The sequence below is a fragment of the Varanus komodoensis genome, unplaced genomic scaffold (assembly GCF_004798865.1).
Source record: "Varanus komodoensis strain SLA01 unplaced genomic scaffold, ASM479886v1 scaffold1, whole genome shotgun sequence".
In the NCBI taxonomy this organism is placed as follows: Eukaryota; Metazoa; Chordata; class Lepidosauria; order Squamata; family Varanidae; genus Varanus; species Varanus komodoensis.
In genome coordinates, this window is record NW_025335268.1 from 13,562,311 (window position 1) to 13,634,399 (window position 72,089).

Here is a 72,089-nt window from a genome sequence, read left to right on the forward strand (position 1 = left end):
AGTTTATTGGCCCTCATCCAGCCCATTACCTCGGCCAGGCACCGGTTCAGTACAGCCACTGCCTCACCTGGATTGGTTGAGAAAGAGAGGTATTGCTGGGTATCATCAGCGTATTGATGATTCTGCAGCCCCCACCTCCAGATGACCTCTCCCAGCGGTTTCATGTACAATAGCAAGGGGGACAAAATAGACCCCTGCGGTACGCCATGGCATGCATGCACATATATATATATATATATATATATATATATATATATATAGAGAGAGAGAGAGAGAGAGAGAGAGAGAGAGAGAGAGAGAAAGAGAGAGAGAGAGAGAGAGAGAGAAAGAGAGAGAGAGACCCTGTTTGGGACTATTGGGTGTGGCTTTAGAGATCAAATCAATGAATCAATGAATGAATGCAAGAAATATATACTTGCATATACAATCCAGGTCATAGGAATCCAATGTTAGAAATAGGCACCAGTTTGAATAGATTTTGATGTACCCACCCAAATGTGTAATATTTTTCCTGCTTCAATTTAGCTACTTTGTCCAATTTCACATTGGAATTTAGCAGAGAAAAGGAACTGCAATATTTTGCTTGCATAAAGTCTGTACTGGCAATACATCAAACATTCAAGCGTGCATTTAAATCTTATAACAAGCAGGCGACTTCAGCTGCCATATCTTTATCAAGTGTAGAAGTAAACACCTGCTGAGACTGACAATCTTTGGCATGACTTGCTTTGTATTTCTCCAAGAAACATTCCGCATGAACTACTGCACATTGAGTATCAGGCTCTTATGCCACATCACAAAGTATTAAATCTTAGTACAGTGTTAGATTGCATCATTTGTCTGGGATGGATGTGTATCTTTCCAGAGCTGCCTTCTTCATATTCTGGATCAAGGATCTGCAACATGATGCCCACAGAGACCTCCTTTGGCAGCTTTCTTGTTCCCTGACTCTTCTGACTTATTTTTAAATTAGATTTTATTTTTTTTTAAACCAGAAGGCTGCAATATGAAGTGCTGGCCTCCAGTGCCATATAGCCCTCCAAATACAGAGGCTTATTAGCATCCTGTGCATGGTGGGAAGAATGTGGAGGTGAATAGGGAATCATAAGCACATGATAAAAATGTTTTAATAATAAATAAATAAATAAATAAAAGCCTTCTGTAGAACAGCCCAGAAACATAGAAACATAGACATTCTGAAGGGGCCGCCCGGGCCATCTAGTCTGACCCCCGGCTTCAGCTGCCTTCACTCACTCAAATAAAATAAACAGGAATACCTTCATTGAATGCAGAGAACTGGAAAATTAGCCCTGTCCCTTTTATAGTAGAGAAAAATCCACATGCAGTACCCTTTATTTATCACCCATATACCGTATTGTTTGCTCTATAAGACGCACCTGAACATAAGACGCACCTAGTTTTTGGAGGAGGGATCCATGGAAAGCTTCCTGATAATCACAGGCACATTCCCCATCACTTCCCCATGGGCTTCATTAAAAGACGGGTTGCCATTTGAAAACACACACCGACCTGTGATTAACAGCTCTCACCTGCGCTGGAGGAGGGGGATGGAGCAGGGTGCGCCGAGCGCGTGCCGGCCAGGTGTGGTGCAGCCGGGCCAGCAGCGTGCCGGCGGTGGTCTTCCAGGTGGCACGGTAGCGGCAGCAGGTCTTCCTGGGCGGTGGGGGTGAGCAATCCGTCTCTCCATGCGGCCAGCGGGTTAAAGCCCACAGCTCCTCCTCCTCCACTCTGCTCCCCCTGAGTGGCACAGCTCTCACCTGCGCTGGGGGGGGGGTGGAGCAGCGCGCGCCGAGTGCGTGCCGGCCAGGTGGTGCCACGTGGTGCAGGTGGGCCGGCAGCAAGACACACAGACATTTCCCCTTACTTTTGAGGGGGAAAAAAGTGCGTCTTATACAGCGAAAACTACGGTACCCTAAAGAGTCCTTGTCTTCCCTGAGATTGGACCACATAATTTCAGTTCTATCTTTGGTTGTATGGCTAGACTATTTCCCCAGGTATATACAATCCAAACCAACCATCCACAACTTGGTGTCCACCAGATATGTTGGACTACAATTCCCACAATCCCCAACCAATATGGTCATGGATGTAGAACATGTCTGGAGAATATCAGCTGGAAGTCTAGTCTAAGCAGATGGAACTTGTTAGTTTCACCTACAATCATCTCAGCAAATATGAGGATGGGGTTAACAGGGGATTCCTTTGGCTACTTCTTGGTTAAGTAAGGCATGGGGTACAACAATGTTGAATATAACAATATTCTGCAAAGCTGGTACAAGTGCTCACCTTTCTTAATTACTAAAACTATGTAAATTCTCAGGGGTATGTTGGGCACCGTATTTGATCATTGATGGTGTTATGACACAATAATATTACTTCTGTAACTAATATTACTTCTATTTTTGTAGTTATTCTTATTTTCAAATCTTTGGCCCTGGAAGGTCCGGCTAACTTGCAACCCTGCAGAGTTAGTGTGGACCCCCTCCAGATACTGTTGCCTGCAACTCCAAGCAGCCTGTGTTAGCACAACCAGTGGTGATGGAAAATGTGCACTGCAGTCCTTCATCATCTTGAGGCCCATTCCTGCTATAGAGCCAGAACACCCAAGTGCCGTTATGTTAGGAGTCCTGAACGGGTATGTCTAATATAGTTAAAGAAGGGTTATGGGCCTAGCTAGCTGAACTTCACAGGGTAAATGGGGGAGAAAATTGCATATGCTGAGCACTGGAGAGGAAAGGTAGAATATAAGTATAATAAAAAGATAAATAATAAAACAATGCCTTTTTTGTAGGGCTTGGAATATGAAACGGCAGCAAATGAACAAAAACATAAGCTATGCTTGTCTATGAATTTAAAGAATTCAAAATCCTGGGGGAAGGGAAAAATTGAAAACCCACAGTTAGGCATTATCTTTTTCAAGACCAATTAAAATGCCACAAAAGATCATGCAAACTTTCAAGTCTGCAAGAAGTCTTCATCATAAGAGATAAGGGACCAGGGGGAGGGGAGGGGAGAAAAGATCAAAATGGTCTTTTTCCAAAGCAACTATATAATAAATAAGTTTAGAATAAGTAAATAAATAAAGGCACACTGGCCCATGATTTTTAATCCACATCCAAGAAATACTAAGCATTACACAATACCAGTAATGAATAATTAGCAGTGAATAATTCAGTCTGTAATCGCCATTTTGAAATTGTGCTGATACTGCACTGCATTAGGCCACAAGTTCACAGATGGGGAAAAGAGGTGTTAAGATGGGAAAACATAACAGGGCTACAAATTGAGGATAATATCTGAACCTTCTACTCCCCCACAGAACTGCTGAATGAGGCAATTGCACAATAAAACCCTTGTCTGGAACCCACTATAGAATATGGTGCTATGGTCATGTATTGAAAGATCTGGGATTAAATTCCATCTCCACCAAGAATACTTACTGGAAAGTCTGAAACTGTCAGCATCAATAGCCTTTGACAGGCTAAATGAGCTAGAGCTACAAAGGATGTTCAAAACCAAAATATAACCAGCTATTTAAATATATCACCATTACTTATGTCTCAAGCAGTTGCTTCTGCATGGCAGACTTCATTTGCTATCCTTTTCCATTTGCTTGATCTAGAACAATTTTTCTGACATTTATTTATTTGCTCATGCACTTGATCTAGGAAACATCTGTACAGCAAATGTGTCTTAGACATATAACTTGGCTGAAAGACATTTCCTTTCTGGACAGGACAGCCTGAAACAACTGATGACCTATGCAAATAGTACGAATGATTGGTAATTGAAGAATTGCTCAAAACAGTACTATCTCTTTCTTCCACTGTATTTTTTAAATTAGATTTATTTTTAGTCTTTTAAATGAACCATTTCAGCCATTTTCATTAACTCAACTAACAGGAAAAACGGTGGGGCCCCATGTGACAGGTGCGGAGAGTGAACAATAAAGGCGCTGTTTAAACAGAGGGGGTGAGAAAGAGGCAGGGAGTGGAAAGGGAGGATTAAAAAAGGGAGAAGGAATAATTTATGAGGTCAAGAGTGGCATTTTAAATCAGCGGACATAATGAGAGGTGCCAGCTATGGAAAACCACTTAAAGGAAAGTACAGCCCTCCGAGTGTGGAACAAAAGTATCCATGCTCTAGACAAACTCCTTCTTGTCACACATACTCAGACTGCAGCAGCTGACATTAAAAAGCCTCCTTGTAATTCATTCTGCAGGAGGCAAGAAGGATTGGTGGCATTTCCAAACAAAACAGGATTGTTGACACAATCATCAGATCATTCTTGCTCCTCACTGAAAAGCCCTAGTTTCTCACTGAAACTCCAAAATATGTTTTTCATATACTGTAGCCGTTCTGGGTTGGCTCCTAAAGGGGGAAAATCGGAAACAGTCCTGCAAGGTGCAGGATGGGTTGCATGGTTTTAGGACGGAAAAGGGATCCTAGTCTAAGACTTTTGTAGTGCAGATTTTTAAATGTCAGCTAATTCAGGTAGATAACCTTGCAAGAAACACAAAGGTGAGTACATTTATCTATGGAGAAGCCATCTCTTTGAACTTTGTATCATACATGCACATACATGTATGATAGAAAGAGACGAAAGACAATGCATATTTCACCCAAACTGCAGAACTTGAGTAAGGGTAGAGACAATATATTCCTTGAATAAGTAGTGTAGGTTTATAAGCTGTGATGAAATGACTCTGTATGTAACATTCATAATGGAAAGTTCTCATCCATATGGCAAAACTAAGCATCACAGGTATGTAAGACATGTCGAACTCAACTTGATGGAAGACACAGCACAATATCCTGCCAATAGCGTATTTTTCAGTGATGTCAGTTGCAAAGAGATTAGTTAGAGAATAACTCAAACAGAATTATTTTCATTACTTTAGTCTGCTAGTTTGAGAATTTCCATCCGAGTGTCTTGGAAAGCCTTTGCCAACAAGGTGCCCTCCAACTCCCATCAGCCTTAGCCACCATGACTAATGGTCAGGAATGCTGAGAGTTGTAGTCCAAAACTTCTGGAAGGCAGTGGAGACTAGTCAATATTTTGAGCTTCAAGAAAAGGTTTGGATGAAGTCATGTGTCAGCTGAATAATCGACATGCTATGTATATTAACTTTGTACAAGCATTAAATATGTTTCCTGGTGGATGGCTCATAGTGTTAATCAAAAGGCTTTGTGCAGCTATTCTGCATTTTCTCCCCCTTTTTGTGCAGGATGGCTAGAAATGGAAGGCAGTGCAATTGTACAACAAAAGCCTCATTTGGGAGAGCCTCATGTTTGATGGCACTTCCTGACATAAGCCAGGAATTGCAAGGGATTCCCATGAAAAACAAGGCAGTTAATATATCAGTGAAATTATTTATTTATATATTACATTTCTGTACACATCCGGAGTAAATTCACCACTGCTTCTTATGAAAAGCTTGTCAACAAAAATTAATACAAGGAAATAGGCTGTTATCACCAGTGGTGAATACAGTTATTTTAGGTGATAGGCATGCTAATGAGGTGCAACATACACAGAAGAATTACACAGTGCAGAGTTTATATATACAAACCAGTTGCTTGAATAAATATGTCCAAGGCATTTGTCTTCACTTTATATTCTTTTTATTTTTAGTTCTTGTACTATTAAACAGTCTTCTGTTCCCTCTCTTTACCTATACCATTTCTCCTTTTCACTGTCTCCTCCTTGTTAAACAGCAAGGTGAATAAAAATGGGTAAGTTTTTGAAAACTGGTTTATATGTTTTTATTTTAAATGTTTTTTTAAAACAATTTCTTTACAAAATAACCTACTCTTTAAAAGGCATCTAAATTTATTACAAGTATATTACAGTCTATACATGTAAGCTCTAGAAACTGAATTGTGGCCATCTATCAAACAGATCAAGTTACAAGACAACCTTATACTTGTCTACTCAGAAGTAAGTCCCACAGAGTTCAATGAGGCTTACTCCCAGGAAAGCTTTTCTATGATTTAAAAATGGTGAAAGTATTCTGCTTTGGATTAACTGCATAATAAATCATGGACTGTATATATTATTGTTGGGCTTCCATCCTACTGGACCCAGGAACTTGCTGGTAATTGCATGTGCTAGGATCTTTGATATGCCACCGTGTATTACAAGGTTCATCCAGAAAGCACATACAACAGTATACTCCTACTTCACTCCTTCCTGCTATAGAAGTTCAATGTATTGTTGGGAGTGTTTCCAGGCAATCCAGGCTGGCTAACTAATAATCATAAAATATAAAAACACAGTCATAAAAGTGTAAACAAAACCAATTATTTTTCATTACGTTTAAGCAAACAACATGGGTATTTACCCTCTATATCACTGAGAAACAGTTTGCCTTGTAACTACCAGCACTTGCTTAAGAAGAGTTGCAGACACTTAATCTTGCTTGAGCATCTTTGCATGCATGCAGGGTGAGTCAAATGAACTATCTGTATGTAGACTCAGTGACCAAAGGGCTTAGGCTGTACCATTACAGCTGTTTCATTGGAAGTCACCAAGCACAATTACAGCAACCAGGTAGGACACATGATTTTCAGGGGGAAAAAAATCCAAAACAGGAAGTGATTTAGACTACTTTGACTTAATATCTAATAAAAACCACCTTAGCCCACACTTCCTCTTATTCTCATCTCCTTTCAATAGATACTGTTGGGAAAGTCCAAATGAATCCTCAGATAAAAAGATATGCTTTTTGCGTGTCTTTTAATAAAAAATCTGGCAGCCGTGCCCTTATTCCCCCTCCCAGTCTGTAGGGCTTTTTTCCTTTCTCCTTCCTTTGTGGAGGAGGAAAAGCAGCCCCAAGCTATGTTAATAATCCACCCCCTCTAGGGTAATACAAGTTCCTAGCTGAAACAGTATTACAACAATGTTGCAAGCCAATCTGGCAGCTGCACTTCTTTTGCAATGTAAAAATACCTAGCCAGCTCATGCTTTGTCTTAGGGTAGCTCAAGCTTGGTCTTAAACCTGGTAGATCTAACATTTTAAACCTGTTACATTTCTGGAACTCCTGATTGTTTTATTTGTTATCTGTTACTCAAGCTTTTGATGGGTCATGATGTGTTTCATGATGTCAATAATGATTTCTCAATGTATCTCTGTTATTTCTCATTGTCCTCACATTGTCACCCATTCAGAATCTCACCACTGCCTTGAAATGCGTGCATGACCCACAACTTAAAAAAAAAAATCTTTCTGTGCTCTGGAAGCTCATAGCCAGTTCAGTATGCTGGCTACCCAACAGTGTTGTTGTTGTTTTCTCTGTCAGAGAGGACTACCTGGGCGTTCTGCCTATAAACAACTGAGACTGAGCTGTGTATCTGAGCATACATTCTCCTGGTTCTGCAGTTCCAAGATTTCCTGACACAATAATTTGTTAATTTTATGGGTACAGGTGTTTATTATCCATGCAAGGAAAAAATGGAATCCAGGTCTTTTCAAATGTTTCACATCACCAAGCAGGTTGATACAGATGGTCACATTCAACCAGTTTAGTTCTAGCTCTTTGAAAGCTATCCTCTGAGTTGGTGGGGATGAGAATCATGCTATTTAAAAACTTTCAAGATTTTAGCTGAAGCTAATAAATTCTACAATACCTCTAATATTTGTGATGCAGAAAAGAGCCCAGCAATAAATTACCGTATTTTTCCGTCTATAATTTATTTAGGAAACTAGACACCCCCATGTATAGGACGCCCCCCCACTTTTCCTACCCATCTCCAGTGAACAAGTGGCTTCTGCGCGCATGCGCGTGGCTTCACTGCCCCCCCGCCTGCATACCCAACCTTGGTGCTGCCCCCCCCCGTGCTTCCCCCCGCGCGCCGCCGCACCACCCCCCACGTACTGCCCCAGGCCCGTGTGCCACTTTGCCACCCCCCTGCGCACCGCCGTGCCGACCCCCCATGCATCGCCCCCTCGCACGCACCAGTCTCCCCCCGCCAGCACACTCGCAGCCCCCCCCGTGCATAAGATGCACTTTCATTTTTAAGTAAATGTTTTTAAGAAAAAGTAGCATCTTATACACAGAAAAATACGGTAAATGAAAGAAGTGGTTGAACCAATTATGCAGGCTGGTGACTCCTATGTCAGTGGGGCTCTATCTCTGTTGCAGCTTTCATTCTGAACTTTATATGATGCATCAACAGTGCTGAATTGATCCCCCAAACAGCTTTGCCATCATGGCACACTAGGGATACCTCCTAGAAAGTTGCAAGGATAAGGAGTCTCACTGACCTAGGAGTCTCCAGCCTCCCCTGTTTGGAGGTCACTTCCAGCTTTAAGAATATTACTAAACTATCACTTAATTCCAAAGTGTCTTATTTGCATCACAATCCCAGGCTGTTACTAAAATGAGCTTTAAGCTGGGAGTGTTTCTTCCACTTATCATTTATATCCATACTGATTTTTACTAGGAAATAGCCTACTTCACTGGCTGCTGCTTGCAGCATGAGATAAAGTAATTGTTGTGGATTTTTGCTGTTTGCAGCAGCATTGAGTTGCATTCTGTAATGTGCAGTTAACAAGCTTGGTCTCCCAAGTAACTTTTAAAGCGGGGGTGGTCAACCTCTGGCCTTCAGCAGTTGCTGGGATGGCAACTTCTACCTTCACCATTCTCTACTTTGGGTAATGCCAAAGACAGTTGTAGGCGGAATCACCCGGAAGGTCACAAATTGCCTAACACTGCTTTAAAGAGCCAGCATGGTTTAACGGTAAAAGGAAGCATGAAAGCCTCATGTGCAACCCTTATAGTAAAACTAGCAGCATTATGATGGCTTGATGCATGACTCCCATTTCATAGCTGCAGAGGATATACATCTGATTACCTAAAGGTAATACAAAAGAAATGAGCAAAACTGTTCAATCACAAGGCTTACAGAACAGATCTTTACTGTTTTCTATACTTGGCACTGAATTGCAAAAATACACCTTTGTTTTTATTATTATATTACATTACATTTACGTCTTGTTTTATTCTTGCAAGAACCCAGTACAACTTACATTAAAAACCTGGGCATGCAGGTTTTTAAAAGATGCAGAAAAACTAGAAAGGGTTCAGAGGAAGGCAAAAAAGATAATCCAGGGTCTGGAAAGTAAGCCCTACAATTAGAGGCTGAGAGAGCCGAGCATGTTTAGCATCAAGAACAGAAGACTATGAGGGGATATGATAGCACTGTACAAGTACCTCAAATGCTGTGACAAAGAGGAAGGAAAAGACCCCTTCTCACTCATCCCTTAGTGCAGGACATGGAGCAATGAACTTAAACTGCTGCACACCAGATTCAGGCCTGAGGTCAGGAGAAGTTTCCCAACTGTCAGAGCAATATGACAGAGGAACCAGTTGCCAAAAGAGGTCATGGGCTCTCCCACACTAGAGACATTCAAGGCAAAACTGGACAATCATCTGAGTGGACTGGTGAGACTGGGCTTGCACCAGGAGGGGACCATACCTGATGGCTTTCTTGACCCCTTCTGACTCTACTATTCTATGAATCTATGTGTAACTGAACTATATGCATGCTTCTCCCAGTTTCCCTTGGGCAGAGCTTTGTATGTATCATATTTTCAGCTCCTTGAGGACTTGCCTCTTTGTTTTTACTTTATAAAGCACCATGTACAGTGATGCACTAAAATAAATAATTTTCAAAATAATGAAAGAGGCAAGCTTCTCTACAGGTACATTTCTCTGGCTGCATCACACTATTCAGTTTATGGGCACTAGATCAGCTATTAAATTTCACTAATTTTTCCTTTCCTTTTTAAATGGTTAACAGCTAACATGAGCCCAACAAGAATGATTTGGTAATGACTGTTGCATTGGTTTACAGTTAAATACACTGAATTCACCAGCAGACTTATTTCCTGGTCATGTCATTTTTAAAGATCCTTCTGTAAGCATTTACCAGCTGTACTTTAGCTTTTATACAAACTAAGGATAAGGGCTGGTTTTTAAATGTGTTACAGAAAACTACTGGCAAGAGTTTCTCACACTTGCACACTCTCAAGTGTACATAATGTTCTAAGTGCAATGCCAATATTTATGTGACAGTCCCTTACAATGAGTGCAGACAACATACAGACAAAAGAGTAGGGAGTAGAATAAATATTTTCCCATGCCAATTGTTATCTTCCAACTAAGGCTGCGTTCCTATGGATGCTTGTATGGGAATACACCTCATGAGAAAGAAAATGGGGAGCGGCCCCGTACCAAGTCAGACCACTGCCCAACTAGCTCAGCGTTGTCTGCACTGAGAGTGGCTCCCCAGGGTTTAAAGAAGTCCTTACCAGTCCTGCACTATGTCAAGTATGAAAAAGCTCCACCACGGAGCTACTGATTACTTCTTATTAAACATGCATGGGGTTGCGCTGCCGCATAGAAGCCGTCCACAGAGTTTACATAGAAAGCAAAGTATCCTCATTGAAACCCATACAATAAATCACTTCCACATTTTTATTACACAGTGTTCCATAATGAAAACAAAAACACTAGACAGACCTTTCATAGTCTTCGTATTGCCTTGTAATCTATGAACTGCAGAGTTAGATCAGAGGCACAAACTTGTAAGCAGGGATGTAGCATAGGTCTGTCCAGGTAAACCCAATGGGGGAAACTGATTGAGGATCCGTATGAATTACAATGATCAGTCCTGACTTCTTTATCACTTTCTTCTAGCAAATTACACTCACATATCTAAGGCCTCATAACTGGGGATGTGGAGGAATTTCTTTTTCTTTTACTCTGGCTGCATGGATCACCTACAAATACACTGTAAAGTGGTGAGGAATCAGGGACTGAGTGGAAAATGTGAGATACAAAACGTAATTGTAATTACCAAGGCTTTTAAAAAAAGGTTTGCATGCTCAGTAGCACTGTTAAGCAAATTTCACTGATGAAGTATTACTCCAGACAAATGATTATTACCCACGGGGACTGCATACAGTTTGTGAGAGAGATGTTATATCAAGAAGCAAACTGTTTAGGATGCTAGAGTGGGATATGTGAACAGTCTTTTCCCCCTCCTCACATGAGACTGATCAGGAAACACATTGACAATTAAGGTTTCTGAGTTCCTAAAGGAAAATGGGTTATTACTGGTCTATGACAGGAAAATGGCCAATGTGTATCCAGACTTTCCGTGTGGCTGCTCTAATGTTTTGGTAGCATTAAGCCAGAAAATGAAGAAAAGGTACTGTAGGAAAAAGGTATCAAGTTGTGTGTGGGGAATGGGAGGTGAGGGTTGACTCTTTTGCAATAGTCACTTTTTGTTGCTTTGTTTTTGAACCTAATCTGCAGGGCTAACACAGGGATCATCTTGACATATGGGCAATAGTGTACCTGATACCAAAAAAACCTGACAGTCCATGAAGCTCTCCTGCCTCAAATGACTGCACTGTAACATCTAAAACTTGATCAGTGGTTTGTGTCTTATACTCTTGCAGGGATAATTGAGACATAAAATTCACAGCTTCCACCTGCAAAACCTCTGGTGTTCCTAAAAAGATGGGCAACGCAAGCTGCCTTGTGCAGTTAAGCCAATGCTGAGGCAGCATATGGATGCAACCCTGTGCACACTTTCCTGGAGCAACCCATTATCAGTGAGAGTTTTGTGTCCTGCCTGTCTGGATTTGCTCATTTAATCCAGCTGTTTATCCAAGGTGTTCAATGCACTTTATGGACAGGGAGGGCTCTGAGCCCAGGTCTTCATTTTGTAAGACCAACATTTTCATGTAAATATAAATCAGAACAGGTGTGAGTGAACTTTCAGTACCTGTTGTTTCACTGCAGTAAGGTTTTCTTCTGAGTTTAAATGCCTTAACCTTAATTCCAAATATAAAAAGAGCCAAGTCTGTTACACACCATGATAAGGGGTCAAAACCATCTAGCATCTGCTGAAGCCCACCACATGATTTTGTCTCCTAACTCTGTACCATGCACTGAAACAGCAACACCCCCTTCTGTTGAAGCTCAGAAGTGGATGAATGGAAGTTGCAATGTACGGCCTAGACTTGTTCTCCTGCCCTTTCCCTCTGAAACATGCAGCAGTGAAGGTTGTGCCTGCAGTACCAACCAAAAGGAGAGGGCTGGTGAAAGAGTGAGCAAGGAAGGTGGAAGAGCTTCCCCCATCTCTGCCTGCTTGCTGTCTCTTTCAGAAAGTGGTGGGCTCATTCTTTGCAAGCAGAGAATGTCCACTACCTCTGGTCAGCATGGGGGACAGGCTAAATCCTCCCCTCCAGGCTGCTTAGAGCAGCTTTATTTATTTATTTATTTATTTATTTATTTAAAACATTTCTATGCCGCCCCCATCGCAACAAAGCCTCGGGGCGGCTCACAAAGGACACATAAATACATACATAATGATAACCATTAAAAAAATCATTTAAAACCCCCCTGGTGCATTCTCGGCTAAAAATTACAGCTTGGCACTTCAGTTCCCATCAGCCCCAGCCAGCAGGGCCAATGGTCGGGACTGCTGGGAGCTGTAATCTAAACCATCCAGAGAACACAGGTTGGGGAGAGCAGGCTTAGAGGCAGTGAGCACACCTTACAGGGACGGGCAATAAGGCCTGGGCCCAAATGGGGGGGGGAGCCTGGGACCCCAACAAAGTCGCATTGCCAAGCGCCACCCATCAACTAGAACCAGGCCTGAGGACTCTCCTCTTTCTCAGCGTGGCTCGTGATCAATCTCACAGCTCCTGAGCTTTTGCTCCAGAGTCATTTTATTTTACCTGAAGAAACCAAAATGGCTACTCAGTGTAAGTTTTTAAACTGTACCCGCGCTAAGCCTCCTCTGCAGCGTAGATGGGCGGGCGGGCGTCTGTGTGGCCATGCGTGTCTCATACAGGACGCATTACGCACGTTCCCACCCGGGTCAAGGTAAGAGCAAGCGCCTCGCTTAACTTGGCTGCTCACAGCTCACCCCGCCCCGCCAGTGGCAGCAGCAAGTCCTGACCGTCCCACGGCTGGCACGGCGAGGCGGGCGTTCCGCTCTTTAACAGCCCTGCGCGGGCTGGGGCCACCGCACAGTAGGAAGCAGCCAGGCGAGCGCGGGCTCCGGGCGTCCGGGAGAGCGCGGACTCTTGACTGCGGTGGCTGCCGCGCGCGCGGGGACAGGAGCGGGGCGCGGAGCGGCAGGTTGCGCGCCACATGGGACAGCCGAAGCGCAGCGGGCTGCCCCGTCTCTTCTGCCTCTGAGGCGGGAGAAGAGAGCCGCCGCCGCCGCCGGCCAACCGGAACACGCGCCGCATGCGCCGCGCAGCGAGGAAAACGGAGAAGCAGAAGGGCACCAAATTCAAACCGTGGAAGGCGACAGGGAAAAGGGGAGAGGCGAGAGCTCGAGGAAATAGAGGGAAGCCCAGCGGGGAGAAGGAGGCGGCGGCGGTGGGAGGAGAGCGAAAGTGAGAGGAGCATAAGAAGAGGGGTTAGGGGAGGAGGAAGGGGTGGGAAGCAGAGGCCGGGTAGGGAAGAAAGTGAGCGGGTGAGTGTCCCTGCCATTCTCTCCAGAGGGAGCTCAGGTCTTCTGCTCGCTTCCTCCGCTGAGCGCGCTCTCGCTGAGGCAGAGCCAGCCGCTGCCTCCCTTTCGCTGTAGCTGAGCGTCCCCCACTGGGCACCGCCATGGTAGACAGGGGCCCCCTGCTGACGTCCGCAATCATCTTCTACCTGTCCATCGGAGCGGCGATCTTCGAAGTCCTGGAGGAACCGTACTGGCGAGAAGCGTCGGAAGATTACAAGGAGAAGAAAACGAAGCTCCTGAAAGAGTTTCCCTGCCTGGGCCAGAAGGGGCTGGACAGAATCCTGGAGGTGAGTTTGAACGCCGCGCCCGCCCCTCAAGAAATCCCACGGAGGAGCTGCGGTGTGGGGGAAAGCTGGTGGATCGGCCACCGGGCACGATGCGTTGCGCTTGATTCTTCGAGGCGGCGGATTTCAAAGGGCATTAGTTACAGTATAAGCCTAAGCAAATGCCACCTGAGGTTATTAGAAAACACGCACACATACCTATCTCATCTTGGAATATGAAGTAGGGAGGGAAATGACCCGTCCAGTCCCACTTTCCACCCAAATGGGACACGATTGTTTCTCGTGGGGGTGGGAGCCAACTCTTTTGAATGAAAACATGGTCATTGTTCAGGTCCGACGGCGCGTTTCAAGCCTTGTACCTCCCCCCGCCCCACTAAATTGCACGAAACTAACAATGCATGAACAAAATTCAAAGCCGGATGAATACCAGCAGAGTTCTTAAGCTGGGAGCATGTGTTTGCAGAACAAATTGTTCTGGAAAGGAGAAAAAATACTCTTAATATTTAGCACCACGTTGAATTATAACAACAGCCTCAATCCCTCCCTCCCCCCCCCTCCGTTTTACCTTCTCTCTGAATTTGAAATTGTTTAATGTTTTCAGAACTGGACCCCATGATTGTTCAGGCTCAGTTGAATTGTCACTCTTTCCACTCTGTAAATTCCAAGTCGAAATGCTTTTCTAGTGGCTTTTCTAGGGGGCAGGCCAGCGTTGGACTGTTTTGTATCAGCAGCAGGTGTATCGTTTCCTATTTTGTCTTTCCAAATGCGGTGCAGATGTACTAGTGCAACTTTAAAAATGTGAGCAGGTGAAGCAAGTAGTTTACCTTATAATGTGAAAACAAGTGCAATTAGTTTACGTTTCTTTTCAACATCTGGACGGCAACAAAGACTGCATCATAAGGGAAAGATACTAATAAGCAAGGAGCCTGTTTTACAATGGAAAGTCCTTTGCTCTCTCTGAAATTGTTGATCTCCAAAGCTCACAGGAGAAGGTTGGATTTAACTAAGTCACTGGGAAATGGTTGCTCAGGAGTAATGCAGTTTCTGGTTTCCTTAGCTAGACTACTTTTGCATTTCTCTTCTTACACTTTCAGTATGGAAACCCTGGTGCATCTAATTGTGAATAGAGAAATTCCAGTCCTCAAAGGACTCAGCTCCCAAGAGCCCCATTGATTGGGTTGCATGAGAATCCGGAAACAAAGGATGATGCTGAATAGCTCCTGCCCTTGATCCTTTTCTTTGTTTGCCTGTCTCTTCTTATGTGGTGCTAAGCTCCATTATGTGGAAACTTCATGGCACGTTTGTTAAGCTCTGGTTTGTACAGAGTGATAGGTCAGGAGGTAAAGAATTGCAGAATTCTTGTTATGACTGAATGTGATACATTTAGGGTACATTCATGGGTACTTTTAGTGTGCTGTATTTAGCACTACAAATCTTAACTAGTTCTGAAGTTCAGTGCTGTGGCACCTTTTAAACACTACAGTTATTATGACATAGGCTTTTGTGGAGTAAAGCGCTTTTTGTCAGGTAAATGAACTATTCTCAGTTTGTAGACTACTCTGAGGCAAGGACCTATCCTGTTGTACTCTGTAAAGCATCATGCACATTGATGGTGCTATATAAATAAATGAATACAAATGTGTATCTGTGCAGGGGGGGGTATAAACCCTGAGTGATTCACATAATCAGAGCAGCCCATCCTGAGGCATTTAAGCCACAGAGGGCTGCAGCACATGCCAAGCAGGAGTTGCAAAGGTCATGGAATAGAAGAGGTATAGAAGTGATGTGACATTTTAATGAAAATCTCATTCTGGAGTGCCTAACCCATGCCTCTGCACATCTATAAAGGGTTGCAGTATATCTTACTCCATCTGAGGTTCATGTTGAAGCCAATATGCCTGCAGCAGTTTCTGCAGTAAGGACCCAATCAGCTTATCTATGCAGGGTTTGCATGGTTTGGGTGTTCTGGTTTTCTGATTTCTCTGCTGTCACTGGTTTGTAGATAGATTTCCACATTGAACAAGGTCTTTTGGTGGAAAGAGGGGCAAGGATAGGAATGTACAAAACTGTATTCCAGTTTGCAACCCTGAATGCAAGCAGGAATATAATTCTCAGATTTTGTTTGCAGTTTCCCAAATTTGCATTTGTATATTCACAGATGCACATTTTCCTCTCTGATAAAAAATGCAAATTTTCCTGATTGCAAAAATCAGATACTCATTTTCAGAAACAGAAGGCAAACTGAGCTTTGATATAGCACTTGGGGAACCTCAACCAGCTTGATCATCACGTTTGCCCATTACTATGCAAAGCCTACAAGTAGTTTTGTCATAGCATAATTGTCTTGTTACAGTATTGTTTTGCATGATGTCCTCTAGCTTGTGAAGTGCTTTCAGGTACAATCCCATGAACTGTGCCCCCACCTCTCAAAAGGCCCCAAACTTAGAGGCTTACAGCTCAAGCTGGCAGGATGGGAAGAATGGTAGAGGTGAACTTTGCCTCCCCATCCAGTTTCCTGTATTGCCACTGAACAGACTTCTGATCCAGTCTAGTGAGGACTCCTTGGAAGAGGACAGAAGGAGGCTGAAGGAGACTCAGGATAAATCATGTCTTGGCCTCTTCAGCTTTCCCTCTTCCATATCCACTGCTTTCTTATAAACCTTAAATTGTTTTCCTGGAAGGAGTCATATAATGTTGATCATAAGCACCTCCTCTTTACAATGAGGAAACTGAGGCCGAGGGGGGAAATAGCCAAGGCCACCCAATGAGCCTTTGATAGTGATGGGATTTGAATCCAAATGTCTCAGGTCAAATTGAAATACTCTGAGCACTAGCATAGCATTCCTGACCTTTCTGAACTGAGATACTCATATCTGACTTGGACTGTGGAAAATCCCCCTTTAGTGCATGGCATGAATAGGATGATCATGTTGCACTCAGTTCTTTGGTTCTGCCTCTTTTGAGGTTTCTGGAGCTGTGTAAATTTATCCCACTCTGCCATCTCCTTGGCATGTTCCTGAATGATAAGTGTGGTCATTTTCAACAGTGGTTTGTAAACTTTGGCTTATTAAAGAGCACTGCTCTGTTTGTCTGTTCTTCCTGGACTTGTATCATCTTGTTCCTACACCCACCACATGGGAGGATGCATGACAAGCTTTCAGATTAAAATTTGACTACAGCAGACTCCAGTAAAGTTGTTTGTACACACAAAGGTGGTGGATTCTTAGAATATACTGAAAAAGCTGAGTTGATTAAGAGAGAAATTGATTGTGTTTCACGATTCACCTGAAATTGAAGCTAAATGGGATGAAAAATCCAAAGAAACTTATTCTGGTTAGTACTTTTTTTCTATTTCCATATTAACTTCAGAGAAGAGCATCATGTTCCGTGGAATAGCGTTTCAGAGCCATTGACTTTATGTTTGGTTACTCTGTTGCTGTTGGTTCCTTGCACATTACAAAAAGTATTTGAGTTAAACAATCTCTTGGTCTTTTGCATAAAGAATAACCTGGTCATCAAGTCTTGGAGCATGGTGTTGAAAGTATGCATCATGCATTCATACAGAGCATGCTTCTTCCTAGTGTGCTTAACTTACCTACAAGACTTCCAAAATTCACTCAGTGAAAATTTTGAGGGCACCCTTTTCTCCTGGCTAAAACTTTTTCCTTATTTTTTTCAAAATTCTTTTTCAGAATTCAGAGATGTTGCTGGTATAACTATTTTTCCCTCTGCTCAAATTTTGCCACATTCATACTCTTAATATTTTCATTAATTTCCATATGTAGCCTGAACACAGCTTGCATTCCACACACTCCCCCCACAACTGCCTCTGTCCTCCATGTGCTCTTATCTGCTTCTCTTCACTCCCTTTGCTTCAGTGAAGCCTTGTCAGGCCTCTGGTGTTTATCCTGTCCTCTCCTTAAAAAAACGACAACAAAAACTAGCTTCTTATTCTCCTATATATGCTTTTAAATTGTTAAATGTACTTAGCTTGAAATCTTATGTACATATGCTTGCGAGTAAGCCCCATTATATATAGTAAACATGCATAGAGTCTGGCTATGGGCAACAATAATTTTTAAAATTCAGTGGGTCTCCTCTGCAGCCTAAAAAGACTGATCCTGTTCTCTGCTTTGCTGTAGATTAGAAGCCATGCAAGAGGATTAGTTTAAAAGACTTGTCAAAGGAGACTTGCCAGTTTGCTTCGGTCTTGAGACTTTGATCTACCTCTTCTGCAGGTGTGTTGCCCTGCCATGCAAGGAGCTTTAGGGAATAGGATGGGAATTGGAAAACATGGCTTACTGATACCTCCTTGCTTAGCATTGGGAATCCTTGCTCCGTACCCCCTGGTTTTAGCATCGGTTTTGCTGTAGCTCCATGGGAAAACCTTTCTGGTGATCAAGCTGCAAACCTTTGTAATGGAGGATATGAATCCTCTGTTTTGTTGCTTTTGTGGGTGTCACTATGTGGATTTCTCGGCAGTGGCCCCAGCATTAGGCAGAAGGAGGCAGCCATCTCAGGTGACGGTCAGGTTTGTGCATGCCATGAGCTCTGTTATGCACTCTGGTGTACTTGAGTACAGTGAAGAATATAGTCCCCATCACCGCTGTCAAATTGCAACACCAGTTGGCTTCTTTATGTGGACTCTGGGAAGGGTACTAGCTTGTCCTTTGCTTCAGGCAACAAAATGTTTTGGGCCAGTCCTGGAATTATGAAAGTATCAGATTCAGAGCATGTATTGGCCCAATGTGGTCATAAAGCGACACCGTGAATAATAAACAATTATGAACTTGGGCGCATGTATTTGACCTTCCTCTTCTGCACCCACAAGGAGATTTTAAACTAACCACAAGTCCTTGTGATATCCAGATATGGTTAACAGTGGTTTCTTTAAACTCAGAACTTTAGTAGAACAAACCAGGATTTGAAACCTGTTTGATTTGTTCTTGCAAGCCAAGCAAACCACAGTTCTCTGAATTCAGTTATTATGAAGAAGATTGGCTTCCTTAAAATCTGGGGAAAAACCAAGCTTTTTTTCTTGCAGATACAAACAGAAAAACAGGGGTGGGGGGAGAATATGCAAACTGAGTATAGCATGGCCTATTCACTGAGGGAAACAATTAACATTTTCAAGGCTGCCGGCTCTGACATTAGTGATGAATGTGGGAAAGTCCTTTACCTGAATGGATTGTTGTTCTGCACCTGAAATGAGAGAGAGATGATTATAAAGAATGAAATTTGCTTATTTATATTCTTAATTCTTGTTCACTTCCCTGGGAAGGTATTCTAGCTTTAAGAAACATCAATCTAACTATGTTATAGGGTAGCATTGCAAGTTCATGATTTACTTTGTTCAGTGAAGTTAAACCTACTCTGAAGTAAGTTGACATGGAATTGTAGCTTGTGCCTAAGAATGCTTAAAATGACATGAAGCAACAGTGGAGGAAAACTAGCTTTCTACTTGCTTTAGGTATATTTTTTTCCAAACAATTACATTATTATATAGCAAAGTATAAATACTTTTCAGCAAAATGGTTCATTTCAAATGGAGTAGTCTGGATAACTGCTTGATAACTGACATATTCATGCTAATGGTATGTTGATTTCGTTTTATTTTCTCCTTTAACACTTGGAAAATGCTTTCATAGACAAAATAAAATGGGTGGTGGGAAGGCAGTAGTTACTGGAAGGCGCTAGATTGAGAATACTGGAAGGCGCTTCCCCTAATGTGGAGTTTCTGTACGGACCCACTTCAATATGTCTTACATCACATCTCATGAATATCTACATGACATTTCAATGAGGCAAAATACAGTGGCCCCAAATACTGTATTGCCATGGGCTTCTACCTCAGACCAAACTCCAGAAATTCCTTTGCATGCTTCATTTACTGTTGAACTTTACACATTCTATGGAGTGTTTTCTCAAAGTTCAGTGTTAATGCTAAATCTTATTTTCACTTGCTCAGCAACAAGTAAAAGGATCATGAATTTAAGATATGGTTTGTTACACTTCACTTTAGTACAGCAATCAAAATAAGACATGTTTGCTAGCAACAAAATGTTTGCTGCATATGTATGAGTCAAGTCATAAAATGTTACAGTTGGTTGTCAGTCATATTTCCTGTAACATGTCTTAATTTCTCTTTCTTAGTTTACTATCTTAGAAATACAGGTGCACTTGTTAGACATGGTTGGGCATTATAGTGGCAAATCCTAGGTTGCTTGTCATTTCTGCTTTTACTTAACAACCCAGGAATGCACTATTTCATGACATATAAACCTGTGAATACTGTTTAGAGATTGTTTACAGGTTAAACAATTCAAAGTTACCCCAAGAATTGTGCTTGCATTGTTAATTAAAAGTGAATATTACAAGTGTGCCACTTGTGCACCATGCTTATCCCTGTAGTGGTTACCATGATGTGGAACTACATCTTAATCTTTTTAACAGGGCACGTTGCTTTCACTGCATTGGAGTAACACAGATACCCTCTTAGTGCTTGCTAAGACATACATACCTTTTACATGGATTTAGAAAGCACAATCCTATTTGTTCCACACTTGTTCCAAAGCAACTCCTACTGGCTTAGGACTATGATCTTATTATGACACAAACTTTTGAGGACTAGGTCTTTGGCATCTTTTCCCCTGCAGGAACCAGATAAAGTTAACAAAGTCAGGTATTCTCTGCAGCAGTCACTGTGATACTGTTATCTTTCTAGCAAGGCTGTGCTAATTTTAGTATCTTTGGTGTTTTAGATAATGTTATCATGGTGATTGCTATGCTATTGTGCTTAATCTTGTATACCCTTGGGCTCTGCATACAATGTGAAGTCTGCTCTTGCACCTTGCATTTCATGGCCTTCCCTTGCACTTTTTCCTCTCTCTGTACCCATTCATTTTTCAAACAAGGAAGTGGATTTTAGTCCACAAAAGCTGGAGCCACAATAACTTTGTTAGTATTCAGGGTACAATAACTTAATCTGATTTGAAGAAAGACCCATGCATTGTGGCAATATTAGAAGCTGAAGCTGCTCTGAAGCTTTGTAGGACTTTCAGCACTGAAGACCCTCAACCTCTTCATAGATTGTGAGACAAGGCTGTGACTTGTGAAAGACAGTCCTAAGAAGTGTGGCTATAAAAACTTTCAGAAATGCAAACTAGGCTAACCATGTATTAAATTGTGAATTATATGTAAATGTTACATAGGATTTATACTTTTCAAACACCAAACAAAATATTGAACAACTTTACTGAATGATTAACATGATACATTTTTGAAAGTTTTACTTCTTCATGACAGTGAGTTACTGAGAGAAGTGGAATTGGCTGAGAACAGGGCTTTCTCCCTGCTCTGCCAAAGTGGTATTAATTATTAAATGAGATTAGATCTTATGTTGTTTAAAATGTGAGCAAGATTCCAAGATAGGCATGTATTTTACCCTGCTCTGAAAGTTACAGTAGTGACCTAAATACTTCCATTTATTGCCTTTCCTTACTGTCAAAAACTGTGGGTTCAAGATTTCCGGGCACAGAGTTGCTACATGACATGAAAGTACTTTAGCCTATTTATATTAGGAGCAAGTGTTGTTTTCGAGCAGCATCAGCTTGTTGCACCATTTCCTTTTAACTGCCTTGTGCGTTACCGCCTTTTTGTATCTTTTCCTCCTCCTTTATATCTAAAGAACAAGATATGTTTGTCATGTAACAATGGATTTTTCAGCTAGATGTTGATCACTTTTTATCCTTCCTTGTCTATCCCAACAAGGAATCATGAGTGCTGTTGGCTTAACTCTGCATTGGACATCAAAATAACAACCCAGGAATGGGGTGTTTGTGTTTTGTTGATTGTAACTGGAAGTGAGAAAAGTATGGGAAGCAGCCACTTGTCACTTACTGCCACTAAGCCCTGACAAGTCCTGGGATAAACAGTCCAGGAATGTCTTGTTGCAGAAAACAGGTCAATATTGCCATTTCTCAGAACTTGATAATTGCATCCCAACAAGTTCCTTAAAAGTATTTTTAGCCTTCCTTCCACATTTAGAAGGTACATTAGAAAATATGGTATTTGAAATGAGAGGCAGTGTGGTATAGTGGTTAAGAGCATGGGACTGGGACTAAAGCAACCTGGGTTATAGTCCCTATTCAGCCATAGAGCCAGCTGGGTGACTCAGGGGCAGTCACAGAATCTCAGCCCAACTTAGCTGACAGGGTTTATTTATTTATTTATTTATTTATTAAAACATTTTTATGCCGCCCCATTCGCCGAAGCCTCGGGGCGGCTTACAACATCGATAAAACAATAAGTTAAAATCCATATAAAATAATCTTAATTAAAACACACATTGTTTGTTGTTATGAGGATAAGATTGAGAGCAAGAGGAGAATGATATAAGCTACTTTGAGGTTTTTTAAAAGAAAAAAGATTTACTTGATATAAATCAAATAAATAAAAGCACATGTTTCCTTTTTATCATTATGCCGCTTTAATACTGTATAACTTTTTTTTCATCCTTATTCCAAAGTTTTTGTCATAGTCCCTTTCCTACTGTTTTGGGGAAAATGCTGGTTTAGAATCCACAGAATGAGGATCTGACATGATTTGTCTTCACACGTTTGTCAAAGGGGATACATAAAAGTGTCAAGATTGATGTGTCTGATGTTGCTCTTGCATTATTAAAATTATGGGCTTGCAGTGTAACGGACAAAGGACTTCAATCTTAAGCCTTGCCAGGCTGTGCTGACTGAAATGCATGAACACATCTAGCATGTGTTCGGTGCTGCATATGGAAACTGAGACAGCATCAGACCCAGTGGATCCATGGCCTCTTCCCTCCACACCCATTAGTATGGCTCATCTCCTCTCTGCTTTCTCCTTCTGGAAGTTGGAGTTCTGTTCTCAGGAGATGAAATCACCTTATAGCTTTGTGCAGCAGCTGTACTAGGCTCAGGCAGGTGAAGGAAACCATGGCATGATGTCTTCTTCTGCAGCTGTAGCTTTATGTATAGCCTCACTGAGTAAGATCTGCAGCATCTCATGCCCCCTCAGATGTTGGGGGTTGGCTATAGAATCGCTCACTTTGATAACCTGATGTGATATAAATGCATTGGACAATATTAGTAGAATCTAAACTTCATTAAAATATTCCTGTTTGCAGATATATAGGAGTTGTAGCCTACAGCAATAAGAACTAAAATCTTGATAGGATAATAGGCCACTGAATTCACACACCTCTTTCCACACTGTTTGAAGTAATAAAACATACTGCTCTTCTGTGTTGGCATGTGCTGGACTAATACTACTAGACCCAGTTAGAACCCATATGTCTCCATATGATCAGCTTATATTACAACCCATACACATTTTTCCTTACTGGAGGTCCCCCGTTAAGGAGGTGCTGCTGTCCTAACCAATGTGAGAGCATTTCTCCAGCACTCAAGTAGTATTATATTGCTGTGGAAGAAATCAGATACACTTCTCAACTAGTGGGGCCATTGTGATTTGGAGTACTGTCAAATGTTGTTGAATAAGTGCCAGTTACCATCCCAACATCCCTCTCCTCAGTGTACATGTTATTCATGACCTGAACATCCAGATTTTGTTTCTAAGCAGAGGCACAAAGTTTGAAACAACATGAGGGGAAACTGAGAAATGGCTTATACTAGTTCCTATGAAATCACTTGGGTTCAGACATTATGTAACTAACAGTTATCTTTGAATTAAAAGTTCCAGGACCATCCTATGAAAGTTGAGATGGGTAGTGGCATGACTTGATGGTCTAGGTAAACCCTGAAAGCTTTTTTCCATGAAGGATGCAATGCCTACAGAAAGTGACTTGAGGGCCACAACCTCAGGGTCACGTAGCTTCTAGCTTGTTCCCAGTGTCTCTGTGTTAAGACATCTTTCAGGGAAAAGCCTGTTTTCAATTCCTAATGAACTTAGCCAAAACAAAGCCTGCTCATCTATGAATTCTCAGTTAAAAGTTGTGGGTGTTACAAATAAGTTTATGATTTTTAAAAAAATTAGAATTACAGTTAAAAGTATTTTTAAAAGCTTATGTGCTTAGGCTTTCTACATGTTCTAGAACCCTAAATCTTTGGTGTTCTTAGATTACATGAATGCCGATGTGCATCAAGATCTACATGCACAGGCTTTTCCCTACAGCTATCCATGTCTGGAGCACAGCTAAGAGGCCATAGTCTCCTTCTATGAGGTATGGACCTTCACACAGTTCAGATGTGAAGAGGGCTATACTTAACCCTGGGGCTTTCCTTTAGACAACTCTGCAACCAGGTTTGCATTTTTCAACCAAATCTAGGTTGTTTCCTACTCAGCATCTGACCTACCCAAAGATCTGGTTTCACTGATGAACCACCCAGGAAATCCTGGATTGTTTTACAAAAGTAGACATGAAGCATAGGAGGCAGCATTCTCACTTGGTTCTAATAACCCATAGTTTAAACAAGCCATTGAAGGCTTGCTATATGTACCTTGGAAATTTCTATTGATGAAGTCTTGAATCACTTTGTGGAAAACAAACAGTACAGGGATTTGTCAGGGTGTATTACCCAGCCTCATAAATGGGAGAAAGTGCACACTTTATAGTCTTTCTCACTAGTTGGTTTCATTAGCATCTTGGATAACAACCATGTCAAGATGTTATTCATATTGTGATTGTATTGTAGCTCCTTGGCTCCAGCAGCCAGTTGATCATGCAGTATGGACCATTGGTCCAGAGATGAGTGTGTTCTGTTTCAGATAGTGAGTTAAGGATAATGGGTATCATGACCTTTCCAGACATACCATTCATTGTCCCAGTTGGATATGGGGTGGGGTGGGGTGGGGTGGGGTGGGGGAAAACAGCTGCACAGATCTGAAGTTACATCTAAATAGGAACAGGATGAGATCTTATGCCAGAACAGTCTCTTTCCCCACCCTTAATTTGCTTCTGGACACTTAAGAAAAGGTAGGAGACCAAGTCTGTTTCCGAGTAAACACATGATAAGTGTGGTGTAAATATTCTCTTGTTGCAACTGAAGTAATATAATTTTGCCAAATTTGAGAAATAATAATGCAGACTTCGTTTAGGAAGACTTGTAGTTCTCTTCAGGCTGAGGACAACATCCTGAGTGAAGTGAGTGATCTGTTATTTCTGCCATCACAGCTACATTGTGCACTTAGAATGACTTGGTTGCATGACATCAGTTTAAATTTTGAGGGGTGGTATTGCATCATGAGTCTGGCTGAGTCAAGACTTTCAGAGAAACTTTTAAGCATAATTCCAACTGTAATTGTATTAGACAGGGAAACAGTGCTGAGCAGCTATAGGTTGTTTTTCTGAAATATAAAGCTAAAGCCAGAAGCATGTAATAGTAGTAACATATGAAATGTTTCGGGAGTATCCAAGGTTTCATTTTAGAGACATCTTAAGAATGCATGCCGAGACCTCATCCAGAATGGACAGCTGTTACCTTGGACAGACGTCCCAACAGCTGCTTTCCCTTTTCTGACCAGTGAGCATTGAGATGATCAAATTTCATACTTTATGATGCAACAACACTTGCAGCTGCACTTGTTTCAAGAGGAGGGTGTTCCATTTTCAGTGGTTTCTTAAAACGCTGAAAAGAGGAACTTTACAGTAACAATTTTTGTGATCTTAGAAATTGAGTCATTACCTTCTCTCTTTCCTCCACTTTTTTCTGCTAAGTAGATACAAACAACTTCTACAAAATGGTGTCATCTTTATCATATTACTTCAAGGGCAGATATGCTTCTATGCCATCATGTATATTTTTATTTGTGTGCCTCTAAATATGAATGCTCTGTTTTGTCAGCAAATCTGCTTACAAGAGCCAATTGTACGGGTTGCTCACATGGTTTATCAGCACAACATGCAACTATGTTAGTTCTATAAAGCCCAACCACAAAATAGCAACAGTTTGTCTGAAGCCTGAAGTCCTGGGTGCAGAAGGCTTATCATGTGCAGTCACAACCCAGTGTTCAAAGCAGAGTTGTGCATAATTCGTACCATACTGTGGGCTAGTAGTATACTATGATTGCATTAAGATCCAATATCACTATGTTGCTTTCTGGGCTAAATACATGTAGGAAGCCAGCTATACTCACTGTGGAAACTGACTTTAACAGTCGGATGAAACCTGCTTTAGCACATCCTGTAGCTTCACATGCAAATTCATGGAGGATATGGCTTTAGTCACGATGGTCGTATACTATTTTGGGGAGCAGAAGTACCATGCCTCTGAGTATCAGTTGCTGGGAAACAGCAGCAGAGGAGTTGTACCCAAATCCTGCTTTTGGCCTTCCCACTGTCATTTGATCAGCCACTGTGGGAACTGGGATGCAGGACATGGAAGGCCTTTGGTCTGACCCATCAAAAAGGTCTCACATTTACCTTTTTGAGACTAACTTGGCCCTTGTATCCCCATAGCATACTATTACATAGAAGAAAGTGTTGCGAACACTGAAATATAAAAGTGCATTTACTATATTCTTAATACCTCTCATCTACACATACCTTTATTCTGTGTAAGGCTTGCAGAGCAGTGAGAAAACCAAAATATGACTAGCTTATGCACTTAACTGTTCAAGTCATCTTAAATAACTCAGGTATTCTACTGTGTTTGGGAGCTGTTCCTTAATAAGTGTCCATCCAGCTGGTCTACACAATCAAACAAGCCACCATGTCATATATAATAGCTCCTGTATTATTTGAGGGTTATTTCCCCATCAAAAAAGCCATGCCATCCAGGTTCATATGACATGAGAGATTTGATTTAAGCCATATACTTACTAACAATTAGTTCTAAAGGACTTATTGTTACTCTCAAAGCTAAGCAATTGCATCATTTCCACATGGATTAATTTTATGATGTGAGGAAATTTGCTGATTGACATAGTAACTAGTGGAATTGCATAGGTTTCAAATAGGGCAGTTACATGTGCTACCCTCCCTTCTATTTGTGAATTGATTCCCTTTATTATAGTTTTGTACCACCCAACAGCTGAAGCTTACCCTGGCCAAGGGGACCTATTCATAACAGTTTGTGCTCAAAGGTGATCTTGGATGGTGGCTGGTAACTGAACAAATCATTAGAGCCATGAGCTTTAGTCAGGAGTGATGGGAGCTTCTTAAATGAGGCTCACTGTGCGCTCTAGGAAGCACAGGCATCCCAGGAGGCTGCAGAACAATGGAGGTGCTTGCCATAGAAATAAATCACATGTGCACAGCACCTTGGGCCACCTTGCAGTGTTCAGGAAAGCTCAAAAACACCACAGAAATGAAATATAAAATGCCCTAAGAATGAGCAGAACAAAGAACTCCTCTTTCAGGGAGGAAGAAGACCTTCTGGAGACCGGAGGGCAGATTTTGGCACCACACTTGCTATGTAACTTCCCTGGAGTTGGACATCACACTCTTTCTCATGCTTGCACTGTACAAAATGGGGGCCAGTCCTGTTGTAGCACAAAAGACTGAACCTTCACCCCCACTTAGGAAAACAGAAGGAAACTACAGTACAGTCCAATGGTGAGTCCTGCTAGTGGAATACTTTAAAATTTCTCATCCCCTTGGAGAAATTATGGGTTTTCCAAAAAGCCGTTTGCATACAGCACTCTAATATTTCAGTAAAATCTGTCATAAACCAAATACTAAAACTTTGCTCAAGCAGCAAAAAACTCTCTTCAATCATTGCTGTTGAACAACATGTATTTATTATAAGATACTGCCACAGGACATCCCAGTTAAACGTAACCATTTGTTTACAATAGGTCCATGTTCAAGGACTAAATGTGATACAACACTGACAAGATGATCAAAATACATTTTTCTCTGCATATATAATTTCAGTGCCTATTTTTATTGTAGAAAACTGGGGGTATCTTGACGTAAACCTGTTTCAGAAAGAAACAAACCTCTCCCATTTACTTTTCTTTTTGCAATAGAGGTGAAATAACTATTTTTTCTGCACTCCTAACAGTGGTTGCATTTTTTTAAAAAAAACCTAATAGATTGGGAAGCTAGAGTTTCTGTGTTATGATAATAAATTGAGGGTGCACATGGATACCTGGAAAGTAAAGAAAACAAATGTAACTTCTTGCTGCTCTTCCTGTTAAACTGCATGCATTGTCTCCAGGGGCTTAGCATTCTGCCACTGGTTTTGAAAGATATGTCTTGATTTTTCATAATCAGTTAAAGAAGCTGCCAATCATTAATGAGGTGTGTTTCTCAAGCTCTATTTACTTATTGCAAAAACTTTCCCATATTATATTGTTACAGATAATAGCTACCACATCACAGGAATATTTGACTATCTTGTGTCCACATGTCTCTTGACAGTATTAGTGAAACTCTATGGCTTACATACTAAGTTGCTCCTCTGTTTCAAACAGGGGTTTGATTTCTGTCAACTTTCCCTTAATCTTCAGGTTCCCAACCTGATGGAGTTGATTTTTGGAAACACTGGTTAACTGGTTTCTGCTTGCAGAAAGATAAGTAAGAACAAAGCCAATGGAATTAGATCAGTTTTTTCCTGTTCAAACTAGCACACTGATGCCCTGATCCAAATTCTTTACTGGAAGGTTTTCTGCACATAAAGCCCCAAATACAAGCACATGCACGCATACACACACACACACACACACACACACATGCAGAGAGAGAGAGAGAGAGAGAGAGAGAGAGAGAGAGAGAGAGAGAGAGAGAGAGTGAGCGCGCTTCAATGCACACCTACTCCAAGGTATGTGCCATTTGTCTTGGGAGAGGTGTATGAGTAATATTTCTGAAATGATGCTACTTTTTCATTTTGCTAAAACTGTGAAGATTAGCAGGTAGCATGTTAAACTTTCTGAAAACCGCAGAGGGAAGTTCCTCTTCCATTTTCTCTCAGTGGTTCTTGGTTCTTAGAACTGAAGAAAACAGGAAATATTCTTGTGCTTACTTTAGACAAACACATACATTAAAAACTGTAAAATGCCCCAAAAATTTAAACTAAAGTAAAATAGGAAAAGAGAGCTAGAATTCAGCCTTCATAATTGACAATTTGTTATTTTTCTAGCTAAAAGATTTTACTCTTTCTATTTTCATTCAGGAAAAAAACCCAGATCTGAAATAGTCAAGCTGGGCTAGTAGGACACTGGGAGCAAGGGATAAAGTTAATCTATATGCAGCAAGAGAAGTTAAACTACAGTTTTCAGGGTTTCCCTCAAGATTGCTCCGAATTGTTCAAGCAGTTGTTGCTGGCTTCTTTCCGGTCTGCCCCACTCCTCTTCCCTGATTCCTTTCTGGGTGCACAGCAAAGAAACAGCAGCCCGCAGCCACCATCTTCCTTAGCTACAACTGCCTCTGAACCCCATGTTTGGCCCAGAGGCATTGAGGGAAGATGCAAATAGCACTGGCTGCATATCCCCACTCTGCTTTGCAGCAATTCCAGCTTCTGGTAAGAAAATGGGTTTAAAATAAATCAATGGGAGGAGGAGGACTTTTTGGTGGACACCAGGAAAAGTAACTGTGAATGATCTGGTGTGCATGAGCATCATATTGCCTACCCCTGGCTTAGTTTTATGAAGTGGAGTCCATCTTTTTGATGTTTTCTAACTGTTTTCTACTAAGCCCATAGATTTTTTTCATGGTGAATTGTTTGTATGATGCACATAATTTGCAAATTGTAAGTTGTTACTTGAGGCTATTCAGCCTAATAATTTAGAGTTAACCCTGCCTAAAAAAGCTTTGAAATATGTGCTGTATTTGGAGCCATCGCTGTTAGATTCAGGTGCCCTCTCTTGTGCCTTTTACCAGTCCAGCTAAATAGGTGGGAAATGCTATTGCAGTATTCATATTGCATGCTAAGCACTGAACATTGAACTCTATGCAGTAAAAACTAGGCCAATTGTTATTTATTGGAAAAGATATCACATGTCTAAGAAAGAAAGCCAAATGGCAGCAAGACATCTGGCATCCCAACTGCATGTACAAACAGATAATGTGCATATCTTGTGGATAAATTGTTTTTGCAAGTATTTAAATTGTGACTGATGCAGAGCAATTTGTATTTAAATACTTGCAAATACTAATTTACCCACAGGATATGCACATACAGTTTGAAAGGTCTTGCTGACATTGACACTCCAGCACTTTCCTTCCTATGTATTTATTAGAATAAACTTTTATAACTTTGGCTTAAGTCTGAGTTTATTACAGTGTTTTGAAGTTTAAATGGAAAAGGGCAGAAACAAGGAGAAAGATTTGTCCTTTGAGATAACATCATCCCACGAGAGAGAAGGTTGCGTTGTCACATCAGTGGTTCTTATTTCCCAGAATATTTTTTTCCATTTCCTCTCAAATGTTGAGTCCTTGTTCTTTATGCCAAGGGAAAAGAACACAGAAACAAGAAAATTGTACACATGTCTAGGGAAGAATCCTATCCTGGGGCAGATTTGCTATGTTTGGTCAATTACTTCTCTTTATTTTTCCATGCATTTGTTATAAACACCATGGGATATGCAAAAGTTTGCTAGAAAGACTAAAATTGAAATTATTATCTTTCAGACTGACGATTGAGCTAGAAGAAATTTGTAATACTTTGTTCAGTTTTGTTATTTTGTACACGGGTATAATTGCATGCTTTATTTCAAGAAATAATATGAAAACGTATCAATATCGTTCTCCAGTCTAGGAGATTTTGTTGAGCCTGCATGATTTTAAAAATATGAACTGAACACTTCTATAGCCTACTGAATACAAAACCTCTTATCTTGAAGCCATCTCCTTCTTCCCCCCTTGTATATGAGATTTTGGGGGCATGACCTTAAATTCTGTATCTACGTACACAGTGCCGAGAGTTCTAGTAGACTACGATGCTAGATAACCACACTTGCCATCTTAATCATTAAATATAATGATTTTAATTCAAGCTTTCTGAAATGTTATGTTGTAACATGTTGACTGGAATCTTCTGCATAAATTGGTTCATGCCAAATTTTTTGGCTTTCTGACAGTTGGCTTTTTCTACCTGCTGTCTGACTTTTAACCATTATTGACACTGACTTCTGTTTTGCTGGAATCTTTTCCCAATTACTTCATGTCTTCATGTCAGGGAGATTATTTTTGGCCATTGCAAGTACATAAACATCAAAATGTGGGAGGCCATTACCACCCCCACCAGTTGCATCAGAAGCAAAACCATGTACAGTGGATATGTCTGTTTCATAACTTGGGTGTGTTGGGATGCTGTTCATTGTGAGCTGCAGCTGAGGTGGTACCACTAAGCTGTTGCTGTAGCGTCTCCTATATTATAAGATACTGCAGTATTGCCGGATCTACAATCAAAGCTTCCCTGACACAGACTTTCCATCCTCTGTAGGTGGAAGCAGAGTCTTTTCTTTTTCTAAAACCTAGTACCTTACTCGTTTGATTCGGAGAAGGTAACAGTCCAGTTCTGCCAAGCAAAATGTAGACAGTGCATGGTTAGTATTTCCATCTATGGCTGTAGAAGATGTCAAGCATCTGCCAGTGCATTCCACAGCTTCAGAATTAAATGCTGATTTCTTATATGGTGACTACCTCTATGATTCAGAGGAGTCAAGACATCTCAGTTGGAGTTCTACTGCAACATAAAGAGATCTTCCTTCCTGTCCCGCTAAGAAATACATACATTAGAATCAAATAGTAAAGGTATTATTTTGTTGTTCAGAGAATTAGTATTCATTCTAAGAAGAATGATAATCAAGAGAAGCTGTGCTCCTCAAGGGCACTTGTAACTTATTAACCAGAAGTGGCTTCTGGATTGGGGGAGAAAGAAAGAGAAAGAGCAAGTTTATACAGAGGTGCAAGGTGCAAATCAATGTGTTTTCTTCTAGCTTCTACTCATTTACTTCAACATCATAAAATGTTTAAAGTTCAGGGGTGACAGTGATGTTCTGTAAGTGTTATCCAGCCATCTATGACCCTTGGTAACGTTTTGCTGGCATAGATGTTATATAAACTGTGGGACTGTCAAGATAAAGTACCCAGTTTACAGTTGCCACGGTGGATTCCTCCATGTTCATATCATGTCTGAGTGGATTTTCAGTAGTCAAGTGAGCAATAAGTAATACATTGCTATGTGCTGCTCGGTATCAATAACTTGCTACCAGAAATCAACCTAATCTATCTTTGATGGCAACATTTTAACCACAACCAACAGCCTAGGCATATATGCAGATCACATAAGTTTGCCTATATAATGCTCACATAAATGAGAGTTCTGCAAAAGGCATAGTATGTGTATATGATTATGTGCCTTATTCTTGATTTAAAGAATTAAATCAGAGAGCACAGTGCCATCTCTAAAATCAGATTTAATAAAGGAAGTGAAGTAGCATGAAGCTACTGCAGTGCCAACATTAATTGAGTGCCAGCATTAATTGCTCTGATTTCCTCTTCTTTAATAGTGCAAATTATCTTTCAAATAAAGGTTGGAACTTGCTGAAAGATAAACCTGCTTATTGAAGTTTCTTAAAAGTTTAGGTCAAGAATGGGCACATTCAAGGTTGAAATTTTTGTTTTTCACTAGGTCCACCAAAAAGCCAAATATAAGGTATTGGTTTGCACAGAGCCAGGTGCAAAATACTGCCTCAGGGATAGATCCAATTACCTACTCCACCATGAGCCATCCATTGAGATAACCTACATATAATCAACATCCGACTTATTATGAGTGTCTTAACAGTATACTTTCTCATGTGTAGAGAAGAGACTTTGTTGGTTTTTGCTGAATTGTTGTGAATCATACAGTGATCTACTGGTAGATCAAATTACTTTCCACCTCTGATCTAGGTATCTTGTAAGCTTAATATTGCCATCTTGAATTATATGCACATATGCTAAGGCCATTTGCCATTCCCTTCTTTAGTTATATGCCCCAACATTGACTGTTCTTAATGCTTAATGTCCCAGCTCATGTTTGATTCCCAGTTCCTTTGAAAATACCAGAGGATTTCTAAGCAATTAGCAAATCAGCTATCAGATGCTAAAACATCAAAATTCAGGGGACCATTTTTGTCAGAGTTGTATTGGAGGTCAACCATGCCCAGTGAGTAGTCCGGTTACATAACATATACAAGAAGCCAGGCACTATTTACTTGCATGCTTTAGATTTTAGAGTTTGCCATAAGCTCTTGTTAGATAAGAAACAGAGTTTTGTTCACATGCAAATCCAGGTTGTTGGCACAATAAAGTTAGGAATAACAGAGGAATAGCAATAAAGGAGGCATCATGCCTTAAAGCCTCAAAATATCTGAACATTCAGCAGTACTGTTACATAAAAGCGGAAAGAACAATCAAAAAGGGTAAAAGTAGTCTGTCAAAAGTATGAATTGATTCTCACTGGCTTTTTTCCATGTTTCTTTTGATATTAAAAATAACAGTTGTATGGAACCCCCAGATGCAGAAGTAGTAATTTTCTGGATATATGCTTCCCTCTGCTCATGAAAGGCAACAGTCTGAAACATAGAACCGCTCTATTCTTGGTGACGGTCCATGAAATCTTGGCTCTTTGTGAATGCCCATGGATAGAGGAGGCTTTCTGCTTCAGATCCCACCCCCGCCCTCCATGATTAGAAGGTGACAAAAGGTTCCAAGGAATAGGGGCAGGGCTGGAGTGCTGCTTCTGTTCACATGTTTAGCTTACTTGCATTTAGTATATGTGGGGGGGGGATGACTATTTTATGTGCATAGCATGCTGATTAGAAGGCAAGTGCACCAAAAATGTAGTTTCGTTATTGTCTGACTCAGCAAATAATCCACTCTAGTGTATAAAGTTATCTAACTGCACCCATGTAACTGGGAAGAGTTCATTCTTCAGTGAAGATATCGCAACACCACTGTGAACTTTGGTGCAGTTCTTTGGAAAGATGATTGCAACTCAAAACAATTGCTGAAATGATTAAATAGTATCTGCTAGCAACAATCAGTTCCTTACAATAGGCAATGTAGGAGAGGACTTTGGTAACTGTTTAAATTTGCTAAGGCCTTACTCAAGAGTGTAAATAGTATTAACACCTGTACTTTAAGCACTTCTTGCATCTTTTTTGCTTTTTCCAAGGTGGGGCAAACAATTGCAGCATTTCATATAGGGTGGACAACAACAACAACATAGCTGCTGCATCAGCTATGACAAGTATTAAGTTAGAAACAACAATATATGATTTATTTATTTTTTAGAGTATTTTCCCTTGGGTAAGTATACCCGCATATTCAGATGTGTGTCGATAGGAACAAACATTTCATCACACATTCACATCTTTCTCCATTTAGAAAACTTGGGCAATAAGACATTGGAAATTGACAAGTGAAATACCCTGGCTGCTTCTCTAAACTCCTTTTACCAAACAACATTTTGTATTACCCTAGAACTGTAGGAATCAGTAGCAGATTTAATTGTTTTAACTGACCATCTATTCCAGGTTACTAATGATCCCTATCATGGTGTGGTAAGTAGAGGGGTTCAGACTGTATGTAAGTCTCCAAGAACATGTTAGAGATCTGATTAATAGGACTGAATTTAGTAAGCAATCACTTAGCGCATAATCCTGTATGTGTTTCAACAGTAAAAAAAGTCTTAAAATTCCTGACATGCTAGCTGGGGCAAACTGGAACTTGTAGGACTTTTTCTGTCCGATCAGGTATAGGATTTGAACTTACAACGAATAATGAAGGGGAAATGTTTCTCAAAGCATCATATCTTGCTCAAGGGCACAATGAAATATTCCCTGTTGATACAGAATTAGGTGTATACCACTAGTTTGCATCTCAAAATGTGTGTTAGGTTTTAAGTGTTTTGATTAATGATCCACTCTTCCCTTAATGAATGTGCAGATGAATACTGATGCTGACTCATATCCTGGACCTTCTGCCCCCAACCCCTTCCAATGTTGCTTTTCTATAAAGGTCAGTTAAATGAAAGTGTAAGATCCTCACAGGTTGCGAAAAACTCTGGGGTGTTGCCTGCTAGCTTGAGACAATGCAGTTCACCTGTTTGTTTTTCTCTGTCTCAAAGGTCACTGACCATTTCCAGAGAAGCCAAGTGTGAGGCTGAACTTCAAATAATGTTACAAGGTGGGGAGTAAGAGGGAAGTGGATAGAGATCTAGAGAGACTGCTGTGTCAGGCGCCTGAGGCTGCTTTGAAGGGTTGCTTGCTTGGCCACTTGGTCCGGTGCCAGTATGTTTGCAACAGCTGGGGACTGAGAGGCCAAATGAACATTCATAACATGACCATTTATGTCTGAGATGGGAAACCAGGATGGGCAGGAACTGAACTTCTGCATGCTCATGATTCAGATATACTCTAAGGCAGCCCTAATGGCTGGGAATGCATTTGTTAGCATGTGTCATGCACAAACCTTGCCTCCTGAAAGGGAGTTGACCCAAGCAGCACACTAGAATGGTACAAATATCCTTGGAGGGACATATGTTCTAGCCTTATAGCAGATGCTTCTTGCTCTGCCCTTAAATGCTTTGCTCTTTCAGCACTTTTGTAGCTTGACAACATTAGTTTTTATAACCTTTCTGGTTAGTTTCGTATCTGGGGCCGTGGGTAGAAAAGCAGAAGTCTCTCTCGTGTGGGTGAAGAAGTCTCAGTTTCAGTAGTAGACTGTTACTGTTCTCCTGTTTTTCTGCAGTCCCATATGGAGATGTTTTATGGAACCCCCATGTCCTCTCCCTTGTTTGTTGACTGGCTCAGTCACCCACTTTCTAAAGGACTTGTGGTGAAATCAGAGACCAGGTTGCAGTGGGCATGGCTGGAGGGCTTATTGCCTCCTGCTACTTTGTTCTGTTGCTGCTGGCTTCTGTTAGAGTAAAAAAACCGCTGAAGGGGAATTGGGAGAAAAAGCTGCATTTGATTACACACTGAAACTCCCTGTGTCTGAACTGTGTTGTGGTTGGCTAAATCACTGGTATTTGTGTGTTCCCATGATTAGATAACAGATCCACAGACCTCTTCCTATCCTAGACAAATTACATAAGAAGTATAGAAGCAGGCATGAAATGCACATTCCTGTTCCTATAATCTGAGAAGTTCAAGCAATGATAGACAACAATCTTTTTTAGGTAAAGCGGACAAATAAATATGACATGAGCGCCTCGGGAAAGGTTTAAATTTCATTTTAAATCTGAGAAGTGAATATTGAACAAGGACATACTTTCTTCCTGTAGTTCATTTTTCAGACATAGAGGGATTTCTCCAAGTCACTGTATACTTTGCATAGCTAAAACATGGACTGCACCCCAAGTGGACTTGTCCCATTCCTTGGTTTTGCATAAGGCTGCTTTCATAGTTTAAGACATTGCCAGCACATGTGTACCACTTGTGCTGTTTGCAGAATATAACCTGGAAAGCATCCCCAGTTTTTTAAATGAAGGCTTCCCTCCTCAAACTAATTACTCTCTGTGGTATGACTGCCCTGCATGGGCTGAGGTCATAAAACACTCTGATTCCAGTCCAGCAGTGACAAAAATGACCAAAATCCACCATTCATTGTTGCAATAACTTCTGAGTTGTTTAGCCTTTAAACAGCCCAGAGATCCAGATTCACCCATCACATTTTCCAACGTATGAAGGAGCTCAGTATGTCCTGTGGAGTAAAAGGAGAACAAAGCAATCATGCTTCAGGCAACATAGTAGCACAAGAACTCATAATTTTTTAATCCAAAAGATTGTTATGTGCAGATAATCAGTGTGCTACCACTAGCTTGGATTGCATACATGTAGTGCTTTGGTTTTTTTTCTTTTCAAATCAATTCTTTGAGAAGAGGGAGTGGGCTCCCACTCCGCCTCTAGAAGATGTGATTGGAACGATTGTGTTTGTGTGAAAGGACTTTGCATGTAGACTCACATACTGGATTGGAAAGAGAGTTCGCATTCAACACTGTCATTTTTATATGAAGTTCCCTTTCAGAGAAACATGAAGGGGAAAGTTATCGTCTTGCACAGACCCAAGCTTAGGCATGTGGAGAGATCCTCAAAGGAGATCTTTTCATAGCAGCTTGTTTATGGAATTCCCTTCCCAGAGAGATTCATCTGGTGCTGTCTTTATTTTTGGCACCAAGTGAAAACTTTTCTTATTTGCTTCAGATTTTTATTGTGTCCTTACAGAATGTTGAATTTTTAATTGTCTGGTGTAATTTGTTTTGAATTCTAAAATTCTCTTTTACGTTTACTTTGCAAGTTGCTCTGTGGGTTATGGATGAAAGATTGACTAATAATATTTTTACTGCTTTTTAAAAATATTTAAACCAAATAGAACCTTGACTATTTGCTGGTATATGTTGCATATGCAACAAAGCTTACAGGGTGGTTCTATAAAAGATGTTCTTTTCAACCTAACACTAGCAGCTAAGTTGCAATGTTGCTCAACAATGGTAATCCCAACTTCGCTAGATATGAAAAAGAGTTTGTTATTTCATTGCAAAGTTGTACCCGACCCATCACAACCCCATGGACAACATTCCTCCAGGCTCTCCTTTCCTCCACCATCCCTCAGAGTCCACCCAAGCCCACACCCACCACTCCAGTGACTCCATCTAGCCACATCATCCCCTTCTCCTTTTGCCGCAAATTGTTCCCAGCACCAGGATCTTCTCCAGTGAGCTGTTCCTTCTCATTAGGTGGCTAAAGTATTTGGGTTTCATCTTCAGTATCTGACTGTCCAAAGAGCAGTCAGGGTTGATCTCCTCTAAGACTGACTGGTTTGCTCTCCTTGCAGTCCAAGGGACTCACAGGAGTCTTCTCCAGCACCAGAATTCAAAGGCCTCAATTCTCTGGCGCTCAGACTTCCTTATGGCCCAACTTGTGATTAGGCAAAAGTCACCTTCACAACTGAGTGGGAACTAGAAACTGAATTTCCCAAATTCCAGTCCAGCACTCCTAACCACTGAACAACTGTGGGTACATTAATATCAGTGTTAGTCTAGCACAGAAATAGCTGAACTCTGAATTACTTGGGTGTGCTCTCTGTTTGAGAGACTATAAGCATCTATAGCCACATTACCTGACCTGATATGAGGCCAAGTTTTATAATGCTCTGTGTCACCACAGTTACAGAACACATTAAAAATCCTAAAGAAAGGTGAAACATTAAAGTGTTGGTTATTTCTTTATCCAAAATTTTGAGAACAGTTTAGTTTTCCTTACTAACAAACAGGATGTGCAGCATATGTCAAAAGCAGACAGAGTCATTACTGGAAGCCAGATAACAATATTGTGCAGTTCAGGTCTAGGCTACCAATTAGCAACCCCATGTTGTTGCTCTGTTTCAGCAAATATTTTTTATAGTGCTAACTTGGGCGGGGGGGGGGAATCAAAATGGGGGAATGTTTGTCAGCAGTGGAATGTGGGCATCATGGTGTGCTGATTCAGCTTAAGTCAGTGGCTGGGGTTTAAAAAAGGGAACCAGAAATCCAGACATGTCAGCATGGAAACAAATGACTCATTGGCAAATCTCTCCCCCCCGCCACCCTTTCAGCAGTTTGGTAAGGAGGTGTGACAAGGGGTAGAAATGTTTACCTGCTCTTTCCCCCATGACCACCATCCTGGTGAATGTGTGCAGTGTGCATTGAGAAGAGAGTAGGAATGGATCCTGCTGTGGATCTCCTCCTTTTAAGCACTGCAGTGCTTGCAGACTGCCAGCTCAGAGGAGGCATTGCACAGTTCCATGTGCAAGGGTGATTCTTCCCATTTCTGTTAAGTTTCTATGAGCTTTGCCTGCCGAGAGAGACAATCTGTTCCTGATTAAGTTTGCCCATGGGAGCCAGTCCAGAAAGCATGGCCTCTTTCTTGCTATAGGTGCTTCTCTTGCATCTTCATATGCATGGCTAATTCAGAATGGCACTGGAACCATTTCAAGAGGCATTGAAGTGATAAAAGTGGTGCAGAAAAGCCACAGGCTGAGAAAACAATGGCTGTGAACACTGATAGGATGAAAAATGGAAGCAGGTGCAATTTGAGCAGTGTTTTAAACACCACATCCCTAGAAAATGTTCGCAGACAAGCATTCAGCTAAAACCTACCTGAAAACTCTGTGGCTTTTACCTCTGTGCTTTGAAACTGTTCCAGTTAGCCCTTTCCTAGCACTTAAACTTGTGTTATCACCAAGTATGCCGTTTATTCTACGTGTGTTGGCATGTAAACAGTCTTGTGCCAAGGGTGCAACAAATACAGGTATCATGTGGTGAAACCTGTTGTAGCTGTAACATAACAGGTTTTATATACTGCTTTATCTGTACAGATTACAGTTGTGACTGTACCAACATACATAATTTTACTAGATAATTTTATGCTTGCTAAGGGTGTTTAAAAGTATCTAGGTTATAAGTCTGTAGCTTGACTTGGGGCCTCAGAAGCTGTTCAGAAATTATATTGCTTCCACTATTTAGGTGGCAGGACTCCCCCTCAAAAAATTTTTCTTTGGTGTATTCTGTAGCTGAAACCGCTTTCAACAGACCAAAAACAAAGCATTCCCATACACAGTGGTTGGTTGTATATGTTGGTTGTATGATGCTGCTGAATTATTTGCTGCTCCAAAGATTATTTACTTCAAGGAGTTGCAGCTCAAAACTGCTAGATAGCTTTACATTATGCAACAATATTTACTTTTCTGCCCCTTGGTTTTAAAAACAATTCTCATTTTGATGAGATTTAACATGCAATGTCTTTTGCAAGTTTATACATGGATTCTGTAGCATTCTGAGCAGCAGCTGAGGTGACACTTTCTTTTCAGAAAATATTCTTGTTAGGCCTTATTCATAATCAGAATGAATTTCTTATAAAAAAAAAACCATTTCCTTAAAGGCCTGGGGTGGATAATGCTAATTATAAAAGTGGAACTCCAGTTTTGTGATTTAGCTATATGAATAAGTTGTCATGTGGCTTACATGTATTTATGATTATTAATTTAATGTATATGTTGCCTAAGAGCCAAAACTCTCTAGCTGTCAACAATAATTCATAAAAAGCATAACAATGCTACAATAAAGACAGGATAAAAATTGGCACAAATTTTAAAATAAATTTAAAAACCATTTAAGGAGTTGAATACTTGCAATAAATTAGATGGCTGGTGACATGACTCTCCCAAATCCACTAGAACCATTAAATGCCTCAGCATAGGATGTAGTCATAACAAAGTTGGCTTCATTACAGAGCTTTTTCCACAACTGAGGGGACACCACTGAGAAGTCCTCTTCCTTGTTGCCATTAACCAAACCTTCCTCAAAGGTGGTTCTCAGAAAAAGTCCTCAAATACTGAGAACTGTGTCTGGGTAGATTTGGCTTGGAAGAGATGCTCCTGTAGGTATTGTAGACCCAAGACAGCAGCTTGAATTGGGTTTGGAAGCATATAGGCAACCAACAGAATCACTCCTATAAGATCAGAACTTTTGGCCCACTGAAGCTTCCTGAGCTTCAAAGTGATACTCCCCAGGCTATGAACCTGCTCCATCTGGAGCCTCCATCCAGTAAGAGGAACCACCTACTAACAGCATATCAGACCTGTCTGGATCAGGTTTCAGTTTTTTAGCCCTCATCCAGTCCATTGTTCCAGCCAGGCACCAGTTTAGCATATTCATAGCTTCACCTGCAGGAGATGAAGAAGAGACATAATGATGAGTGTCATCAGCATACTGATGGCAGTGCAGTTGGATTGACCCCACTGAGCATTTTATATAGAGTTATGTTAAAAAAACACAGGGACAAAGCCAGCGCCTGGTAAACTCCATGATGGAGCAAGCATGGGGCTGAACAGTATTGGATGCACCTTCCCAACTAAATGCTGGCAAGCACTGTGATTTTCCTCCTTGCTTCTACAGTACAGAATCATTTCACAAACCTACGGGCTGGACTCTTCAGTTGTCTTCTGATCATGCAACAATTAGCAAGGTATAAGCTCAAAATTATGGGTTTCAACAAATAAAAGCAACTTTCTAACCAGTGGAAGAAAAGTCTTACAAATATGCAAGGTCTAGCTGAGTTTTTTAAATCTACAAGAAAATACTCTAATAAAAACAAAACTTTTAACCAGAAGAAATTTTAAATACCAAGTAAATATGTTACAACTTCAAACTTTTTTTTGTTGTAATCACATGAATTGTGGGGGTTCCAGGCCATAAAACAATTAAAATAACTTTAGACTGGAAAAACTGCTAGACATCTTAATTATACTTAGATTCCCTTTAACAGTGTCTAGGTTTTTTCATGCTACTTTAGCATCCAGAAGTGTCCCAAACTTTAATGGTTGGATTGTGTATTTTGAAATGAACCCTGTTGCTACAGTTCCATGCTGAGATTTATTGTAGCCAAAAGACATGAGGAAAAGAATGAAAGTTGTGTCAGGCAAGGGCACAGCTCATCCTAGGTAAAAGCATGCCAATGGGGACAAGAGGGAGGTGCAGTTTTGGCAGAGGAACAACTATGAGTGTAAACTTGTGAAATGTTGACACAGCAATGAGATGTGTTGGCCCTGTAGCTTTCTCAGGATATGAACTGCTATGATACACTCTTCCTCTCCATCTGCTGATTTATGCTTTCTATCTCTACCCTGAAACATAAGTACTTGAAGACTGTAAGATTCAGATTCAGATAGAAGAAATTGGAGCAAACTGATTTAGTGGAAGTTTGTCTCCAATGTTAGTCCTATGTAAAGTAGACCTATTAAAAATGTATTGGATTTAAGTTACACTAACATTAGATACAACCCACTAGGACCTTATTAATGCTGATACTGTTAGCCTTCATGCAAATCCAGTTAATTTCAGTGCAATTTGTTTCTGCTTAACAGCAGCTATTGAAAAATCTGTTTACCCAGGAGCAGACTGCCATAGAATGGAAACTTCAGCATGGGTTTAACCATGTGCAGATCTAGTTTCACTGACTTGCTGAGCTGTAGCCATTGTATTGAAGTTTGAAATGTGTAATTGACCATCACTTCCAGGAGACCTAGCATAGCAAACAGGCTTGTGAATACTACAGTGAATCATGGTTTATAGTGACAGGAATGAGGCACAATGAGCCTCAGGCTTGCAATGTTTCACTTTGTTGCACCTTTCCAGCGTGGCCTTGAGGAGGGGATTGGGACCTAACCTTTCCATTCTTGGCTACCTACATTCTGTTGCTTCAGCAATACTCTGTTTTTATTTGCTTGGAATAAGCCAGCTTCATACATGGGTTATGAAATAGACTTGTTTCAACAGCCGATAGTTAATATTTAACACAGTTTTGAGTTCAAATGTAATGCTAAACTGCATTTATGTTTAAAATTGGAAGTTCTCTCCTCCATTAACACAAATGGAAGTGAAAGCTTCTAATCTTGCAACTGCACCAGAGTATAATGGGGGGGAAAGCAAGTCTTTTGTGCCAAGTTGGTTTGTGTGTGGTTCTGGTAACTTAGGTACAGAATTGACAGAAAGCAGATCTCCAGATTGTCAGCATGGCCAGTGGGTCGGGAATGTTAGACGATGGAGTTCAAATTGTCTGGAGATCTACCTTCTGCCCACTTCTGCCTGACTCAGACTATGCGAGTGCCAAAACCCACATGGTGAAAAATGACCTAAGATCTCGTTCAGACATTACGCAGTTTTCCAAATGTTGATGGATTGCAGCTCCTGTCCTTTGACCATTGACCTTGTTAGCTTGGGTGGATGGGATTTGGAACGCAACAACCACCAGAGATCATATGGTCCCTGACTCTGCTTTAGGTGATAACTGAAATCATCACTTCTAGGCTGAGTATTTTGGACCTGATCTTAACTTCATTTTAATCTCTTCCTAGAGCTCCCATGTTCTGCTATAAAGACAGCTTTTGTCCTCAATGTGCTTCATCCTTATCTGCAGGATAAAATTTGGTTTTAGTTGTCAGGAACTTCTGGGTGAAAAATATGGCCATATTTTTCATTTATGTAAAATTTGTAAAACTGAAGCCTGTCCCCATTTCTGAAGTATAGTTAGATAAATGTGTTACTTTTGCCCCTTACATCCCTATATTGAGATTGATGGCTCTTTATTTGGAATTCCAAGATGTGCAAAGGCGTTGCTTACCACAGTTGTGGAAGTATGAGTGTCTACCGTACATGCTATGCTATGAGGCAGCAAATTTCATATGATTGTGTAAGTGATATGGTTGGCTGTACCACCCTCAACTTAATGTTTCATAAGAATCCATTCTTTAAATACCAGCCTTCTATCATCTCTGCATCTAAAGCATTTAATGGTTTTGTTTTTCTATGTAGGATGGCAACATTGCACACTGGTGCCTTGGTTGTAATTCATGTATCTCTCTGTTTTGATCAATATATACGACCTACTATGAACCCATAAAAGTGTAGTCTGTCCTATGATTCATATATAATATTAATCCATGAGTTGAACTCTGGGATATCATGAACATGGCCATGCTAACAGAACTTGATTTATTAACTGTGAACAACTGAGAAAAAGTATCCATGGTTTGTTGTTGGGTTGTGAACTCTGTGCTGTTCCTGATTCATTTTACCACATTACAGAGGTGGCAGATGAACAGAAGTAATAACTCTGTGTACCAGCAGTGCAGTGCTAAAAAGCATTTTGTATACAAGGAGGGAGCAAGCAGAGATGGGAAACAAGTAACTCAAAGCCTGAAGTGGCAATTCAGGTTGTTTATTTACCGATCAGATAACCCTGGTACAGCAACAAACCATGGACTTAAATAAACAAGGGCTTAGCATGATGTGCAGACTAAGCCATGCCTACAAGAAGTAGAAGCTGCATTTTGTAAGACTGATACACTTGGAGAAATGTTGAAATGCTGAAATGTCATAGCACAGTCACAGAAATGGGTTTGAGTGCTACAAAATACTCTGAACAAATATTTGTAATTCAGATTAGTGCAGCAGTGCCATTTATGCAGTGTGTCTTTGTACCCAGTCCCCTCACTCTCAAAATCTAGAGCCCTTTCAGGTTATGCAGTTAGCTCTGATAGCATGAAATTCATTTAAGAAATGAAGCAAAGAAAAATAAACTGAAAAGTCCAGTTTCATGCAGTCTTGCCCAAGCACAGCAAGTACACAAGCACTCCACTGTGTCTGTAATGTTTTCATTTCGACAACCTTGCCAAAAGACTATTTGTCATGCTTATGCTCCAGCCCTTCTAGGACCCAGAATTGTGTGTGTGTGTATTGGGGGGGGGCGTTTATGCAATAACACAAACTATTCTGAAATTTGTTTTATTACTTACTACTTTTGGAAACTGTGCTATGGATTGTCCAAGTGCTTTCATGGTCAAGCTGTCTACTATGAAGGATGGCTCTGAAGAGTCTCTCTTCTACCCCATTGGCTCCAAAATCCACAACTGTCAGAGTTTTGAAAAATTCCGGGATCCTAATATAGATTCTTGCCAATTGAAACTTACATTACTGCTGCCATGTTTAGCATGAAAAACGGAACATGTGAGGATTGAATAAAACACATTTTCTTGACTTTTTTCAATGAAATTAAGTATAGTGATCATACTTTTTGTTTGCATATTAAAAGTACCCTCTTGCCATTTTGCTACAGGTGGTATCTGATGCCGCTGGGCAAGGGGTCTCAATCAATGCCAATGACACTTTCAACTATTGGAACTGGCCCAATGCTGTCATCTTTGCTGCTACTGTGATTACAACCATTGGTGAGTATGCAGTTTGCTCAGAAGCTTCAGGAACATGCCACACTGTTCAGAGGATTGTCTTGAAATGCATTGTGATCCAGTGAGCCAGATTCTGTTCTAATACTAATTAAATGGATTTTAACTCCGCCACCCCCCATACAAAAGTCAAAAAGTTGCCTTCCGTCATTATCATAGCCTCCAGTTATTGTGATACAGATTAACAAAAGAGGACAACACATGAAAATAGGTCAGTATAATCTCAACTAAATAAATGTAGCTATTAAAGAAAATACATTCATCCATTTTTTAACAGTGTTGTTCTTTTCCAAAATGATTGCCATGAAGGTAGGAACTTACATATTTTGATTCATAAAAGTAACAACAAGATGCCAAATTGAATAAAAATAGAGCCAATACATACAGGGAAATATATGTATTACTCTAGGATGTTATGGCTGTGAGACCTGTTGCATCAGCTTAGTGATGGTACATGAGATAGTTTCTTTACGTGGAATTTCACTTTAATGAAATAATTCTAGGAATGCTATGTTATGTTAGACAAGCCTACTATCAGCAGCGAGAAACATTGCTGTGGCTAATGGAGAATGTTAAAAATCCTAAAGCAGCTCATTAAAGTCATGAGATAAAAGTTAAGTTTGAAAATGCAGTCAGTTGGGCTGTTGTTGTATCTCTGTTTTGGGTGGAGTTGGGAGTGCTGCTCTTTTCATAAAGGATGACCCCATTAATCTTAATAAATCTCAATAATGCCACCCAGCAATGTCAACATACTCTTAAATTGCTTATCTTTTACTAAAAGGGCAATAAGGGGCTAAGTATATGTGAAACAGAAGATGCTGTTAAAATCCCACACAAGCATATTTGGTTCACACAAGGAAATGTCAAGCAAGTCCATTAGCCTCCCTTTCTATATTTAATGTTAATCGAAAGCAAATATATCAGTACAACCCTCCTTTTGACACCAACAGCTTGCTCAGTATTTTCAACACTGACTGGAAATGGCTCTCCAAGATTTCAGGCAGGAGTTTTTTTCCAGCTCTGGAGATGCCACAGCATGGCCTGGGTGAGGGTGGGGGGTGGGGGTTACTACACCAGGATTATCTTTCAGTAAGGCATCTCATCATGAAACTTCTGTAAGACCAGTGTGGGGAAAGAGGGCAAGCCATAAGCTTCTCCTAGAAAGTTTAACCTTTCTTTGTTTTGGAGAGGTGGGCAATTTTCAGGAGTGTTGTCAGTATGGTGCATTTAAAAGTACCATAGCAAACAAAAGTTATTTCCCTGCCGCGTGACACATGGAGCAGTGAAAATGCTGGCTACTCTGATTTGAGCTCAGAGGGAAAAGCAACAAAAACACCAGGGTGGGGCCAGGTTTCCCATGCTCCACTCCTGTCACTAAGGTTTTTTTATTTACTTACTGAAAGGGATTTTAGTAAATGTTTTATTTATAATATATGTTTGTTCTTTTCCACCTCATTCCTCCCCTCTCTTTCCCTAGATAAACATGCCTGTGCATATGCACTTAATATGAAGGTAGCCCTCAAAAATTTTTGGAGACACTTTCTGTATTGCAGGGGGGTTTTTTGCAGACATTCTCATGCTGCCAAAAAATCCAAGTGGGATGCATGAAAACATCAGAGTCACTGTTTGCTTGTTTGTTTTGAGAGAGAACACACACAGTGTTAGAAAACAGATTGGCCAGAGGAGGCGAGAAAAGAAAGGTAGACATCTTGCTGCTAAACCAAATAAAGCACCATGTTCCTTTTGGTAGTATTATTAAAAACACTATGTTCTCCCTAGTACCTTGCTTATACTGTCTTAAGCATCATCCTTTCCTAAGGACTGAGAGTGCAAGAGAGCCAGCTTCATTTGTCTCCTTCAATTGTAAGTGGCTGAGATTCAGACTATGTTTGAGGAGACATTGGTTTGCAGTAGAAGTGGCAGTGCTTTTTTTGTAAAAAAAAAAAGGGGGGGGTGCCAGAACTCTCCTCTTGGGGTCACATTTTTACACTAAAAAAGATTTTCAATTCACCAACTTTTTTGAAATAAAGAACTTATTTACCTTTTGCACATAGCCAGTCACTCTACACACACATAAACATAATGGTCGCCGCGGCAGTAAGCAGCACGCGACCACACGACCGATCCCGAGCCGAGCAGCACCCTCACAAGCAGCGCAGACACACACACAGCCCGCAGGCACTATTTTAATGCTTTTTGCTGCTGACCTGCTACGCCCAACAGGGCGATTCACAATCACGTGGAAAAATCCGTCAAAAGGTGCCAGAACGCCGTTCGGGTGCGTTCTATGACAAAAAAAAGCCCTGAGAAGTGGTAATGGAGCATCTACCCTGTCTCTATCTCAAAATAGGATAGTCTCAGTAGAACATAAGGTGAAGTTTGTACAAAGCAGCAGCCAGTGAGATGGTTGTTCTGCCAATGTTGCAGCTCCATCAAGGGGGAGAGGAAAATTGGCAAGCATGTCCTAGACAGCATCCTGCAAGCCCTACTGACTGGCTTCTGATGTTTCACTAAGCATTTTCCCACTGATTATCAAATGGATCTTGACACCTTTAAGGGAGAGATACTTCTTTTAAATTCAGAAGCAGAGATTAATATGGGGTTGATCAACTTCTGTGATTGCCTATTGCAATAAACTCCTTAGCTCTAGCCATCCCTCTGGTACTTCTTGTTATTAATATCTATTTTTTCCTGGCACTGTGTATTCAAGTTGTAGTATTGAGTCATAAATAGTAAATGATACTGAGTTATACAATAGAGACAAGTCCAAACCTCAGAGCATCAGATCCAAAAGTATAATGCAAGAACAAACAGTAAAGTATCTTACTACATCTGATAATAGAGTAGAAGTTTATAACTCTTTCTAAGTGGTTCTCTCTTGAAATTGATGTAGGTAACCTTTAGCAAAATGTTCTCTTTCAGGGTATGGAAATGTTGCTCCGAAGACTTCAGCTGGGCGGCTTTTCTGCATATTTTATGGACTCTTTGGTGTTCCTCTCTGCTTAACATGGATCAGTGCTTTGGGAAAGTTTTTTGGTGGACGTGCCAAGAGACTGGGCCAGTTCCTAACAAAGAGAGGAGTAAGCCTGGTATGAAATGAATTTCTGCTAAACTTGTTGTCAACATAGGATACCTTTAACTCCAACCTAAGATAATCTAGAAAATATTTCCATATATTTTGAAGCAACTTCCTCAGTACCTCAAATGAAATTGAATATCTTTCACCTATTCATATTGTTCTGTGATAACAATAACTAACCCACAGTTGAACTACATACTATATAAATTAATGTTGGATAGAACTAAAAACAAGATAGCCCAATAGCTTGATTTCTGGTGCACGTTCCTATGAATGAGCTGGATTAAAAGGGCTAAAGAATACATGTATGAAAATTACCTGGAGCTAACATACCAGCAAATCAGCAAAAGAGATAATGAAATCAGTGAGTTTCCAACATGTTGTACCTCCTCTTCTTTCTGTTCTCTACCATCTAAATTCATTGCAATCAATATATTGGAAGTAGAGTCAATTGTTCAGATGTGTATCATTTATGTCAAAGACAGGATTCTTCACAAATAATATTGGATTATTTTGGCTATTTAAAACAGATTGCAGGACCAGAACTGTTACAGTGCTTTCTGCAGCATTAAGTACTGTATAGTGGAAGATCTGAATTAGTGGCACACTTTCTGGAATGCAAAAACCTGGAATAGTGCCAAAATCTGTTAATTATGTGATTTCCTTGTCTTTGTATCACTACCATGTCTCAAAGCATTTCATGTTTCTGCTTCTCTCTTAAATTCCCTGTTTTGATGAGCTCATGCTTAGCTACTTAGAGAAGTATATTATGCCCTGGTGCACTTGTGTAATAACCTGCTTTTCTGCTGAATCAGCTTTTGTTTGTTTGCTTGCTTCTTGTTACTTGGTGCTGGTTGACTCTTCCCTGGCTAAAGACAGAAGATGATACCCTTACGGTTATACAAAACTTCCTTGTCATTCAGCCTTCATTGCATAGTTCACCAAACTTGTATACTGCGCTACTGTAATATGCCAATTCATGCTATATTTTTCTGTGGTAAAGATCTAGCATGGTAAATTTGTTGTGTTATTGTATGGGAAGACACTTAGGTGAAAGAGCCTGGAAATTAGAAAATAATGAGAGGATGGAAATTCCCAAAGGATTTCCTCTCATTTACTGTTAAATTTGGTGGGGGCTTTGCTTCACCACATATGACACTGTCATATTATTTCATGACCTGTGGCCAAGCATGAAGCAGCACAGAAACTGGAAAAAACTAGCCCTTTTTCATGCTGCATACAAATTATTCAAAAATAAACAGAAAACAAGCAAGCTTTTTGAACCTACATTTTACCCATTTCTTTTCTTCAGTTAGGCTGCCATTGTTACATTCTTATAAGGTAAAGAACTGTGTGTGCTGGGGGTGGGTATGGGAAATACACTAAAAGACAACTGTAAGATTGATCCCATCTGTTTCTCTCTCTTCCTATCACCCTAATTTGTTGCAGAGAAAGGCACAGATCACATGCACAGCCATTTTCATCATCTGGGGGGTCCTGGTCCACCTAGTCCTTCCTCCCTTTGTTTTTATGGTGACTGAAGGCTGGGATTATATTGAAGGCCTCTACTTCTCATTTATCACCATCACCACCATAGGATTTGGAGACTACGTTGCTGGTCAGTAATAAGTCTGTCATCCTAGCAGCTTGTAACATAAACATTTTGCAAGTTTTCAGGAATTCCCCACTTAACTGTCATCACATTAATAGAGGCTGTTATTTGATCTTCCTAATAAAATGGTCTCTTTGCTACAGCGGAACTGAGGCAGTGAAAGAAGGGCCAAGGACAGATGAGAAGGTCCCTTGTGGGGAATGGCCATGGAGCTAGTAAGAGTTGAGGTTCTTTGGCTCCATCTTAGAGCAAGTTGAGTGAGCAGAAACTCTACCATAAGAGATACCTCAGTGGGGCATTTCTTGGCCTTAAAATATATTGTGTAACTCAAGTATTCGACTTTTCTTAAAGAGCTAGTACCTTTATTATTTGTGTATCAGTTCACACTATGGGCAGTATCCAGTAGGGCACAACTGCCAACATAAAATATCCTGTGCTCATGTAAACTACTCTGACACAATACCGAATTTTTACTCAGTGTTCCAATTTTCCTGGAATATCAGCACACCATCTAACACAGTGGTTTCCAATCTTTTCTATGCCTCACACCCCTAGAAAATGTTTAATGTTCGCACCCCCTACAAAAGTAATACCAGATTTGAAAATGAAGAAGTCAAATTTCTACTTTTTGAACCACAAATTGAACCATATACAGTACTGTTGGTAAATAAATTGAATTTAAAAAATAAACTTTTAATTAAGTGCATTAAATTCAACTATAAATTAAGGAATTAGAAAATATTGCAAAGAGTAAAAGAAATATCAATTGTGAAGATAAAATTCAATGACTTTAATCCTGTTTCTTTGTCAAATTGTGAAACTTTCTTGCTGATTGTGATCTGCAAGTCTGCCTGTGGACTCAGGAGATTCCTAGGTTTTGTCTTGATTGACAAAAGAGAACTCAGTCCAAATGCAAACAAAAGCCACCTTGCAGGTCAAGAACCCCTGAACACTATTGTGTTGCACTAGAATAGTTTACAAGAGCACAATGTATATTATGTTAGTGGTTGTTTCCACTGAATACTGGCTTATGAAAAAATATCTCTGCATAATTGAGTAGAGTCTATGCAGGCCCCATTCTTGGGTTGCTTCATGATGTGCAAACCCCAAAACTGGGAAGCAATCCAGAAGTCAAGCTATCCCAACGAGACAAAGTCCAGCTATTCCAACAAACCCAGCTATCCGAACAATAGCCTACACAAACACATCAGATATTGCTGAATATTAACTTAAAGCAGAAACAATAAATGCACAAAGGCAATACACACATTGCTTTGCACATCCTTGGTAATTTCTGGATTAAACAACCTGGGAATATCAATGTGATGTGCAAACCAGCTCAGTGCTGCAAATGAAACTCTACAGAAGTTTCAGAAATTGCTTTTTAATGGACTGCAATATTTTTGTGTCCATGTTTTTGCCTTTATATAAAAATATGATAGTGGTGCTTTGAGATCTCAAGCTCTTGAGATTTTACAATAGTAAGTAGCTGTGTTTTTCATATGTGGATGCAGATATGATTACAGTCCTATAATACTCTGTGTGTGTCTTCCTTTTAGGTGTGAATCCAAATAAAGATTACCATTCCCTATATAGATATTTTGTAGAGCTGTGGATCTACTTGGGTCTAGCGTGGCTTTCCCTCTTTGTCAACTGGAAAGTCAGCATGTTTGTAGAGGTTCACAAAGCAATCAAGAAACGAAGGAAAAAAAGGAAGGAATCCTTTGAAAATCATCCTCCTACCAAAAAAGCTCTTCAAATGTCTAACCCAAAAGATGTGAACATTTTCAGCTTCCTTTCCAAAAAGGAGGAGACCTACAATGATCTCATCAAGCAGATTGGAAAGAAGGCTCTGAAAACAAGCAATGACAAAATCCTAAATTCAGAGCAAACCAAGCCAACCTTGCAACATTCGAGCAAAGAGCTCAAAGTGATGTACACAAGGAGCAAATTGTTTGATTATGATGAGGTTTCTCTGGGACTCCAAAACTATCATGTTATGAAGCATCTATCTGACAAACATGGTGGGGACAGCCCACTTGAGGGCAATGTGTTTGTAAATCAGCTTGACAGGATTAGTGAAGAAGAAGGGGAAGCCTGGGACTCCAGGGATTATCGGCCACTGATATTTGAAAATGCCAACATAACATTTGTAAATGAGGATGAGGACGAAGAAGAGGATATTTCTGATGATGAAGAAACTTCAAAGTCCTCTATGGATGACAATCTTGTAGAGGAACCTGAAAGTCCTCAAGAACTGGTGAAGTTTCCATCCTCTGATGAATCAACATTTACCAGTAATGAATTAGAGATATCTGTGCCTTATGAGCAGCTAATGAATGAGTACAATACAGTGAATACTGCAAGTGGTGCAACGTGAAGAAGGTTGCCACTACCTTCGGGAGATAATTCAATGCAGATTTTGAACAAATTATTATTGAATACATAAGCATAAGTGAGGAGGAAGGTACATCCCACCTGGCATTTTCCATTGCCGCTGCTGCCTTTCCACTAGCAAACTGAAAACATTCAGCGTCTGGAGGTTATCTTTAGAAGTGCTTTTACTCAGTTGTGGTTACCCACTGTGAAACAATAGTTATAAAAACATGAGAGGTCCTTTTGGGAGTTGATAGATTTTGAAAGACAGGAAGAAAAGACTAGAGTTTCATCAGACTTAACAGCATTTGTCCTCCATCCCCATTTTTCCTGTTCACAAAGAGTAAAATTCTAAGATTGCAATCATACTAGTTTTTGTTGATTGCAGAATTTATACTGCACTAACCCTTCATCTCTGAAAAACTTAAGGCGCAGAGTGAAAAATGCTGGTGTTCTGTGCAGAGTGGAAAATGCTGGTGGTTTTATCACAGTCTTACAATGACGCTCACTCTCTACCATTCTCCTTTTAACCAATGTGTTGAACAGGAAGAGATGAGGAACCTGAAAGCTAGAGTTGAGATACATTGGAGTACTGAGTCAGAAATGTTAATAGTTTCTGCTCAGGTTGTACCACTTCTGTTTTAGTCATGAACAAAAATGCTAACCTTTAAAACACAGAACCCATTTTATGAAGGCAGTGTACCTTCTGTTCTATAAAGAGCTACCTGTGGTTAAACTCACCTGGTGATCATGCAAAGGACACGTGGCTAGCATTCAACACAGCACAATGCAAGAATTTGTGTGGACAGATTTATACATGAAGAAAAGCACAATGAGAAACTTGTGTTTTGCACCCAACATGTCCTTCCCTAGACTCTAGGGGAACTACTTGAATAAATTTCATGTGCTAATGTCTCCAAAAGAAGTTTAGTGACGCTGCTCTTTGGAATGGCAGCATGTTTTTAAATAGCAAAACACAGCCAGAATATTTTAGGGTAGTATCCAGTGTTATTCCTATGTAGAGTAGACCCATTGCAATGAAAGAATCCCAAATTAGTCTTGATATACCGAAGCCTATTCAATTCAGTGGCTGTAACAATGTAGGGCTAACATTGGATACTTTAATATATGTAGATTTGAAGGATTTAAGAGCTGCTTTATCCTTGGTGTACTCAGTGGCTCTAGTTCTAAAAACAATCTCCATTCCAGTTGGTACTTTAAAATATTTGCTATGGGTACACATACTTTCATACATTTCTGCTACAGGTATTTCAACTGGTTTTCCTAAGGTGAAAATGTTGGGTTGTTTTTACTGGGCTCTTATGTATACATGTGGAAAAGAGCATGAGAAGCCTTACAGAAGCAGCAGAACTGTGCTGTCACAGTGAGGGTCTTCAGCCAATACTTGTTTTGCATTGGCAAAGAGATAATTGAATGGTTGCTGTTCTTTATAAAAGGCAGAGAATTTCCCGCACATTGTAAGTTTTTGGACCAATACAGTAACGTTGAACAACTGACTCTAAAAGTGTTGTAGCAGCATAAGCTTTCACTGGTAAAACTGTTTTAAAATCTGGTTCTAAGTCACTCCAGTATAAACTGTAAACTTAAGTTGTGCGTCACACGGTTTCAATTTGAACTGGAAGAAATTAAAGGTGGTGAAAGCCTGGAAGTGGGGGGAGGGGGTGACTCTAACAGCAAAAAAGGCCAGGTGAAATTTTGCAATACTAGCCTTGAATGACCATTGAAAAGTGTTCATACTGACTACTGCTTGGCTTTTAAATGGCAAGGCATGGAGGCCTAGAGTTCTTTCCTTAAACATCAACAATACACTCCTGTTAGAAATTCTCTTGGAAGGACAGCTTGAAGGCATTTGCTGCAAAAGTGTCTCTGTTCATTTATGTTTGGAAGTTTGTACTGTATGTGTGCATAAAAGTTTGCAACAAGAAAAAAGACCATTAAGAAGGATATGAAAACAGTTGTATTTTCTTACACTTTTCCAGATGGGACATTTTCCCAATGGAATTGCTAGTGTTAACCTGTGCTTGTTTTAATGATTTTAGCTATGCTTGAACTCTAGTCCCAGAGGCTACTGTTGTTGCTCATGGAGGCTTATGGGCTACTTTTTAAATGATGATGATGATGATGTAGGCTGTTCCTTGGCAGGCATGACTGATTTGTTCATACCTCTGTATAAAGGCAACCTTGATATCCAACAGTGGCATCATGAGTCAAAACCTCAAACCTCAAAAATATTGTCTTGCTGCTATATCAGTGGCAACTATGACTAACTAAGCATTGCTCTTATTCCATGGCAGATAATACACTGTGAATATTGATCTATGTCCTATTTTTGTAGCAAAAGCGCACATTATTTTAGTGAAGGATAACTTCATGAAGTGGACATCGTGTTCTGGTGTGTCTTCCATGAATTAATGGCAGAAAGGTTTCTCTTTTTGCTAAAAGGCAAACCTATGGCCTCCTGGCATCACTGTGGGGAAGGGGAAGGGGATTTTTGGAGTCCCAGTACCAGCATCCTTTACCCTTGGAGCTGGGACACCAAATTCCAAGTTCCTGCCCCTCTCACAGCCAGTGAGGAAAGAAGCATGGTTACTGCCTTTGCAAGACCAGAAATACACAGAGGGAAAGGTGTCTGCCAAGAGGGGTGGAGAAGGAAGGAGGCTGTGGCCATCACAGCCACACCAGATTGTCAGCAGACCATCCTCCTTCCTCTCCCCTCCCTACTGCTTTATCTAGACAGCCAAACATGGCCGTCTAGATAAAGTACATGGTGTGAAGGACAGTGGCAGAAACTGCCATCACAAATCATGCCATGTACTGGATGCTTGTAAGCTTCTGAGTTCAGAGGCTGAGGGCAAGGGGCACAGGTGTTCTACGTCCACCTTCAGTGCAGTAAGTACAGCATAGGAACAACAGAGATTATGAATGAATGCCTTAGAATGTTGCTACTGCTTTGTGTGACTTGAATTTCATGGTCAATGTGCTGGACTGCACAGGCAAGGAGACAAAATAATGCAAGCTTGAAACTTAGCTGTCTTATCTATTAAGCCTCGCTATTAAATACACTGCAAGTCTAGGAACTTAATTAGTTCCCCAGGAAACAAGGTCAGATTTTCTTTCCTTCAAATGCAGAGAAATGTTAATGTTAGCACAAAGTCATTAGGTTTCTATGCTTTAAGCAGTATTTGGAAGAAAGTCTCCTTACAACCTGTGGAGACTTCAGGCAGTTAGCCATCAACAGACTCTGAACAGTTCCACCATGTGCCTTGTAGTGAGTGAAATTTAGCTTTCACTCTTTTTTAATCCTAGAATAACCAGTGTAAGAAGTATATATACACTACATGAGTTGCACAAGCTGGTCACTTATCCTAAAGTGAATTTTTCTTAGCATTCATAAATGGCAGTGCCACCTTGGACCTATCTGAGAACTAGTCTGCCTTAGTGCACTCCTGATCAGAAACAGTGTCTTCCATATGTTTTCAGTCAAATTAAAATTTTAAACCATTTTATTTTATTTTTGCTCTGACTTTGTACTGAAGGAGCAAATACTGAAAGAATCTTTGATTGCTCGTGAGACTCAGCAACTATAGAAGTGCCTTTGACTATCTTAACTTCCCAGAAACATTTTGGGAAGAGTTTGCATAATGTGAAACAAATTTAAAGTGCAAGGCTTGGAGACCACCACTTTTTTCTGCTCAAAAAAATGAGTAAAATTGAACAGAGTAGCCATTTCTGTTTTGTGTTCATGTTTATAGACACTTAAATTAGCCTGTAGAAGGGGCTGGTTTTGTTTGTTTTTTTTTAGATGGCTGCTAACCTTCAGAAGTTCCAGAGCACCAATACTTTGCAGGTGTTTCAGGAAAAAAGGGGAGGATTTTCTTTCTTAGCTGTGGACCAAGTACCCTTGGCATTGCTGCTTTTCTTGTTTCCCTGCCCAATAACCACTGCTGACAATTGAATCGGAGCAGTCTAGCACAACATAATCTAGCTGCAAAGATTCATCTTGTGTATAGTTCCACAAATTGCACCCCAGAAGATGTGTTGCTCTCTTCCATTTACTCAGTAGTGTATAGGATTTTCACATGATCAGAATTAACCAAGGTCAGGCGCTGTGGGGCATTCCTGGTGTGTTCAGTATAACCTCATGGCAGAGTGGTGACAAGATTTGCTCTCAAAAATGCGGGAGAAGCCTCGCCACCACTTACCGTCTTGTGGCATGATTTTTGTGTACATTCAGTACAAAGCTGATCTTCAGCCAATCCTGTTTGCAACCGCTTTATATAAAGCAGTATATCATTCCAGCTTTCCTTTTAAAGTAGGCCATTAAACAAACCAGGCAGAGTAACATTTTGTAAAACACCCTCATTCATTGGCTCCATTGCTGGCAATGGGTGTTCCAAAATGTAAGTTGAAACCATATGTATTGATGTCTTACTACCCTGAATGTGACTCATTTCATCCCTTTAGCCAATTGGAAATTCACTACTATCTTGACTAACATTGGAAGCAGAAAGCAATATATAAAAGGCCTCTTGAACAGTGGCCTCGCAGCTTGACTCAGCACTAGTTCTCATGCCTTCTCTGCTGCACTGAGCCTTTAAAATAAGGGTCTCCTGCAGCTATTCCTTGAAGGGTGCACAGTCTGGACAATCTCATCTCTGGCTCCCCATCACATGAGCAGATACAGTTCTTGTTTCTGTCTGTTCTTTTGTTTGCTGATTTGTGTCACTGGAATCACTGAATGTAAATATTAGACTTTGTAAAATGTAATTTATTTTAACATTTTTTCAATAAAAAGTGAAATTTTTAAAAAAAGCATTCCTTGTTCTTGAATGAAAGGATTAAGTGAAAAATTGGATTTGATTTTGGGTGCTGCATTTAATTAACACTTGCTCAGATCCTTGGTAAAAGTGAAGCTATCTTTTGGTGCTTAAAGAATTTTTCAGATAAATGCATTTTTAAACATTCTTCTCTTATAAGCCACAGCACATTTTGATGAAATCTCATTTTGTCCATTATAAATGGTAGACAGTTTTGTGTATGGATGATGGAGAACAGGGTAGAGCTCCATATTTGGAATAACCATAGAATTTTTCTTTGGACTCTTTGGGTTACTTTGTTAGCTGCCCTCTCAGTATTCAGTGGGCAAAAAGATAAAGAGCATGGGCCAGCCACTACAAAGAAATGCAAAACGATGTTCAGTGTCCAAAAACATCATCCCAGTTTTAAATTAATTTCCAGGCCTGTATTTCCCTGAATGTTGGCTAGAACCTAGAAGGTTTGATAGAACTTTAATAGAAGGTTGCATTCAAAGAACCTTGGGTACAAGCTGAGACTCTTCTTGTCACTGTATATGGGAAGCAGAGAGTAGGAATAATTGAGTTCTCACAGTAGTCTGTGGTGGACTATTGTGTGTAGTATATAAATTTAAATAAACAGCGATCCTCCAGGGGTCTGCATAGGGCTGAGTGCTTTTTAACATGTTCATGTACTCTACATGTGATGTAGCATAGGAGTGAACAATAAGGTACCAACTTTGCAGTAGCCCCCGAGAGTAGTTAAGACATAGCCAAAAGCCCCAGAAGGATCTGTCCGAACAATAGGAATGGGCATTAAATTGCACAGTTTGATGACCAGGACGGTGGGGGGGGGGGCGGATTTGACTAAGCCTGAAAGGGAACTTGCGGTTGTGGTTAAATGTTAGAACACATCAACTTGATGTGCACTGTGACTAAAGATAAGCTGGTCAGAATCATTTGTAAAAGAATTTAAATGTAGACCAGTGGCATAATGCTTTTATATAAATTTATGGTGTGGCCATACTACTACAATACATTGTAAAATTACAGTGACAGTACAGCAAAAAGGATATTGCTGGAAAGCATGGAGAGCTAGAAAACATGACGAAAAGACCAACCAGAATGGTCAGGGAGCTGCAGCAACTCCTTTATAAGGAGAGGTTACAAGATCGTAGGGCTATTTACATTGGGAAAAGGTAAGTGGGGGACATGATAGGGATGCATATGCATATTGTGGAGAAAGTGGATAGGAGATGTTTTTCTCAAAATACTGGAATCCAGAGTCAACCAGTGATGATAAAGGTAGGAATAACTGATAGATGATAGCATATGGTCCTGCTCCTTAAAGTCCTGTGTAGGTGGTAATACAATTCCTCATTTTCTGTCTTGGGATTTCTTTAGAGATCTTGGCTCCCTATAATCAGACTACTTTGCATTTGCAGGCAACATTATCAAACTTGCAAATGACAGAAAACTGGGTGGGACAGCTTATACCCTGGAAAACAGAAGATTCAAGGTGATCTTGATAAAGTGGAGCGCTGGGCTGAAAACAACAATGAAATTCAGTTGGGAGAAATGCCAAGTTCCACATCTAGGAAAAAGAAACCAAATGCGTCATTACAAGGTGGGAATACTTGGCTCAACACAAAGTGTCTTGGAATTGTGATCACAAGCTGAACATGAGTCAACAATGTGATGTGGCTTCAAAAAAGGCAAAGACTATTTTATACTACATTAATAGAAGTATCACTTCCAGATCCCATGAAATATTAGTTCTCCTTTACTCAGCACTGGTTAGGCCCAACCTGGAGTATTGTATCCAGTTCTGGGCACCGCAGTTTAAACAGATGCTGACAAGGTGGAAAGGGTTCAGAGGAGAGCCACAAGGGTGATCCAAGGACTGGGGAAAAAAGCTTTATGAGAAGAGATTGAAAGAACTGGGCATGTTTAGCTTTGATAAGATGGAGATATGCTAGCACTCTATAAGTACTTGAAGCTAGATACAGGAAAAATTTCCTGTTGGAGCAGTATGAAATAGAACCAATGATTTAGAGAGGTTTTGGGCTTTTCCACACTAGAGACACTCAAGATGAGATCTTGATGCATCCAAGAGGGATGGTTTAACTTAAGAATCCTGCACTGAGCAGGGGGTTTGGACCCAATGGCCCTCTAGCCCTTTGGATCCATAATGAAAGCATGCCACACAAATGAAAAGATATTTAATATGCTGGATTCAGCCAAGGCCTCTCATCGATGGAAAGTCTTTCATCTGTGGGATGCTTTTGATTCAGTGGAGTTTTTTCTCTGCCTATTTCCGTCCCTCCACCTTCAATCTTATTTCCTCAACAATCTGCCCTGGAGTGTTCCTCAGGAATGCTGGGGAAAGTGGTGGGGGCGCCTACAGAGAGGCTGCAGTAGGGATCAGAGTGGGACTGAGTGAGCACTAGAACCCAGTTGTCTCAAGTCCCAGTCCAACAATCCAACCACTATACTGTACTGGTCCATCAACTTTGACTAGTAGCATCTATCCAAGGTTTCAGATAGGAGTATTTCCAGCCCTGCCTAGAGATGCAGGGAATGAATCTTCGGGATGCAAAGCATGTGCTCCATGATTAAGTCATGCCTTCTCAAATAAACTGTTCCCTTGGGCAGGCTTAAACTACTATCCTTTCGGTTAACAGCAAAATGCTCCAACCAGTTATTCCCATGGATTCGCTGGAGTTTCTGGATCCAACTCTATATTTTACAGCCATGGAGTTGCAGCCATGGTATGGGAGGCCATTTTGACAGCATCCTTCTATAATAGATGTGCTTCTTTGTGGTCTCTGAAACTCACACATGTGGATTCTGCACCAACACAGAACACTCATTTGGGACATTCTAGAACTAAGCAGAGGTTAAGGCAGGAGCCCTGCCCAGCTGCTCTGCACACATTCTGGGTGTGGCTGAAGCTTGCCTTTCACTTACGTTTTGTCCACTACGGCCACTAGCTGCCTTTGGAATGGTCTCTTATTTCATGGCTGGAAACTAAGACAAACAAGCAAACAAACCTTCCTGTTCTTGCTGAAATATGGAACAGAGTTTCTCCTTTATCTTCTTTCTTTTCCTCTTTGTCTTTCTTTCCTGTCTTCTCTGAGTTTTTCTCTCTTTTCTGCCACTCAGAGATGTATTATCCTCTGTAGAAGTGGATCTTCTACAGCAAGATAACTGGCAGGCCCTCTGTCTCCTCTGCCTGGAGAAGTGCCCGACACCTGCGCCTGCTGCCAGGCCTTGTCCAAGCAGGTCCAAAGAAAAAGAGCCACAGTCCGCGCCTTGCTGTGGGATCAAGCTAGCAAGGTGGCATTCACAGCTGCACTGAATGGGCATGCCACCCTAAGCCTCCAACTGCAATAAGCCACCTCTGACTCCTTCTCAGCTTCCGATGTGTAACATCATGGAAAGCTGCTTAGAGCACAGTCTCCAGATTGGGACCAGTAGCCTGGCCTGTACTGCCAGCTTTGGCCATCCCCTTGGACCAACAGCCTCAGGACCCATGGCTGGTACCCAGCAGGTCAAACAGACTAAGCCCCGGAGCAAACCTCCCATCGACTTCCAAGCTCTGAGATGCAAAAGACAACAAGAAAAATGGGACGGGTTTATTAGTTAAACCAGGCATCCACAACCTGTCTGGGTGGATTGTTTGGCATTTTGAGAGAGTGTCATGGTCACCCTCATAAAATGGCTGTCCTGGTTAGCATGGCTGGCCACAGAACATTCATTTGCCAAAAAGCAGACTGGTGAGACTGTGACTATTATTTGGTACTTTCGGAAAGGTGTTTTCCAAACCAAGGAACTGATAGGCACTGTGCCCTGAAAAGGTGGGCAGAACCCAAATGCAAGAGGGAGGTGAGGCTGACCTGCAAAATGTTAAACTTCTCCTTTGAACCCAAATACAGAAGGGTGCTGGAAGGCAACACTTTGCTTTGCAGCATGCCAGCCCTCCAGGTAATAACTGAAGGGCAGTTTTCCTTTCTTTCAAGTTACTAAATTACAATCTGCTTCAAATTTCAGTTAATAATCTGTTTTGCTAAATAATCTATTTCATTTAATAACAAGGCTTTGTGCCACAGTAGAGATTCTAAGTCTTGATTATTTGAATTGTGGGTCTATGTGATACCAAAACCCTGAGAGCTCTTCAGTGATTAAACTCATTCTAATATTCTCTGTTCTGCTTGGAAATCTAATCAACACATTAATTAGCGACTGTAAACATATCAAACTTATATTGGGTTTTACAGTTTTATATTGGTTTATGCTCACTCTGCACACGCGCACGCACACACACACATACTATACACATCTTTATCATCAGCCCCCTTTCAAAATGATGTTGTAGTTGTGCAAAACCTGTTGCACTGGGTAAGGGTAACGGGACCTGGGTTCTGACCTACACCAATACCTTCTTGCCTGCAAAATTTGCATCTTAAGCAGGAAAAAAAAATACTTACTGTGTTTTTCGCTCTATAAGACGCACCTGACCATAAGACGCACCTAGTTTTTAGAGGAGGGATCCATGGAAAGCTTCCTGATAATCACAGGCACATTCCCCATCACTTCCCCATGGGCTTCATTAAAAGACGGGTTGCCATTTGAAAACACACACTGACATGTGATTAACAGCTCTCACCTGCACCGGAGGCGGGGGGGGGGGGCGGAGCAGGGTGCGCCGAGCGTGTGCCAGCCAGGTGTGTGCAGCCGGGCCAGCAGCGTGCTGGTGGTGTGGCGGCGGCAGGTCTTCCCAAGCGGTGGGGGTGAACAGTTTGTCTCCGTGCGGCCGGCGGGTTAAAGCCCGCGGCTCCTCCTCCTCCGCGGCAGGTCTTCCCGGGCGGTGGGGGTGAGCAGTCCGTCTCTCCATGCGGCTGGCAGGTTAAAGCCCATGGCTCCTCCTCCTCCGCACCTGAGCGGCACAGCTCTCACCTGCGCCGAAGGGGGGGGGGCAGAGCAGGGCGCGCCGAGTGCGTGCCGGCCAGGTGGTGCCACATGGTGCAGGCGGGCCGGCAGCGTCCCAGGCGTTGGGCACACACACATTCGCTCTATAAGACGCACAGACATTTCCCCTTACTTTTGGGTGGGGAGGGAAGTGCGTCTTATAGAGCAAGAAATACAGTACCTATGCAGTCTATTAAACAGACACAGTCACAGACTACAAAAGCTGCCACAGCTATTGTATGATATAATTTGGAAATTTTTGATTGAATGCTTGGGAGGTGTGGCTATTGTTTGCTTATTTCTAAAAGGTGTTTACCAAATTGAGGAACTGATAGGCACTGTGTCCCGAAAGAGCTAACACTGTAAGATAAATGAGTAAACAGCAACCAGGCAGTCAAATACCACGTTCATTTCTATCAGTTGTGCTAGCAGAAATGTACCCTGATAAAATGCCAGTTTTGTAAGTATATCAGTTCTTCTAGCAAATATATGCCCTGATTAAAATTACATCTGAATTAACTGATAAGTAAGCAGCTGTAAGTGCTGGGGATAATGGACAGCATGCTTTCAATATCTAAAGACTCAAATTTTAACGTAAGTTAAAAAAGCACTATCCGATATTTTCGTGAAAAAATACATATACATGCAAATACAATTCAGGAAAGTAAGCTATCTGGCAAAACTTATTAAACCCCGTAGCAGGTCCTACACTGGAAGAGCAATTAATTTAATCATAGTTTAAAAATTAAAAAAAAGGCAAGAGAAGCAGCTGTTTAGGCAGAATATGCATATTTAATTCCTGATGTGTTTTGAATAGATGGCTTTTTAAAGGGAATTTTCGCATAAGGAAATAAGGCAGTTAGAGCCTTTGACCCATTCAAGAGTTGTCTTCTGTCTCATATTTCAGGAGTCTTTCTGACTGAAGGCAGTATAACTGCTCAGGAAGACCGCCAAGCAATTCATTCTCTCTGGAGAGACACCACCTCAAGACAGACTGTTTCTATTCAAAATGTGTTGAAAATTAAAAACATATCATTTTTGTCTGGGTAGCTGGCAAAGTTGATAATTTTGAGATCCACATAAGTCCCTTGATTTCATTTAGCTCACTGTGCCTCACAGGACAATCCTAGCCACCCCATGGATTTATTTAAATATTTATGAATCAACTCCCTGCTCAGAGGGGCCTCAAAAATATATAACCTGTCTACTCAGAAAAAAGTCCCACTGTTTTCTGTGGAACCCACTCCCAGGTTTATGTTGCAGGGATGCAGCCGAAGTCTGTGCTGGACTATGGTCAAATAGATGGATATTTTTTGAGGTTAATAATCTAACACTTGAAAAATAATTTACAACAATTGCTTCTTGCCACCACTGAGTCATTCTTGGAATAAGCTTGAACATCTGTGGATTGTGAGCTTGACAACATCAGCCACTTTCATCATACTGTCCTTTGCAATGGAGGGTGGATCATAGGAGGGATAAATTACCCTACTCAGTCATGGACTCCCACAACCAAAGATGAGCAAGGCAATAGGGTGAGTGGTCACGTGCATTCCTCTGGAAGGCTAAATCAAGGGAGCTTTATCTCCTCATGATATACTTTAATAAGATTAGTAGTGGTGGATTGCCATGAATCATCATGAGAGGCAGAAGTGTTCAAACTTATTACAGTGACAAAGATGACACTGGCCCAGTGGTATTTTTGGTTACTTATTATAAAGTATAGTGGATTCCTGGCGTCCTGTCTTCCCCAGTGTTAGGTCCTATAAATAAATACCCAAGCATGTTGTGGTGAGTCATGGTACACTATTCATGGCAATCTTACTACTGTGTGCCAGGAGGCCCTATAACCTTGATTTACTCTTACACAAACACATGCATGACTTTTGCACTGTCATCTTGCTCGTATCGGGCTGTGTTTGTAGGAACTCATCAGTAGGGCACTCCATCCATCCCATTGCTCCACTCCCTCATGACAAACTGTTCCTGCTAACTGCTCCCACCAGGCGTGGGCACAGATTGTCTATGGCCAACAATGTAATTAGAGGTTCTCTCCATGCCAGCTGTGGGGAAGGCATGGGGCACTCCGTGCTCAGTGTCTCAGGCCACAGGAACTTAAAGCTAGGACTCTGCATACTCTGACCTCCCCCCCACCCCACCCACCAGTGGACACTCTCAGGAGGCCATCAGATTGTGCCATATATTTGTAAATAGATGATTGGTCGATTGATATTCAATCTCAAACCAAGATTTTTGCCTGGGTGTGTGTGTATTCCAACTCAGAATGGGAATTTTTGACTATACTTCCTAAAGATGGCAAAAAGAAATTAGCTCTCAAAAAGTGTCAAGTATAAACTTTTATATGCTGAAACCATGCTAAGACAGTGATGAGAAATAGTATCTTACTTCCTTACCCTGCTGATGTAAGAAAGACAGCTACTATTTCTTAAGCTTTTGCCTGCTTTCCGGGTTAAGATTGCCCCTGAAGGACTTTACTGTTTTGAAATACATATACTGCAATACATTTTAACTGTTGCTACCTCTGAAAACTAGTCTCCTTTTTCATTGCTCTGGTTTTATTCCCTTCTTTTGCTTTCAGTTTGTTTATACATCAGATACAGGAATCCAGAGGAGTCCACTGAAGTTCAGAATGAAATCCCACCACCAGTGATATGGAAATTTACAACTTTGCTGCTGAAATCACTTCATTTCATAAACTAGGAAAACCAGAATTACATAATCCATTTGAGGAACCACATGTACTAGCAGGAAAACGTCATACATTATTTTCTTTTTAAGTAACTACAAAACTAAGTAGGGAAGGTGGTAGCAAACATTTTTCATTCTGTAAAGCTGAATTATGAAACAGGTAGATGGTAAAAGCCAAGCTAGATGTGATACGGGCAGAACTATTTCCTTTTTCCTGTCAGCTTCATTCATTTATGAGTATGGGTGGTGATGCCATTCCTTCCTTCAATTGCTCAGTTGGTTGCTCCAGACAAATCCAGCCCTTCACAGCTCGCCTGCAGAAGCCAAACTAGAAATCTAGGGAAGTTTCCTAGCTTGAAGGTTACACAGAAGTACAGTACCTTGGAGACTACTCAAAACCACAATAATAGAAGCTCAGCAACTACATATAACACAGGTTTGGGAAGATAGCCCCAAGTCCAAGAAGGCATCAGCATGGTTAATAAGCAAAGTCAAGAAAGCTTTAGTGAAAAAGAGGGCTTCCTTCAGAAAAGGGAGGTCCAGCCCAAATTAGGAGAACAACAAGGGGCATGACCTTGCACAAAGAACAAGTAATCAGACAAGAGCTGCAAAAAAGCACTTTGCAGCACACACCACAAACCTCAAGAGTGATGTGTTTAAGTCCTGTATTCCAAATCTCAAGTTAAGTCTCAAGTCTTTACTTTCAAGTCCAAGGTGAGTCACAAATCATTGCAAAAAAATTTTGATTTGAGTCTTGAGTCTCAAGAGCCAACCTCCCTCCCCCGGCCTCTTGTCCCTTCCTCCCGCCACCTCCCTTGTGCCAAAAACAAGAGCTGGAGCTGAAGCCTTGCCTTGCCTTCCCTCTATCACAATCCTCTCCTCTCAATCCTGCCCCCATCCCCTTGAAAATCACCTCCCACCACCTCTGCTGTTTTTGTGCCTGCCTTCCAGCCCATTGCAGATGCCTTCCACTGAGATCACCCCAGATACCCTATCACATGTCAGATGCAGGCAATAAGTCCTGGAGTGACTCGGAAGTAAAACAGTAGAAAACTTGAGTCAAGTCAAGTCACTTGCTCAGTGCTATGTTGAGTCTTGTCCCCTGGGGAATAAAGAGATGGCAGAAAATTCTGAATGAATTCTACTCTTCTGTCTTCACCGCAGAACAGATACCTGTGCCTGGATTGGAGTTTTCCAAAAGGGAGTCTGAGGTATTTAGGCAAATAATGGTGACAAAGGGGGAAGTATTCTACCATACTGACAAATTGCAAATTAACAAATCTCTGGATCCAGATGGTATCCATCCCGGAATTCTAAAAGAACTCAAATATGAAATTGCTGCCCTTCTTACAAAAATATATAACATGTTCCTATGGTCAGCCTTTCTACCAGAGGATGAAAAATGGCAAATGTAACACTAATTTTTAAAAAGGATTCCAGAGGGCATAGGTGGTAGGATTCTGTGGCAAACCCACCACATCCATGGTCTAACGGGCACAGAGATGGAGGCATCAGAACTTTTTGTGTTCATTGTGGTTGACTTGAATGGGAGGGAAATAACTGGGCCAGGACAAGTTGGTGGGAGAGGAAGGTCAGGGGAATGGGCAGTGGGACACAGATACCCTGGAACTGAGCCTTCTGTAGGATAGTGTCTGCAACCCAGCTGACCTCTGTGAGTGCATCACTGAGTGATATTGCTTGTTTTTTATGTCCTTGGTGGCCATACTGTGCTATGTCACTCCCAGGCCACTTCAAAGAGAGCGAGCATCTGATACCCAGGTAGCCTTATGTCATGTCACATGCATTTATCTCTGGATTTCCAGAGACAGGGGAAAAGCTACAGAAAGGGGCTGCTGACTTCATTCCTTGTTTGTGAACTTCTGAAGTCATGTTGGAAATAGAAGGATAGACTAAAGGAGTGCTATGTAGATGTTCAGCGCCTCGCGCCATTAGAATGGTGGCAAGAAAAACCAGAGAGAGTCTGTTGGGGGTGTACAATCAAAAGAGCATTTATAGGAATGCATGCAGCATGTAGGCACTACCAAAAATGGAGTCTGTACAAGATTTTTTAAAAAATAACCTATCAGTTACATACACAAATTATGCAGGCTGTTTGTGAGATGCACATGAGAGTAAAACAGTAGGGCTGAATGGACAACACAAAAGGAAAAACTTTTATATTCTTTATAAATCCAGCTTGCTCTCATGTAATAGGGGCAATAAAGGGGGCAGAGGGGATATGGCCAGCAAAAGCATCCCCACTTGTGCCCTCACGTATCATGTGAGGATAAGAAGGATCACATAGGGCTACATAGTTCAACTGGGATCTTCTTACATTCATCCAGGAAGTAAATTTTAAAATAATATATACACACTGAAAAACAGCAAGCGTATTGCTTCTCCTGCTCTTCCCTGCCATTTCAGGATAAAGGACTGGAATTGTTGTTAATTATTTGTTAGCTACGTGAGGCCACCTGAATATCCAGCTGCATCAACACACACACACACACACACACACACACACACACACAGAGAGAGAGAGAGAGAGAGAGAGAGAGAGAGAGAGAGAGAGAGAGAGAGAGCGCATCGCAAATTCAGAATAGGAGTATGGCTATCTAATTATGGAAACAGGATACTTCACCTTCTTTGTAACTCTACCTTGTTCCCATTATTCATTATTTTAACTGTTCCTGGATCACTGCCACCAAGTATCCCTTTAGTACAGAATTGGTTACCGAGCTGTCACCTGTGCAAATAAGCCCTTGGCTCCAAATCAGCAATTCAACAAAATAAAAGATTCTGAAATACCAGAATATGTGGACATCCATGTAACTGTTTACTGAAGACACAATGACCTTGAGAAGGAAAACAAAAGGCTAGGGCAAGGGACTCTGAAGAATGTGGGCCTTCTAACACAGCTCATGGGAGGAGTCTTTCCATTTATGTGGGTTGCCATAAAAAGCCAATCTAAGCTTTCTTCACATATCACATTTACTCTTGATAAAGTCCAAGGTGATACATGCTTTAAAAATTCCACCAGTCTGAGGAAACATTTACTGTCTGTGCTGGAATTTGCAATACTGGCAGAGAAAATAAATATATTGTGTTGCAATCCACCACTAATACAGCTGACTAAATGACTTCCATTACCCATTATTTTCTATAATCTCTCCAAAGGTATGCTGCTGGTACTTGCCACTTCATTGACAATAACTCAAAATATACTGTTTTGCAATGCAGGCAATGTCAGGATTTCTCAACACTTAACCAGTTAGATTATTTTACCAACACGCTCCAGGCCCTTTTGCACAGACAGAAGACATGGTTAGTCCATGGGCCAAAAAGTGAGGAGATTTTTTAAATTTTTCTATATGCAAGTAACACAATATTGACCTCTTTAACACAAACTGGTGGAGGATAACTTTATCATTCCTTTGTCAATTATCATAAAACAAATTTTCAAAAGTTAAAAGTGGCTTTTAAAAAACCACTTTGGAATTTAAGTGGAATTGACATCTTTGGGCATTTAAATTTTGATTGTATTGGAGGTATTTCCTCTTATAATAGGAAACTCATTCCCCAACGCCTCAGTGAGTTCAGGCATTGCTTCTGTGAATTTAAATTCCTTGGAAATAATACAAAATATCTTTTTACACTCACAGCTAATGCTGAACTGTTTAGTTCCCTTCTGATTATTGTAGGGCAGAAGTGGCTACATTAACAATACAGTTGCATATAATATGATGTTAAAATTGGTTAATTTTTGTGTTAAAAATTATCCTGTGTACAGTTTTGTGTGTGTGTAGGATAGTTTTTGAACAAAGTAACCTTTGGTGAGAGCCAGTGGTGTAGCGGGACTCAGGAGGAACTGGGTCTAGTCCCCACACAGCCATGGACCCAACTGGGTGACTTTGGGCCAGTTATAAACTCTCAGCCCAACCTACCTCACAGGGTTGTTGTTCTGGGGATAAGATTGAGAGCAGCGGGAGAAGAATGATATAAGCTGATTTGAGTTCATACAAAAAAGCAGGATATAAATCAAATAAACAAAATGAGCAAACTGTTAGTTGTACTGGGTTAAGAGAATATATTAGAAATATTTAGAAAATTACCTTTCAGATAATTTTCCTTCTCATATGATCAAAATGACAAGTCTGAGAAACCCTGTCAGATTGCATGTGTTGCAAAATGGTATATTTTGGGCTAATAACAAGTGTACACATAAACACTGAAATGCAAGAGCCAGTACACATATATCCATACATCATGCTCATCATCAAAGGCCTTCCTCCAGGTTCCAGGGGGCTTCTCCATGAGGGACCACCAATTACGGGAGAATCTCCCCAGTAGAGGCTATTTAGCATAACACTGGTTATCTCTGTACTGCCAGTTAAGACCTTCCTCTCCTTTTAGGCAACTGACAGCAGATGATGGGATTTTAACCAGGTCTTGGATTTTTCTTACTGCTGATTGCTTAAAATTGCTTAGGGCATGTGTGTGTGTGCTGTCTGTCTATATGTTTTTACAGTATGTAATTTTTAATGCTACATCTATTTTATTTTTCAGCTTTTTAACCTCTGCATACTGCTCAGAGAGCTTAGTAGAAATGAAATGAAATAGACAACAGCATTTAAAAAGGCTCAAATATTTGTGGAACATTCTTCTCGTTATGATAGATTAAGTATTTCTGTGTATTGTTTGTGGAGTCCTTCCTATCTTCTTCTTGAGTCAGAAGACTAGGCACTGCAACTGTGCGATGCCAACCGTATCAGTTCACCAGCACATGTTTCTTGTCTGTTTACAGACGCATTTCAGGAGGACAGTTCTGACCTTTAAACCCATTCGTGCATTGGGATCAGGGAGGTCACATACTCGTATCTCCATGTTGGCACACTAGGAGCCTCGTTGGAGGCACTTTGCCATCTGAAATGCAGTCAGTGGCAACAGGCGATTGGGCCCCTCAGTGAAAGAATGTCCATCTCTGAACGATCATCTTGCTATGACCAGCGATGGCTCCAGATTTGAGGCTCACTTTCACCAACACTGTGCACCATCGTGGTGGCAGCATGTAGCCATGAGAGTATTGAGAATTTAAAATAGCAGGCAAATCATAGCTGTTCTTATTTATTGATTTATAAGATTTATAGCCTGCTTTTTTCTTATGAATGCAAAACAGCTTACAGCATTCTCCTCCTGCAACAACAACCCTGTGAGGTATGTTGGGATGAGAGTCTGTAACTGGCCCAAAGTCACCCAGCTGGCTGAATGGCTGAGGGGGTCTAGGATGCAGGTTGCCCGAGTCACAATCCGGTGCTCTTATCCACTAAACTGGGCTGGCTGTCTTGGGGAAACCCAGTCCCTGGGCACAGGTAATGTTGCTAAAAGGCATTATTGTTAGCAACCTGGCCTTGGAAGCCACCCAATCATGCCAGGTTTATGATGGGGATTTAAAAAATGAGCATTCTAAGGGATGCTAGTGAGGCAAATTTGTATTTTTCACTTTTAAAAAATGCTATAACTATCATGAGTTCTTATTTCACATTGGCTTGTCTTTGACTTGTCTCTTTCTCAGGAAAAACAACAAAAGTATCTTCTGCACACTGTATGACCTTGTCTAGCAATGTCTCCCTCCACCCTGTCCAATGGATCAAAATATCATCATCATGAAGTCTGGGAATCAAGTCAGAAAGAAGATTTCTCTCTAGAGGATTCAGGCCTTTTTCGAAAGGAAACTTATAAGCATTTTTATTGCGTTCAAAGCACCTGTGAGTGAGAACATCTGGTGCTATCCAGGCTTCCTTTTTTTAATATCACGCTTAAAGACAATCAGAATTTTTTCCTGGCTGGGATTCTTGTGGCAATGGCTCTCCCTGTTTTTCCAAGAATTTTCTTGACAAACTTTTATTTGTTTCTATGTATGTATTTCCTGCCTTTCCTCCAAGGAGCTCAAATAAGCATACATAGCTCCCTCCTATTTTAGTCTCACAACAACCCTGTGAGGGAGATTAAGCTGAGGGCTAGTGACTGGCCAAAGGTTGCCCTGCGAGGCACATGACTGAGTGGGGTCCTGAACCTGGTTCTCCCCAGCGCCATTTTGACACTCTAACCAGTAGCATTCCCCAGCCCAGCGCTCTCCAGTTGTATTGGACTACAACTCCCATAATCCCCAGCCAGCATGACAATGCTAAGTTAAGAGTGCACTTCTTTGGATGGTCTTTTGCCTGTGATGTGTAACTGTAGGAAGCAATGAAATGGAAAATATTAACAAAAGCAAACGATAACAATAAGCAGCCCTGTTTGGTAACTAAATGTGAAGTTGCCTTGTGCTCCCTTCAGTATGTTAAAAAGACACGTATATCGAAGTTTAGCTAGTGTGACCTGAGCTGTTGTTTCTTCCATAGTGATAAATTCACTTCTGATATTCTCTGGTAATATTAAATGTGAGGGAACTGCATGATTTTCTAGAATTCTTGACATTATTAAAGATAGACCATTAGTTTCCTTTCACCTGAAGCAGCAGAAAAAATAAAGCTGTGACAGAAACTATTAATGTTTCAACAGTTCTAAAACTGGCATTTATCTACTATGCTTTCATGACTTTTAATGTATTGACTCTATCTGAGAAATCTAGATGGAGAAAGAACAGCTACTGGAGAATTGCTGTAAAAAAATCAGCTCATTCTTGATGAACAGTTCTGGCTGTCAGTTTATAAGTTCTCCAGTTTTCACTGCTTTTAATGAGAATAATGCTAAGGTATTACATGGAGGAGCAACAGTAACTTGTCTCGTAGCTTATTGAGAATCACAGTCTTTTCAAGGCCTGGCCACTTCCTGCAGGCCTTCAGGGACTCCTTCTGTCCACTTCCCAGCTGCGTTAAGGAAAAGCAGGGAAGGCGAACCTTTGGCCTTTGAATGGGTCCCAAATTCTCTCATCTGGCCCTCTCTGTGGCTTGGGAGCAGTGCTGGCTCCAGGCTTCTGAGGGCCCTTTGCTAAGACACCTCAGTGAACTCCCTGCCACTGTCTGCAACTGTCCTTACACCTTCTCTTTCTCTTCATTGCTACCATATAAATTTCATATCAATTTGAAAATAAATAAATAAATAAATAAATGTCACTCGCTTATTTGACAGGCACTGAACCTGTGAGCTAGTCGCAATGCCAGTGAATCAGTAGCTGTCTGTCAATCAAAACTTTCTCTTGGACAGTCTTCATGAGGCTCAAGCTGCCTTCGCCTTAGCACTGAACTGCATATTATGCACATTTGCACAAAATTTTCCATATTGTTGTTGTTAACATTATTACCATCATTAGTAATAATTTGAGGGTTGTCTAATCTCTACTACCTGGGTTTGCGTAATATAAAAAGCAGCGGCAAGTACAGTGCCATGCAAAAATGGTGCTTGAAGACCCCCATCACAGTGCAACAGCCCCCACAGTAACTCAAGCCACCCTGGCCTACTGTGCCATGTAAACCAGGTCCCACTGTGTGACTTGTTTGCACAATCATATTTAAGCCATGGTGTGCATAGCAGTGTGCCGACTGGTTTTGGAATATTCAAGCCAGGACTTCAGTTTTTCCTGTCATCTGAACCCCGGAAAGTTGTGCAAGGATTAAACTCCAGAGGGCTTATGTTTTGCAAGGGTTTTTAACCCTCACAGAAGCCCTGCTGCTGGGTTTGGATAACATGGCTAGCTGGATGCCCCATGGATACTCAAAATGGTCACCTGCACGTACTGCATGGCACACATCACCGCTTGCTGTGGCATCAATAAGCCATGATGGGTTATTTGGCCATGAGAACTGGCCTGCATTGTGATATAAATGGCATACCGCTTCCTGAACACAGTTCAGAAACCACTATAGAACAGTACAAGACATAACACGATTGCAGAACATTTTCTGCTTCGTGCATTTTAACAAACAGCAATAGAGAAACCACAGTCACTGTTTCCAATTGTCCTCACCAAAT

At 41.0% G+C, this 72,089-nt stretch overlaps 1 protein-coding gene across 1 annotated transcript; it reads left to right on the top strand.

Annotated features, from left to right (window-relative positions):
* Positions 1 to 13,535: 13,535 nt before the first annotated feature.
* KCNK5 (potassium two pore domain channel subfamily K member 5) lies at positions 13,536 to 56,436 on the top strand. Its single transcript, XM_044442720.1, has 5 exons — positions 13,536 to 13,851; positions 44,431 to 44,542; positions 47,480 to 47,646; positions 49,086 to 49,254; positions 50,808 to 56,436. Exons 1-5 carry the CDS (start codon positions 13,666 to 13,668, stop codon positions 51,626 to 51,628), a joined length of 1,455 nt encoding a protein of 484 aa, XP_044298655.1. The 5' UTR covers positions 13,536 to 13,665; the 3' UTR covers positions 51,629 to 56,436.
* The last annotated feature ends 15,653 nt before the right edge of the window (positions 56,437 to 72,089 follow it).

Coding starts and splice junctions, on each gene's coding strand:
- KCNK5 (XM_044442720.1), top strand. CDS start 13,666: ATGGTAGACAGGGGCCCCCTGCTGACGTCCGCAATCATCTTCTACCTG. Junction 47,647..49,085: donor CAAAGAGAGGAGTAAGCCTG/GTATGAAATGAA, acceptor AATTTGTTGCAG/AGAAAGGCACAGATCACATG. Junction 49,255..50,807: donor ATTTGGAGACTACGTTGCTG/GTCAGTAATAAG, acceptor TCTTCCTTTTAG/GTGTGAATCCAAATAAAGAT.